The following is a 72089-nucleotide window of genomic DNA, read 5'->3' on the forward strand; positions in this document are numbered from 1 at the left end:
TCCTTGCCTTCGCTTCTCCTTCATTCAATAAATAAGAATAATAAAGACGAAATAACAATTCAGCATTCCCAAACCATACCCAATTACGCAACATTCACGCGATACCCCCACCACTCTGCGACGCATTTACTCGAGTTCCCCCCGTGGGAAGATGCGGGCGGGTTTTTTTTCGTTCCGGTTTCTGTTTCGTTCTATAAATAAAAGTTCCGTTCCATTTCAGTTCCGGAACGAAACAAATAATGGTTTGTAACGGTTCATAACGCTTCGGGTTGGCGTGAAAAACATTTAGATTTATGAAACTGTTGAAACGATTGAGAATTATGAACTATCGTTAAAAAAGGTGAAGTCATGCCTAATATATCATTGAAAAATATAGTTTCTGAGGAACTCATACAGTTCTGAAGTTATTGCTAAAAATATAAAATGGTCTGTCTCATAGAACACGGTAAAACTCCTGTTTTTAATCTTAAAAGAGTTGTCGAGAATAGGTAGCAATGGATTAACATCAGTACCTTCAGCACCCCTCAACCCGATATATATCTAGACTAAGGAATAACAGCACGAAAATTGGTAAATAATAATGGCGCACATCCGCATTAGAAGCGCATTTTTTGAAAAAACCTTGGAGATAATACTGCCCTGCCCGAAACTGTTGCTTCCGCTGCTTATGAAATGTTTTCCGCTGCAATCTCGCAGCACGTGCGTACAAGTGCAACATGAGTTGTAGCTGTTTGCGTTGAGTGCGGCTGTAATCTGCTGTTCGCGCTGGTAGTGGTGTATGTCGACGCCAAAGGTTGTATTTTTATGTCTTGTTCTAGAATATTAGTGTTTATTATACATGCATCACACCCCCTAAACAATAGGGCTAATGTAGGTATTTGATTAAACTAACCAAATAAATAAATAAATAAGGCCCTGACGTCTGCAGTGCAGCCAGATGAACGCAGCAATCACGCGTGGAGCTCAGCACTGCGCCTATCGGAACGAACGTAAAGAGTGTGGGAGCAGGCAGCAAGCCTTCCGACGGAGAGTGGGTGCTAGAAAGACGAGAGACGATGTTATGCCAGAGAATCAACGCAATTTTCCACCTCGCTGAATGGAAATTGAAATGATTCTTGAAATACCTGAACTTGCCACTGAAACCGAAAACCGGAACGTAATTTTTTTCGGTTTCGCTCCGGAACAAAATAATTAATATTGTTACGTTTTCGTTTTCGTTCCAGCCAAAAATATCGTTTTTTTTTTCGTTTTTCGTTTCCGGTTTTTGTTTTCGTTCCGACACCCTGCTTCAAAGAACCGAAAAAAATAGTTCCGTTTAACAGGAGTTCCGCTTACTAAGATAGATGTGTGAAAGTGTAAATTTATGTGCGCACACACTGTATTACCATTTCATGGAACTCTAAGCACAAGACGGTGAATGTAGCTGTTAGTTTTTCAGAAAGCAAGAAAACTACAATAGGTTACGCACGGCATTGGCAAATTTGATTTGGCAACAATGAGTCACTGTGCACTACCAAATGCATGAATTATTTTTGTTTGAGTCCTTGCAACTGCATCTTCACGGAGGCTATAGGCCTCAACTTCACGAGTTCTTATGAGCCACCGAATTTAGTAAACGGCAATGCGGTAATGAATCGCGAATAGCACCCCGATGGCGCGAACGACGCGGCAGGAGCTGAGCCCTGTAACCACGGCGTCTTGAATTGAGACCGAACGACTGGAACAGGAACTGGCATGTTTTATTCGTTGCGCTAACACGGCTGCCCACACACGAGGCGCGGCTTACGAGGACAACAAGGCTAAAAAAACGTGGAAGAAAAAAAAACAGCCGGAACCTTAAAAAGCATATTCTCATGCGAAGGGGTTTCACAAGAAATTCTATTTCTGGTTCCGTTTACACGGTGACGCGGAAATTTTAGTTCCGATTACCGTGTGTTTTTTTAATTATCTGAATACAAAAACCAACCAACTTACAGGCTACTGTTCCGTATAAGCGGCAATTCCGTTTAGGCGATTTTCGTTTATTGAGATTCTACTGTACTTTCATATACACGGTGGAAGAGTTTCGCATACAATATCACCTGCGCGAGATTAATTTCCGTTGCATTGAATAGCTAGATTACTTCCCGCAGTGTCTGCCTATATACTGTTTATACCGGGACACCCGTTTTCCAACGCCTCGCGTTCGAACGTTTAATTCCCGTGGGCAAAAACGCGTACTAAAAGAACACACCGGGACACTCGTTTTCCCACGCCTCGCGCCAGAACGCTTCGTGCTTCAAAGACACGACAATTTCCAGCACAGCTGTGTACCTCTACCCGCAACGGTTTCACCTCCGTAGGCAAAAAAGCCAAGGCGCCAAGAATACAGTAATACACTGCATGCTTCACCCCTTCCCAGGTTTCACGTTAGTGAAGATGGTCCGCGATTTTTTTTCTCCTTTCGCAAACACCGTTCGCTATGATATTCAAACCTAGTGTGTTGGTTGCTGTGACTTCAGTATTCTTGTATCTAACGAATTTGAATTTTTTCATTTTTTGGAAGGTACACATTCTGGGAAACATCGTATTGTTTATATTATGAATATTTCGACACTGTTTATGCAGTGTAAGGAATGCCATGTATTGGATAGTGGGCCTCAGTCAAGCTATCTTCAGATCTTTTTGCGAAGGAACACAGCTAGGTCTTCTATAAACTAGGAAGGTAGCTAGGTTAACTGGTGTGTTCAGAGGAGGGGTTGTAGGCCAGTAAACTCCGGCTACTCCATTTCACTTAATCAAGGTCCATAGACCCCGTTAAAGAGATCACAAGTACACGGCAAAGTCGAAAGAGGTTCCTGAGATCTAGTTGGTCCTTGTGGGCTGATATTCAGGGATTCACGGTGAAAGGCTTACACTATCCATTATTATTTTGAATGGATACCTGATGAGTTCAACAATGTATTTAAGGCACTGACAACTTTAATATGATGGCCAGCGTCAGGCCATATGCCTAATATTTTCTGGACCCACCATAATATGGTTAGTTACAGATATAGTTAATGGCACTGTTCACGTTTTAGCGGGGAGTATAATGGGCCATCTGATAACACGCTGAAATTATCTTCCTTGTGCTTTCGGCATGCGCAGGATGGTGAATTTTCCCAGTCCTTTTAACCGCAGAGCTGGTTAGGCCGAGATTTGTCCGTCAGCTGCACCAAACAACCTCGAAGCCTGAGTAATAACTGGGGTTAGGGAGGTCCCGGGAATCGAACCGCGGTCCTCAATGCCATGAAACCGGCAATCTAACACTGTGCCACCCAAAAGGCCTGAGGAGTATGTTGGTAGCGGCGGCAGCGAACAACACAATAGCAATAACTAAAAAGAAAAAAACGCTGCCCGCGGGCGGAATCCAACCTGGGTCCCTCGAGCTATGGATACCGAGTGAACTCTCATCACATTCTGGGCGCACAACATTTCCTTTGGGTTTGTAGCGCGGCCGTTGGCTTTATACTTGGCCGCCCGTTCTGGCGCGTCGGCCCACTTTGTGAGAGATGTGAAAGCCTGCGGACGAAACGATCCGCGTCTGCGAGTCTTGAAAAGCGTTTAGCGGCATGATTGAAAATAAATTTGAGATGCAACAGCCTTGTCTCTGACGCAGGGAGGGGGCCGCCAGCTCTGCTTTTTCTCCTGCCTTGCACCACTAGTGCAAGCTGCGCCATATTTTTTACAAAAAGAAATTGTGTTGGCAACGCTGAGTCGCATGAGATGGAAGTGTGCTTCCACATTTCGTGGCAGCTCTACATTGAGTCGGAACTGTAATGCTGGAAATTATCTGAATAGGATGTGATGAGCACAGACTTCAAAAGCGTTTTGTAGGGGGGTCTCAAGGCACCCTCATGAAAATGGACGTTGAGTTTTAATAGACCCCCTATTGTGTTTTTATTGAGTCAATAAAAAGTCAATTAAAACTCATCGTTTATAGACTGTGCTTGTTAAAAAGTCAACAAACTTTGTATTGCAAAACCTCAACCAACATTTTATTGCCTTCAAGACATGGAGTTTTAATACACTTCGTATTGCGTTTTTATAGAGTGAACCAAATCTCCCATCTTAAAAATGCGGCCAATATAAAATCAATGAACTTTTTATTGCAAAAATGCAACATGAATTTTATTGCCTTCACTATATTGAGTTTTAACAAACTTTGTATTGCCTTTCTATAAAGTCGTTTGAACTCCGAATGTGTGGACTGTGGTCATTAGACAGGCAATAAACTTTTTATAACGAACACGCAGCAAGAATCTTATTACCTTCATTATGTTGAGTTTCAATAGACTCTGTATTGCGTTTCTATAGCCTACCCACGGAGGTCTGGTAGCTTATCGGTGCATATATGTGGGGTGCTATAGCGCCGCTTGCCCCGCCTCATCAATCGAGATCGCGCGATGGACGTCCCGTCACTTCGTCTTGGGAGCACTTGGGAGCGGTGGCGCCTTGGATGGCGGACATCACCGACGGAGAATTCGAGCCCCTGCAAAGCTCCTCTGCTAAAACTTACCAGAAAACCTGACTCACAGGCAACAGGATATTACGACTACACTCAATAAGAATTTTATAGAAAGGTAATAGAGATAAATTTAATAAAAACTCATCAGACATTCTGTTCAGACCTAGCTCATATGCAACAGGTTGTGATGACTGGGCACAATAAGAATTTTATAGAAATCTAATTGAGATAAATTTAATAGAAACCCGACAGAACCTGTATTCAAAGCTGACTCAAACGCAACAGGTTGATACGACCATGTTCAATAATAATTTTAAGAAAGCTAATCCTGGCAAATTGAATAAAAACTCATCAAAAAGGCTATTCGAACTTTATTTACACGCAACACGATGTTACGACTATACTCAATAGGAATTTCATAAAAAATTAATTGCCACAAATTTAATAAAAATCCGTCAGAAACTGTATTCAAACCTGATTTCCACGCAACAGGCTGTTGATACTGTACTCAGTAAGAATTGCATAGAAAACCTATTGAATATATTTTATAAAAACCCCATAAGAAACTCATAAGAAACTACATTCAGAACCGATAAGGCCTACTGACTTGGCTCTATAGACTTTTAATTGAAACGCGGTGGCCAATTTGTAATGGAAACTCAATAGAAATATTCTATAGAATGTTGACAAAATGTTTATAGGATTCTTTTGAGCAATGTCTATAAGAAGTTTACTAAATCTCGGTAAACATTTTCATGAGGGCAATTAGCTTATTATTATTATCTTGGCCCAAGATGGCGCCAAGCAAGGACGCTTGCCTACTCTGTTCCTGTGTTTTCTTCGGAAAACAGAAATTTCTGCGTTGCGGCGAGTGCAACAAACGCGCTCACGCGAAATGTATCACGTTGCCGGACGACGACCTCCAGTTACTCAAGTCAGGTGCAAGGCGCTTCGTCTGCAATCCGTGCAAGACTGCTTCGCCGCCGGTTAGTCCTAACATCGACCCCGGCATTTCTTCGCAATCGGCAGCGTTGCCGGCTCTTTCGTCCAGCCCTTCCCTCGCAGCCGCCACCACGCACCCCGTTGACCTCGCCGCCGAGCTGGTTTCCCTCCGTGCCCTTCTCGTGGACGCCCTGGAGGGAATCTCTTTTCTCTCCGACCAGGTTGTTAAGCTGGGGGAGGACAACGAGAAGCTCCGCCGTGAGGGCGCAACAAAGGCAGAGGCTCACGCCGATGCCGTGAGATCGCTGCGCCAAGAGGTACATACCCTGCGCAGCGATTTGGCCCGGCTGAGGGGTGCGCCCCGGCTGGCCGATTTCCCGCCGCTGCCAACCAGGACGGTCGCGGAAACAAAACCCCCTACCCCGCGGACGCCCGGCTCTTCGCAGAATCCCGTGCTGCCTGCCTCTGCCCCTCCAAGCCCGACGCCGGTGAATTCGGCTTCTCCGCCTCTCCAGAACGTATCGCCACCGTCGCAGCAGCAGCAACGCCGTGCAAGGCACAACCCGCGTCCGCTGGCAGTTGGCGTTTCTGACGGGACTGTACTTGCAGCGGTCGGCCGTCCCCGGCCCCCTAAAGCTATGTTTCTCACCAAGCTGCGTCCTTCTACAACATCGGCGCAAGTAGCCAAGCACTTGTGCTCTGTGGGTGCTGTGCCGATCATGTGCAAGCGACTGAAAACGAGGCATGACTCGTACGCTTCCTTCTACGTCGCCGTGGACGACGTGTGTTTCGAGAAACTGAGAGACCCTGCGCTTTGGCCGCGGCACTGCCTGTTTAAACCCTTCCGCGGTGAGTTGTGTGAACAAATGATCTATGTCGAGGAACACCGTTTCGATGGCGAGTAACTGCAGTTTTGATTTTTTCTACCAAAATGTCCGTGGGCTACGTACTAAATCTGCCGAATTTTTTTCTAATGTGGTTTCTTCTTGCTTTCCAGTAATAATTCTTACAGAAACCTGGCTGTGCCCGGAAATTAGCTCTAATTCCTTCTTTCCCCCAAACTACCAAGTCTTTCGGCATGACCGCGACCCTTCGTGCGGCAAACAACGGGGAGGTGGCGTTTTGGTTGCCCTACACGATTCGATTAAATGTAAACGGCGCCTGGACCTTGAATTGGAAACTGAGTCTATCTGGTTAGAGGTGCTTTGCTCTCGGGGCAAACGCCTCTTACTATGTACTTACTACATACCACCCGAGACAAATGCCACTGACTTCAAACATGCCCTAAATTCAATAGAGAATGTTGTAACCTCTCACCCTCTCACAGTGATCACGATTTTCTAATAACTGGTGACTTTAACGCACCCGGCATTACATGGGAAACTCAGTTGGTTGATCGGGCGTCCCATCCGATATCACAGAAGTGTGAAATTTTGCTAGATTTTATTTCTTTCACTTCGTTACAGCAATGCAACTTCATTAGGAATCGGTGTGGAAACGTTTTGGACTTGTCTTTTACTAACATGGAACACGTTGAGGTGTCGCGTAGTTATATTGACCTCGTAAAACCAGACAGGTTTCACCCCCCATTACTCATTTCAATTTCTAACGTATCCCTTGCCCACCACAGTCCTCCCGTCAACCCACCAGGCGTCCGTGGTTACAACTTCGCTCGTGGGGACTATATTGGCTTGTTTCACTTCCTTGCTGAGACGGATTGGTCACCATTGGACACTCTCAATGACGTAGACGAAATGACTGATTTTTTCACCGAAGTACTTCACGATGGCTTAAGCAGATTTGTACCCAAAAAAACTAAAAAAAGTAGCAATTATCCGTACTGGTTTTCATCTGAACTAAGAAAGGCCCTTGGTAGAAAGAATCGAGCTCACAAACAAGCAAAAAAAACTGGCCAAGAGAGGTGGCAGAGCGAGTTTCGTCAACTCAGGTCGCATTGTAAAAATCTGCTTAAGCGCGATAGGTCCAGTTATATAGCCGCGGTTGAAGCCGATGCGCCGCGCAATGCTAAAGCTTTCTGGGGTCATGTCCGTGCACAAACTTCCAAAAACAGCCCTGGAGATATTAACCTCATTGACAAGAGGGGTGACAGCATTCCTGACGTTCCTAATGCTTTTGCTCAACAATTCAGTTCAGTATTCGGCAAGAAAAGTGCAGCCTGCCCCCCTCAAGTGTTTCCGGGGTATGATAAAAGCTCAGAATGTTTTATTTCGGAAAGTCTTGTATCAAGAGCTCTAAAGCGAGTTAAGCCCTCATTTTCGTGCGGCCCTGATGGCATTCCTTCGGCGGTACTGAAGGCGTTTGGGGATCTTCTTGTTCCGGTCTTGGCGCGATTATTTCGAACGTCACTCAATACCGGCAAGTTCCCTACTCGTTGGAAGACTGCGCGGGTTGTTCCTATATTTAAGTCAGGGTCAAAGTTAGACCCCACAAACTACCGCCCGATTTCTATTCTCTGCGCTGCTTCAAAACTCTTTGAGACTGTACTACATACAGTACTCTCTTTCAGCGTAAAAACTATATTACTACCTCAGCAACACGGCTTTCTCGCTGGGAGATCGACCACCACTAATCTCGTCAACTTCATGCTGCATGCTTCGGAAGCTGTGCAAGGGAGAGGTCAACTTGATGTAGTCTACTTTGATTTAAGCAAGGCTTTTGATGTCGTCTGCCACGAGCTCTTAGCCAAAAAACTATCTGAGCTTGATATACAACCATCCCTGATATCTCTTATATGCAATTATCTATGTGATAGGTCATGTTTCGTGCATGTAAATGGACAGTCTTCTCTTTCCTATGAGGTCACCAGTGGTGTCCCTCAGGGCTCAGTTCTCGGGCCACTTCTCTTCTCAATCTTTATAAATGATGTCGCGACAATATTTAATGATTGTAATTTTCTTTTATATGCCGATGATGTAAAAATATTTAAATCTGTTTCCAACTCTGCCAGCTGTTCCGCTCTCCAGAGAGCAATCTCGTCCTTCTCGCATTGGTGCTCATGCAACAAACTCCTCATTAATACATCTAAAACTAAGGTAATGACATACACAAGAAAGACTGACAACATCTTGTTTCCCTATAACATCAACGGTGAATTACTCCCACGTGTGGTAGAGGTTAATGACCTAGGCGTCACTTTCGACAGTAAACTGAGCTTCTCTCCACATATTCAGGTAATTACTCGTAGAGCTCTTCGATCGCTTGGCGTTGTCTGTCGCGTGTCCAAGGAGTTCAAGGAGCCGATTTCTCTTCTCAAGCTCTACACAACTATATGTCGTCCTCAGCTTGAATATGCATCTGTTGTCTGGAACAGCACGAGTAAAACAAACCGTAAGCTTGTAGAAAGAGTCCAAAATAAGTTCATATCTATCTTCAATCATCGCTTTGGCGATAGTAGTAATTATAACCCTGGATCGCCCTCTTCATTGACGCTATCATGCTTAACTTCCAGGCGGAACAAGGCTGATATTCTCTTCCTCTTTAAAATTATGCACGGCATAGTGTCTTGTGGTGAGCTGCTACAACATGTTCGTCTTTATGTGCCGCAAAAGTGGACCAGGAAACATGATACCTTTTGCAACTCCAATTGTCTGCGTGTCTTGTGCCCTGTGTGCCGACTGCAATGCACGTACAATCGGTACTCGGATTACCTTGATATATTTAATGATTGTCCTACTCTGTTTCGCAAACATGTCTGTGAGTTTGTATTGGCGTAACTGCCAACTTTTCTTATTCTGCATTTGTCTTTTATCCTTGAGTTCATGCACTTAAATGACTTTCATTCCGTAACTTCAACATAAGCTATCCTTTCGTTTTTTTTTTATTTTGTATTTTATTTTGTATTTGAAAGATGTGTACATTATGTTTCGTGTGTTTCTGTTTCCGTGCGCCAGCACAAAGGCCCCCCCGGCTGTTCCTGGGCACGCAAATAAATGATTGATTGATTGATTGATTGATTGATTGATTGATTGATTGATTGATTATTATTAGTTCTGATACCAAATCAGCACGGCTTTTTCTCGGGTCGATCGACGGTTACAAATCTTGCAAGCTTCATGACTCAGGCTTCGGCTGCAGTTTGTGAAAACGGCCAGTTGGATGTTATCTATTTTGACCTCAGTAAGGCGTTTGATGTAGTGAACCATAAATTATTAATTAACAAGCTTACTATGTCCGGTGTTGATGCAAGCCTTGTTGCCTTGTTGTCCAACTATCTTCTTGACCGGTCCTTTTACGTAGATGTAAACTTCAAACGGTCTAGTGTTTACACTGCAACGAGTGGTGTACCTCAGGGTTCTGTGCTGGGTCCACTATTGTTTTCTATCTTTATCAATGATGTGTCAACAGTGTTAACAAAATCTTCATTTCTTCTCTATGCTGATGATGTAAAACTATTTAGGCACATTAGCAGTTTTCAGGACTGCTGTGCCTTGCAGAGGGATGTGTCGGAATTATCGGTCTGGTGCAGCAAAAACTGTCTAATTTTAAATCCAGCTAAAACAAAGGTTTTCACGTACAGCCGGAAAACCCATCGTCTACTGTTTTCCTACAGTATAGAGGGAGCTCCTTTGCAAAGGGTTGAGGAGATTAGGGACCTCGGAGTTCTTTTCGACAGTACCCTCTCTTTTTCTTCTCATATTAGGCACATCACCCGGCGAGCGCTCCGAAGTCTTGGAAATGTGTGTAGGATTACAAAGGAATTCTCTTCTCCAGATCCATTTCTAATGCTATACAATGCAATATGTATCCCCCAGTTAGAATATGCTTCTGTTGCCTGGAACGGCATCTCCAAATCTAGTAGTGAATTAATAGAACGTGTGCAGAAGAAGTTTTTATCCATATTTAAGCACCGTCATCACAATCACAGTTTTCATCCTGATTCTGACTCACCCATAGTTACTTCCATCCCTTCGTTGACCTGCAGACGTATGCGTGCAGACCTTACATTTCTTCACAAAATTGTTCATGGTGACCTTTCTTGCGCGGACCTGCTTAACTATTTAGAGTTTAGTGTTCCACAGAGGCCCACCAGGTCGCATCGCCCTTTCTTGACCGCTGCGCGCAACTCCAATCATTCTCCAGTGCGCAGAATACAGAATTGCTACAACCGCTTCTCTGAACGTCTTGACATCTTTCAAAGCTCCTTTACAATTTACCGTACTGCGCTGTTGAACACAGTATGTTAAACATCTATGATATCTCTGTCGTTCGTTTTCTTTTTTTTTTTATTGCTGAAATTTGGTTTCTCTGCGGTTCTGTTTAACCAATCTAGTTGCCTGTTTTTGAAACTGTTTACTTATCATGCTTGCCTTATCATTTGTCTCTATACTCTTGTCATTGTTTTTGTCGTCTTACTGTCAAACTTTGTTCTCTGCTTGTTGTGTATTCATTACAATAAGCTGAGCCACAAAGGCATCTTCTTTTTTCTTTTTTACCTGTACCCAGGCTCCGCCTGTGCTTTATTTTTGTAATTTTCGCTACTTCAATATGTGTGTGTATTGTCGCTTGTTTGTTTCTTGCAATATGTTTGTTGTATTTTGTTTTCATGTAACTATCCGTGCGCCAGCACTCAGGCCTCTGGCTGTTCCTGGGCACGTAAATAAACATGATTGATTGATTGATTGATTGATTGATTGATTGATTGATTGATTGATTATTATTATTATGAAAAAAATGGTTATGCATGCCCTGGCGTACAGTGTCTTAGATATGGTATCACAGTTTATGCGCATTGTTCTTCCAACTGGAAGGATCGAATTGATAGCCTACTGAAGAACATGTTAAAAAGTATCGTTTACAATTCTTCCGTATCTGTTTCTGATAATTTGTTCACAGCTCTTAAACTGCCGTCGTTTCATTCTTTGTTTCTTGAGACTGTCATTCTCAAGCATTTCTGGAGCTGTGATTTCAAGGTTCAACCCAATGTTTCAAGAGTGTTAAGAAACGAGTTTCGTTTTTCAGTACCCCGGTGCTCTACCAGATACGGTAAAGCAACAAGAAATGTATATGTGCCTGTTTGTTTTAATCAATTATCTGAAGATTTTTTTACTGCGACCTCAAGACGACAACTGAAGAAACTTTTACAATCCCTTCGTTAAAGTTTTTTTTTTTTTTAAAGAGTGCTAAAAAGCAGCATTCACAGTGTTCGTTGATGTTCCTTAGTCTGTGTCTCTGTTTTTTTTTTTTTTTTTTTCTTCGGCCATTGTTTGACTCGCCGATTGCCGGGCCCAGTCCCTCAAGCCTCCCTTTGGCTTTGACGGGCCCGAACACTATGTATTTTCTCATGTGAATGGCAATAAACAGATTATTATTATTATTATTATTATTATTTTGAAACTTCCTGACATTTTGTTACAAAACCTTTGTTTTATGTGTATAATCTATCTCCGTCATGTGCATTGAGCATTTGCTTGTGTATTTTCAATTTTTCACGTGCCTTCAACGTTTTGCTGGCCGGGTGTCATGGCTTCTAACACTAGGCTTCCTTTTTTTTTTGCTGTTTTGCTGTTTTGCTTTCTGGGATCTCTGTAACTATTTTTATCTTATTGTTTCTTTCATATATACGGTTTTCGGTGTTGTGTTGTCTTGATTTTAGTTTGTTTTTATGAATGCTTGTATATGGTGTACCAGTACCAAGACCCTAGGGTTGTTCCTGGGCACCAAAAATAAAGGTTGATTGATTGATTGATTGATTGATTATTATTATTATTATTATTATTATTATTATTAATATTATTAATATTAATAATATTAATAAGCTCTTCAACTCCTGAGATCTGGCGCTCGGCCGTTCAAGTGTAACATCTGTCAAACGGTTGAGGTGGCGGCTAGGCCTAGTGGAGCCAGCGACGACTTCGGCGCGCCCGCAAGCAGGGCTTCTTCCCCCTGCTCCCTTCGTCAAGGCTCACCGACAGTCGTCAAGAAGGCCCCGGCGCCCCCGCTCCAACCGGGTGACCTTGGTGCCGAACCTGCCGGTCTTCGCGCGCTCCTCGTTGACGTGCTGGAGGGAATTTCCTTTCTCAGCGACCAAGTGGCCAGGCTGCGCGAGGACAATGACCTTCTGCGCCGGGAAAACGCGCGGGCTTTTGCCTGCCTCCGTCAGGAGAGGGAGGGAGACCGCGCCCATTATGCGAAGTTGGTCACTTCCCTGCGTGCAGAGGTTTGCTCCCTGCGAGCTGAATTGCTTCGCCGTCCCGCTGCTTTGCAGAATGGAATGCGCGGCAGCTCGGGGAGGCCTTCTTTCACCCAAGCTGTTAACAATGAAGTGCCATCCTCGTCGGCTACGTCGGCTCCGCTGCAGGCGGTGTCTCCGGCGTCTCCAACACTGCACCCAACTCCGTCCACCCCCTTCCCAGTGCTTTCCGTGTCTGTGCCTGACTGTCACCCTCCCAGTTTTGAGAAAAAGCGCCGAAGCCGGGCATGTGTGGGTGCGTCAGACACATCTGGACTGGTCGTCGTTTCGCAGCCGAAGCGCCCCAAAGCTATGTTTGTTTCCAAGCTTTCTCCGACCACCACCCCTGCCAGTCTCAATGCTCATCTGTTAACTTTAGGTGTCTCGCCCTTGAGCTGCCGACGACTGAAGACTAAATTCGACACCTATGCATCCTTTTATATTTCCTTGAATGAAGAGTGTTTCGAGCGCCTAAATGACCCCGCTGTTTGGCCGAAAGACTGCCTCTTTAAGGAGTTCCGAGGCATGTTTCGCGAAGGCATGCTTCACAGCTCTGAGCGCATCACGTAAGAAAAACAACCATGACTAGTTTAGATGTTTTTTATCAGAATGTGCGAGGTCTTCGAACTAAGGCGACTGAATTTTTTGGTAACGTTCTGGCTTCTTGCTTTCCGTTAATAGCTATATCTGAAACTTGGTTGTGCCCTGATATCCTATCCAGTGATTATTTTCCTCAAAATTACCATGTATATCGTAATGATCGTGCTTTAACGGGATGCAAACAAAAAGGGGGCGGGGTCCTTCTCGCCGTTGACAAATCTCTCCCGTGTGTGCTACGTAGCGATATTGATAACGCAGATGAGTCTTTATGGGTCGAAATTCATTTCTCTAAATCTGAAAAACTTCTAGTTGGTGTTTTTTACATTCCTCCTGATGTAGCTCCTGAGGCGTTCAATAAGTTAATCTCCTCCATTGAACAGGTGCTTATCACTCATGGCAACCGCAAAGTCCTCCTGCTTGGAGATTTTAATGCTCCTGGCGTGGAGTGGAGCCAGCTAACTTGTTCCCACTACAACCACCACATTGAACAGAAGGGTAATAGGTTGCTAGATTTTGTGGCTTTCACTTCTATGGCACAGTGTAATCGCATAAAAAATTGCAGTGGAAATATTCTGGACCTGTGCTTTTCGAACTTTGATGGCGTTAGTGTGTTGCACTCTGATTGTTCTTTAGTAATACCGGACAGATTTCATCCTCCTCTTTCTATTTCCTGTTGCCTCCCTTCATTGCTCCACCGTTCCGTAAATTCCAACAACACCCAACCTCATTACGCTTTCGCCAGGGGAGATTATGCTGGGCTGTATGGCTATTTTTCCGCTGCCCCTTTGTCGACCCTCATTGACCACACTGATGTCAATGAACAAGTCGACCGTTTCACAGAGATTGTGCTTTCGGGTATGAAGGAATACATCCCGCAATATTTACCGAGGAGGTTCAAGTTTCCACACTGGTTTTCTTCTGAATTGCGGGATGCCCTGAAACTCAAGGAACGTGCGCACAGAAAGATGAAGCGCTCTGGTGCCAACCAGTTTGCTCAGGAATTCCGGCGCCTACGTGCCCTATGTAAAATATTGCACAAACGTGATCATACTTCGTACCTGGCGTCGGTAGAAACTAAAGCAACTCACCAACCGGGAGCCTTCTGGAAATACATTCATTCTAGATCTAGTACAACTAACGATTCTATTCGTCTTCTAGACTCCAACGGCGATGAGGTTGTCAAGGTGGCCGACTGCTTTGCTCGTCAATTTTCTTCTTTTTTTGGGATTAGCGGTGGTAGTGACAACAGCAGCGCCCCTTGTCACCAGGGCGAGAACTCCGGTTGTTTACAACTGGACGAGAACATCATTCGGACCAGCATCAAGCGGCTCAAGCCCTCGCTTTCTTGTGGGCCAGATGGTATTCCTGCTGCAATCCTAAAAACATATGCAAATATATTCGTTCCTGTGTTCACTTCAATATTTAATAACTGTCTCCGGTCGGGAACGTTTCCTCGCTCATGGAAAATCTCTCGCGTATTCCCTGTTTTCAAGTCAGGCCTAAAAACTGATGCTATAAACTATAGGCCTGTCTCGCTGCTTTGTTCTGCCTCTAAAATTTTCGAGTTATCTCTTCATACGGTCTTGTCTTTCTCATTTAAACATGTCCTCATTCCTAATCAACATGGATTTATGCGTGGTCGTTCAACTTCCACGAACCTTGTATGCTTCATGGAGAAGGCTGTCCCAGCAATCGTTGGTAGAAGCCAACTGGATGTGGTCTACTGTGACATGAGCAAAGCCTTTGATGTTGTCAACCACTCGTTATTGCTTGCAAAGCTCACTCTGTTAGATGTACACGCTTCTTTGGTGGGTCTTATACGTTGTTATCTCAAGGAGCGATATTGCTATGTAAGTGTTAACGGTCAAACATCATTTAGGTACAAAGCAACCAGTGGTGTACCCCAAGGCTCCGTCCTGGGTCCCCTTCTTTTTTCCATTTTCATTAACGATGTTGCTTCTGCCATTCAAAATTCTTCTTTTTTGTTGTACGCTGATGATATAAAAATCTTTAGAGAAGTGCGTAGTGTTCAGGACTGTAATTCTCTTCAGGTTGATATTGTGTCATTCCATCGTTGGTGCACCAAAAACGACCTTATTTTGAACCCTTCAAAAACTAAAGTTGTCTCCTATAGTAGAAAAACTCAACAACTGCAATACCCTTATGAAATTGCAGGCACCACACTGCCGAGGGTGACCGAAATTCGGGACTTGGGAGTACTGTTTGATTCTTCTCTGACTTTCTCTTCCCACATTGCACAAATTACCCGTCGGTCTCTTCGTTGTCTGGGTGCTGTTTGCAGGTATTCTAGAGAGTTTAAAGGTCCGCTTCCTTTCTTAAAGTTGTATTCGGCTCTCTGCTTACCTCTTCTTGAATACGGGTCTGTTGTCTGGAATGGAACTTGCAAGACCAATAGTGACCGTATCGAAAGGGTTCAAAGTAAGTTCCTTTCTATCTTTAAGCACCGCTTCCGTCATGTGCAAGACGACGCAAACGGCATCATGTCTCTTCTGAAAAGCATTCCTTCCCTTCGGTGTCGACGAATGCGAGCTGATATTATCTTTCTCTATAAACTTCTTCATGGTAATATTTTGTGTGACGATTTGGTTACACTTATCAATGTCAATTTGCCAAATAAACTTTTCAGAAAATTTCCAGCTTTCAGACCAGTTGCTTTAAATAGCCGACGCTCGTCCATCTGCCGAATACAATGTGCATATAATGAATATTCCGTTCGGCTTGATATATTCCAGAGCTCCTTTACTTTGTTCTCTAATGAGTTGAAAACTGTTGTAGCTTAAGTCCTTTATGTCATTCCAAATTTATGTACCCTATGTATTATGTGCAAACTGTTCTTGCTTGCTTTTCACTTTTTCTTGTTTTGTGTTGCTTGAATATTTGTACGTTTTTAGTCTCAGTGTTGGTAATGCTGAAGCTTTTCCCCCTTTTTTTTTGGAACTTCCTAATATGTTGTTAGAAAACCTTGGCTATATACGTATACTCTATGTCATGTTGATTCAATATTTGCTTGTATAGTTCCTATTTTTCACATCTACTGAACGTTTTGCTGGCCGAGTGGCATGGCTTGCAACACTAAGCCTGCCTTTTCTTTTTTGACTGTCTGTTCTTTTTTTTTTCCTTTTTTGCTTTCTAAGATTTCTGTAACTATTTTTACTTTATTGTTTATGTCATACATATAGTTTGTGTATGTTGTCTTGTCTTAATTGTAGTGTTTTTTTTTTGTATGGTGTACCAGTACCAAGACCCTAGGGTTGTTCCTGGGCACCGAAAATAAAGGTTGATTGATTGATTGATTGATTGATTATTATTATTATTAATATTATTATTATTATTATTACTCCGATCGTGCGGACCAGTATCAAGCGGCTAAAGCCCTCGCTTTCTTGTGGACCAGATGGTATTCCTGCCGCCATTCTAAAAACATATGCAAACATATTCGTTCCTGTGTTGACTTCAATGTTTAATAACTGTCTCCGGTCTGGCACGTTCCCTCGCTCATGGAAAATCTCTCGCGTATTCCCTGTATTCAAGTCAGGCCCAAAAACTGACGCCATAAACTTTAGGCCAGTCTCGCTCCTTTGTTCTGCCTCTAAAATATTCGAGTTATCTCTTCATATGGTCTTGTCTTTCTCACTTAAACACGTCCTCATTCCTAATCAACATGGCTTTATGCGTGGTCGTTCAACTTCCACAAACCTCGCGTGCTTCATGGAGCAGGCCGCCCCAGCAATCGTTTGTAGAAGCCAGCTTGATGTGGTCTACTGTGACATGAGCAAGGCCTTTGATGTAGTCAACCACTCGTTATTGCTTGCCAAGCTCATTCTGTTAGATGTCCACGCTTCTTTGGTGGGTCTTATACGTTGCTATCTCCAGCAGCGATATTGCTATGTAAGTGTTAACGGTCAAACTTCATTTAGGTACAAAGCAACCAGTGGTGTACCCCAGAGATCTGTTCTGGGTCCCCTTCTTTTCTCCATTTTCATTAACGATGTTGCTTCTGTAATTCACAATTCTTCTTTTTTGTTGTATGCTTATGATATGAAAATTTTTAGAGAAGTGCGTAATATTCATGACTGTAATTATCTTCAGGATGATATTGCGTCATTCCATCGTTGGTGCACCAAAAACGACCTAATTTTGAACCCCTCAAAAACGAAAGTTGTCTCCTATAGTAGAAAAACTCAACAGCTGCAATACTCTTATAAAATTGCAAGCACTGCATTGCCGAGGGTGACTGAAATTCGAGACTTGGGAGTAGTATTTGATTCTTCTCTGACTTTCTCTTCCCACGTTACACAAATTACCCGTCGCTCTCTTCGATGTCTGGGTGCTGTTTGCAGATATTCTAGAGAGTTTAAAGGTCCTCTTCCTTTCTTCAAGTTGTATTCGGCTCTCTGCTTACCTCTTCTCGAATACGGCTCTGTTGTTTGGAATGGAACTTGCAGGTCCAATAGTGACCGTATCGAAAGAGTTCAAAATAAGTTCCTTTCTATCTTTAGGCACCGTTTCCGTCATGTACAAGACGACGCTAACGGCAGCGTGCCTTTTCTGAAAAGTCTTCCTTCCCTTCGGTGTCGACGAATGCGAGCTGATATTATCTTTCTTTATATAGACTTCTTCATGGGGATATTTTGTGTGACGACTTGGTTACACTTATCAATGTCAACTTGCCGAACAAACTTTTCCGAACATTTTGAACTTTTAGAACAGATGCTTTAAGTAGAAGACGCTCGTCCATCTGCAGAATACAATGTGCATATAATGAATATTCTGATCGTCTTGATATTTTCCAGAGCTCTTTTTCTTTGTTCTCAAACGACTTGAAAACTGTTGTAGCTTAAGTGCCTTTATGTCATTGCAAATTTATGTGCCGTATTTATTTAGGCAAATCATGTTCTTGTTTGTTTGTTTTTCACATTTCCTGGTTTTGCATTGCTTGAATTTCTGTAGGTTTGAGTGCCAGTGCTTGTAATGCTGAGCTTCTTTCAAAGTTGAAACTTCCGAACATTTTGTTATGAAACCTTCGTTTTATGCGTATAAATTATATCTGTCATGTTCAGTGAGTATTTCCTGTTTTTCACGTGCCTTGAACATTTCGCTGCCCGAGTGTCATGGCTTGCAACACTAGGTCTCCTGTTTCTTTTCTTTTCTTTTTTTTTTGCTGTTTTGCTTTCTGAGATTACTGTAACTATCTTTACTTTATTGTTTCTTTCATGCATACGGTTTTGGGTGTTGTGTTGTCTTGATTTTAGTTTGTTTTTATGTATGTTTTGTATATGGTGTACCAGTACCAAGACCCTAAGGTTGTTCCTGGGCACCGAAAATAAAGGTTGATTGATTGATTGATTGACTGATTATTATTTTAATACTCTGCTATTATATCAAACATTGTAAGGCTACTTCAAGAACGATTTCTGTAAGTGATCGTTTCTATAAGCTAGCGCCACTAAATAAGCCTTTTTTTAGTAACGCTACTATAAACCTTGATGTTTTACAAAAACTAAAGTCATTGTGAGTTTCATGCCAGCCAACCTTTCACCATTTCTTTTTGAATTTTGTGATTCTACACAAGTGCGTTTTCTCTTGGTGCCTGAATAGTTTTACCGCATCTGGCACTTCATTTAAAACATTCTACATAATGTAATAATTAACGCCGGAACATTTTTTTCCGAAAACGAGTGACGGAACGTGAAGAAAAGCTCATTGAGAGCATTTTTCTTCCTCTATAGTGTTTCTATACATGTTAAAATCTTTACAAATGCCCATTCAGGCGTTACATAAAATCGTGCTCTTCTGTCGCTGTGCTGTGTTGAAGCTGTGCTGCTTTATCGTTGTGCTCTTTTGTCGCGTGCCCTTTTGACGCCCTGCCGTTATGTTCATGCTCTTCTGTCGCGTGCCGTTTCGTCGTGTGCTGTTTTGACGGCGCCCCGAGTTCTACTACCAACTTCAAGGCACGATAGGCACTCGCCGCACCTGGCACTTACTCCGATCCTTACTAGGCAGCAAGAAATCAAAATCAACCGCACAACACCATCTGAAGCACCTCGTACATAATTATCAGGGTACAGAATCAGGTTTATTGCGACAGCTTCAGCAACCGCTTCAAGCACCCATTTCCGCTACTACTCTGACACTTCCATCATACACGGGAAAACCCAAACCTGACATGAACGCGCCTTTTACTATGGCGGAAATTGAAGCAGCCGCTCACCACCTAACCTGCAACACAGCCCCAGGAAATGACCAGATACCTAACAAGCTCCTCCGCTACCTTGATTACGTTGCCCTTGAAAAACTTTTGGAATTTTTCAACTACCATTGGCAGGCTGGAACCTCCCCCCACAATGGAAGCACGCCGAAATCACCCTCATACCCAAGCCCAACAAACCGCTCATTACAAAGTACCTCCACCCCATCGCTCTCACTCTATGTGTCGGAAAACTGTTTGAGCACATGGTGCACAACACAGGCTATCACCCCACATCGAAGACAATGGGTACTTCCCACATACAATGTACGGCTTTTGCCCCTACTTATCGCCGCAGGACATCCTACTTCAGATTAAAGACGATCTTCTGTATACCTTGAACAATCAGAGCAATACTAGCCCTAGACATCGAAGGGGCATTTGATAACGTAACATACCATGCTATCTTCCAAGGTCTTGCATCTACCAACTGCGGCGAACGTACATTTTCTTACATCTTTTGCTTTCTGACCAACCGCACCGCAACGATAGGCATTGGGCATCTCCGTTCCGACCCATTCCCAATGGCGCCCAGGGGAACCCTACAAGGATCCACCGTTTCACCATTACTATTCAACTTAGCTCTGAAAGATCTGCCGCCGCTGCTCGCAGCAATCCAAAATTTACGCCTTGCACTTCATGCTGCCGACCTCACCTTGTGGGTCCCCACCGGCGGCTGCACCGGCGCCCAACAAGACGCACTTCAGGAAGCTATACACGTGACTCAAACATACCTCCGAGCTCGTGGACTGGAATGCGCCCCAAAAAATCTGCCCTCCTCACGCTCTGTGCCCGCACTTACAAAAAACGAACAGACCCAATCCCCCATCCGGAGTTAACGATCAACAACCCAGCAGTATCTCCAGTTCCCCTCCTCCACATACTCGGTTTCAGCATACCCAAAAATGGAAGTGGCTCTCAAACCTTATCTGCCATAAAACGGACCCTCACACAACTCTCGCACCTCGTGCGACGCATCGCCCACCGCCGCTACGGCCTTCTCCGTAACTCAGAATAACGCAAGAAATACTGATCAGTCGTCGAAATTATGGCACAACGAACATGGCCGGAGCGAGCCCCGCTCCTCAGACTAGATCTCAACGCAACGCCAGCGCCACCTCTCGGAGTGGCGACAAAATGGTGTCGCCTCTCAAGGCGCAGTTTGCCAACTGAGTTAATCTAAAAACGTTGCCACAAGCTATGTGCAGCACTCTGGAGGCTACATTGTTGTAGCCTCCACATTGTAGCCTCCACATTGTTGTAGCCCACTGAGGGCGCCTAACTCACCGCGAAGGAAGCAACAAAAGGCGCCGGGGCCTTGCGGTTCCACCTGCCAAGAGAGGAGAAGGAAATGACCTTTGTGCTCAGTGGGTGGTCTGTTGACAACAATGTAGCCTCCACAGTGCTGCACCTAGCTTGTGGTGTGAACTATAGTGATCCGCTACCTGTTAGCGAAAAGGATGTCTTCCAAAGAGGCATGTGAGGCGGCTCTCCTGCGAAGTTGTTTAAACGAGGCTGACCGCATCACCCCGTGTTCCCGACACTCCATCAGGAGATGTCTAATGTCGCTTGGTACACCACACTTTGGACACAGGGGCGTTGAGTTTAGCTTCAGCTTGTGAATCCACGCCGGAGTCCGCGTGGCGCTGACTACGTGCGGATACGGTACACTAATGACGCATTCGCCATTCTCATTCCTTTGGTAACGCACAGCAATGGAAACGTGAGATCTCAAGGGGTTTGAAATAGTCTGGTCTGCTTTACAATGCGCCGCTCCTCTGGTAGCGCTTGTGAAAGCGAGAATATGAGTCCTTCTCCGGCGAGCTTGTAAGCGGCTCCGTTCACTACAAACTACAAACAGGTCATGCAAGTCCGTAGTAACGGTATGGGAGGAGTTTGATATGTCACCGAAGCCGCCGCGGGTGGCGCAGGGAGCACAGAGGGGGCGGACGAGTTCTGCGCCGACGAACGTGGTATTCAGTGAAAAGTTTAGCTGTCAATTTCTTCGCTAGTCAACACTGGAAACGGCCACGGACATGGCGCGGCTTGTGCCACCGCGCCCGCACGCCAAAAAAAAAAAAAACACCGGCGTGCGTCGTCTGCTCCTTTTCAAGCCGATTCTCAACGGTGGTGTCAACATAGATGTTTTTGATTGCGCTCACGTTGGACTCGAGGCATTAGCTTGCGTTCGGGGGTGGGGAGGGTGGGGGGGGGGGTAGAGTTTGGAACGTCCAACACAAATCATGTAGCCCGGACAAGTACCCCCATCCTGGGGAGCACGACGTAACCAGTAACGGCGCACTCACATGGTTGCCTGTATGCGCGCTTCGCCAGTGAATACAGGCTATATAGGATCCCACTGAATCCGGTGGTGTCACCAGGTTGTTTTCGCACTTTCAAGTAATTAGTCGAAATGAAGCCTTTGGACATATTGCAGGGACTGTTTTCGGCCTCCCGATACAATAGCATGCTAATACAGCCAGAGCACTTCAATGCTTTTTTAAAAAAATATTGAAGGACACTGAAGGGCTCTAATACAGCGATGAAGTGCGAAATGGCTTTGAGGTTCTCCCTTTTTTATTCACTGAAGACGACATCTGGTTACAGTTCAAGGGCACACCAATGAACTAATGTACACCATTTACGTGATAACAGAAAGATACTTCAAACATATATTTATGTCTAGAGGGTCTTCCGGCATTTGCCCCCCTTTCCCCCGTTCAGTCGACTGACCCACGTTTCTAGCTTCTCCAGAGCCACCCAAAACACCTAATACTTCAGTTTCATTATATTAGAACATGCTATGGGCCGCTTATTAGCCTCGTCAACCAAAGGTTCATGCAGAAACAAACACTTGATCCACACTAACTCTCCCTCCAACTCCACGGTACTCATCAAAGCACTAGCACATCACTAATAAAAACCGACCTAATGATAGCAACTCTAAGCACTGGCGATTGATTCTCGGGTGGCCTCTCCAAGGTATTGTTTCTACGACGCGCCCCGAAATTATGCTCAGCGACCACGAAACTCCCGCCTTTGTCAACACGGCGTGTCCATTACAAGAGCAGCTGTCAGTGCCTCGTCACATCCATCCGCCGTCGTGGCGACACTGTAGACCCGTAACGAATTTGAACGTGGCTGCGTACCTTGGATGGTACAACTTCTCCAGGCGCCGCGGCTCGCCTTTCCCTATTCATCTCTGGCCCCACGAATGACGCCGCATCGAGCGCAACCCCACCGACAAGCCCGCACCCACGCTTTGCACGCTGTAATGCTGTAATTACCCCCGGCCACGTATACCCTCGGCGCCGCTTAGACCGAAGACAAAACAAAGGTGCGGTTCGCTGCAAAAGGGCATTGACAGCCTTTCCCTGGCCGGGATTTCTTTCATCGGCTAGACGCGCATCCAGGCTTTCCCAGACCAACGTTGAAAGGCGGGAAGCGCTCCCACGCCTTTAGCGCGGCCGGCACAAATAAGCCACACAGGCTATTATTAAACAACAATAATAACGCAGCTGCCGGCGGTCTTCATTTATTAACTGAAGTACTTGAATGAGACAGTCCGTCTAAGCCATTTTCAATAGGCGAATACAACGTTCCTCCTCACTAAGTGGGAACAGAGCAGACTGAACTGCTTCGCGACACAACATCGAAGATTTGCCCCAGAGGGTGGGGAATTTCTGGGAGCGCAACGCCTTCGGAAATTCGAGCTTCCCGAATGACCTTGAGCGGCTGCACAATATTGCGTGAGGCGCGCTTTTGCTCGTGCAGTGCCTATGTAGCATTATCCTGTCGACGTTCCACGAAAATTACCACAAGGTAGCTGCGAACTCGAAGTTAAGCTGTGTTCCAATCCTAAAGATCAGCCTGTTTCTCCCGCAAGGAAACCTTTTTCGCTCGCGCTTTCAAATTTTGCCGAAGCTCTATGCGATAAGCGCACAGGACTGAAGTTAACGTCAGTAAACTGTTAACGCGGGCAATCTATAGCTTTATTTTTGGTACCGCAGAAGCGGCGAACACTGGCCGCGTAACGGGCGGATCGCATATAACTCGCGCGATCGGCGTCGCCGCAGGACTCGCTCCGCGGCTCATATTTGCGAGTTTCGAAATCTGAGGCTTCACCATGGCCACAAACCCAAGTAAATAACCTTCGCTTCAACAAAGCATAATTTTACGCTGCCTTGCACGAGATAAAAAAAACTGCTGCAACAACTCGTATACATGCATACTTGCTGCGTAGGAACGACTGGCTCTATAGAAGTGTTATCCTGCAAAAGTAAGCTAAGAAAACCTTTTCACACGTGAATGAAGGAATCCCATTGTATGTCAAACTAAACACGAGTGGTAGCAGCATATTCTCTGCCCTGTCAATTGCCTCGAACGGGCAGCAGCTCAGGCGTGCGCTGTGCGCGCGGGTGGCGCGGGCGCGCAATGCCCCCTACCTGACAACGGCGACCGTAGCCGCAGCTTTTTGCCCCTGTATGAAACTGCGGGAGTAGTTTAGTGACCATAAAAATGCTGAAGGACTCTGCTACAACCCATACATGAATAGCAAGCCTCTGAAAGCAAAGCGTACGGCCGTTTTTCTTGAGCTGCCAGACAAGACGCAAGGAGCGTTGGTATATTCTGTTCGCGGGAACTCTCACGACGTAAAAGTTGGAGGGCCGCCTTGGAGTGCGGCAGAATGACCAAGTGCCGCACTCAGAAAGACTTAATCTTTTTTAGGGCACCTCAATCACAACACTCTCCACCGTTGTGGATGATTGTCATTTGATCGAGAGGAGAAGCCCAGGAAATTACCATTCATATGCGAAAATCACAAACCCAGCTGCCCTCCTTTTCAGTCTTTTGTCAACGTTACTTCTTCATTTGTTAACCTTGCTTCTAGCCAACCGACGTAGTTAGCATGATTCTGGTACTCGACCAAGTTTGGGTAGCCCAATAAAGAATATACTTCTAAATATTGCCTTTAAGCCACGTTGTGAGCGTGGTTGGACAACGGGAATTCCGAGGGCACGACACAAAACATAATTGAACTATATACGTGTGCAAGAAACATGACACGACAGTTTGTAATTTTCGATTTTGCTTTCTTTTGAAAAAACTAGCTACCTCTGTTTTCTCTCCCTTTTATTCATCATGCCATTCTCCTCCCCCCTCAGAACTCGCACAATCAAAGAGGGGAGATTTGTTCAGTTCAATTCAATTTTTCTGCGTTCCGTATGATGGCGCGCAATATTTCGGGACAGCGCGCAACTTTTATGGTAGCCACACGTGTACGCCTCCCGTAGGAGCCCATATTATGTTATAAAGCTATAAGTGAGTTAACCATGACGCCGACTGAGCTAAAATTTCTCACGGGTACGTATGTATATAGTGCATGGTTTGACCCTATACCAACGTCCTAGTTTGTTTCGGGATAGTTATAATAATACGCGAGCTTAAGCCGTTTCCTGTAACGACACGTCTGCAATAGGAGCCCTCTGATAGCAGGCGGTAAGTTCGTAATGACGTGCAGCTCCTTGCAAACTAACTGATAAGTAACGAATATCTCAATATGCGTTACACCCCCCGATATACTGACCCATCTGGGAACCCCGCGAGTACTACAATACAATGTTCTGCGCGCAGTTCTTTATACATATACATGGAAATGAAACCTTCGGTTCTAACTCAGCGCTGAGTGTGGCTGTTCCCCCTTCTGATGTCCTTTTGTTGCCGTTTCTTGCGTACGTATCAATGCCGAACCAACCAGCGAAACATTCAACGTTACCAGCAACACCACAGTGTCGGCGTTAGCTATGAGAGGGTACGCACCCCTACGTGAGAAGGTTGAAAACGCTTCAGAAATCACATTCTGCCAACGTATCGTAAGTGACTACGGGATGGCTTGAGTGCCTCCGCATTTTCTAAATAGGAGTTTATCTATGGTACTACTAGCATTGCTTAGGAGATTGCATCGTCATTGACATGGCAGCTGATCGTGGTGGACGACGAAACAGCATGGCAGTAGGTGGTAGCATAGTGGTTAACTGGGTCGGGTGGGGAAAGTAGACAGTATTACAGTGCAAAGAGGGTAGCAACGGCGAAAGGCGATAAAACGAACGCGAGTGCTCCCGCGCACGAAAGTGAGTTTATTAACAAATGGTGAATATACGCATCTAATTAAAACAAACACAGAAAAGTCTGCAGCTACCCCAGTGGACAACATTACATATATTAAACGTGCGTTCACGGCCACTTAGCGAACCTAGACACCTCCATATGTCGAGTGGTGATGACCTTGGTCCCTACATGGCGCTAATCAGGTGTCTAGGCGACTGGTTCTTGTCCAGCGTGTAGTAGCAGACCTTGACGTTCTGCAAGCCACGACTGAGGCGACGACAACGCAGAAGAGGCACTCCACGTACTCGACGCAGCAGTGTCCGGTGCGGAACCAGTGCGTTGTCACTGCCTGCGGCTTGGACGCCACAGCCCTCGGCCTGCGCTGAGCTCCCGCAGTTGCATCTTGATCAACCAGAGTAGCAGCCAGGCTGCCGCGTACCCGCGCTTGTTCAGGCGGACGCTTCCAAGGTTCTGCCCATCTTCCTACGTAGAGTGCGCGGGTTGTGGCGGTGGGCCACAAGGCACTCAGCGTCCTCCAGGAGGCTCCGTCGCTGGTCAGCATGCCGTAGACCTGGAGACACAAACACAGCATCGCTATTTTCCGGAGCCACTTTGACAAAACAGGAGTGTGTGAAAGCCACGTTGAATTGATAGCTATCATAAGCTGATGCAAGACGAACCACTTCGAGCTGATAAAGGGTAGTCACCTGTTCATATTATCCTGCCTAGAAAATAAGTTTCTCGTGGGATCGCTGGAGTATGTCAATAAACACCCGACAGCTTGGAAGTCTTCACTGCATACACATTTTAATCGTGGCTACAGAAAAGGCTCAATTTGAACCAGCAGTATTTATCGTGCACTACATTATTGCAGCGTATTGAAATCGAAAGAACTGCAAGTTTTGGGTTGTTGTTTCCGGCAGTTAGTATGTGAAGCTAGCAAAGTAGCCATGAACAAATTGTTTCAAGCCCCCATTTAACTAAACCTAACTTGTGACGCTTTGGCTGGCTTGTAGATGCGTTGTTTCAGGTTAACTGTTAAGGGCGTAGTACGGCGATGGATCCATGTATCAGAAGAAAACGCGTTTACCTAGATGGCTTTCCAGGCACGTGTCGTTTGTAAGCATTGATTTCTATGGCTGAGGATTACACCATCATGTACTCCTTGACAAAAGACCGAACATTGCTGAAACCTGGAACCAATGTTCTGAGCATAATTAGGAATAATCCACCTATAGCAGCCACTCAAAACGACAGCTTTTTTTTTGCAGAAATTGGTGCGATGCCGTGATGTCGGAAACAGTGAAGATACCTAGTTAATTCTAGACAATTTCCAAAAATGCTGCTTCGAAATGTTAAGCTTAGCTGAAAAGGTTACAGTAGGTTGCAAATTCGAGGAGAAAACATTGAGCACGCTTAGGCACTTCTTATGAGTTAAGAATCCGGATGTAATATGTAAACTCGAAGGATTTTGGAATGACGTGGCGGTGAACGGATTTTCCGCTACTGTGGCCGCCGCCTGATTCATCGTGTCTTTAAAGGGGCACTAAACAGAGTTCATAAGGTTGCGATTTTATCTGCGCAGTCACTTGAGTACTATCCAAGGAACGTCTTGCCGGAAAAATGATTTTAAAACGTTGAGTATTAGCCGAGTTACGTTCATTTTCATTTCATTTCATTCATTTCATTTCATATTTATTAGATAATTTTGCGCATTACAAATATGCAACAAGATGTTGGGCCAATAGCCGAAGCTAGTTGAGGCCCAGATAAAGATAGACAGCAGGGAAAACAAACTTAATTAACAATTCAGCGAAACAAGTGCAATACTTAGTGTACGCAGAGTGTGTAAATACAGGACGCAAAGACACTCATAAGGCGCGAGAGAAGAAAATAAACACCAATATCAATTAATACAGTGAAATCAAAATATACACTGTTACACATTTGAATCTTACACTCGAGGTTGATTGTTTAAAAACAGTATCTTTACAGTACTCCTTTTTTTTTTCAATCAAATACATTCAGCGTCTATCCAGACACGAATACACAGCTACATGTACATACCTAAGAGCCACAAAACAGAGTACACAGCAACAGAAACCTCGATGCATTTCGGCAGTAATAGCCGCTTAAGAGATCGGAACCATACAATTGAAAGTTAACATAAAACTTTTCCAGAAATATATTTTCATGCACCAACCTGGTGCCTGTCCACGATGCCTTCTTGCTATTTATATTGATGTTTCCTTCAGCCTAGCTTCGAACGATAGAACCTTTTTATAGAAAAAATAAAATTGTTAGCCATCTTTATTTCAAGGGGAATACTGTTCCAGATTTTGGCACCAAAGTTTTGGATTAATCGTTCGCCGTAGGTATTACGAGTTATCGGCAGGTTATCCAGACACCGCTTTACGAGGTTGCGCCGACGACGGTCACCAGCGCAATCTTTCACTGCACTTTCATCCCCTTTCACGCATTTATAAGCTGATTTTCAGCATTAGTCCCGTTCTGGCGGTCGCTGACACGTGTTAGCTGCTGCTTTGTATGCCGTATCGTGCATACACCTCGGAGTGGGCCCCTTGTCGACCGTGCGGGCAGATGACCCGCGCGTGTAGCGGCGTTTCCGCTGCAGAGACGCTCCGTGTTTTTCAGCGTTACTCATACCTCGTAAACGACACGCTATATCTGCAACCTCAGCTAACTCGTTTTACGGATGGCGACGATCGACATTCGTCCCTACCGAGATACGCCGTGCCGCCGGTGCCGGAGGGCCGCTCGCCGGCACCGCACCAGCGTTTCTCCCAGAGTCGGGAAAGCTGATTGGCTACAGCATTTAAAGGGGCCCACCAATAGCGGCGCCGTACACCTCAGTGCTTCGTGCGTCATAGAGGCTACGTCATAGCATTCTGTTGCACGTCAGATCGTGGCAGTCTGGTTGCGAGGGAGAGGTAGGTAAACAAGAAATAAAGGATCTTTTTTGCGTATTTGTGCGGCCCCTGCTTTACGCAGAAGTGTAATATTTTGTATACGTTGTCATTACAGGTGCTCTAGCGATTGCGCAATTGAAATGGCCACCTTCGGAAGCCTATTTAGGGCCCCTTTAGGCACTATGTACAACCTGCGGGCTAATGCGAAAGCCACTCTGAAAATGAGCCAACGAAATTCCGCATCTATACATACTGCTGCTGCGCCCCTTGTGACCTCCCCTAAGTGCTGCTGCAAACTGTGTTAAAAACACCAAATTCTGAACTTCCCATCTCGAAGCACACAGAAGAAGAAAAAATACTTGCGGGCGACGAAGCCGCCCCTGAAAACCGATAAAATTGGAGGCCGCTTTTGAGAGATTCTTACTAAAGCACTAACAGATTTCAGCTGTGGACCGTGTGGGTCAATGAGAGTCCCTATGTAAGGGACTGGGCTGGCGAAAAACGGCTGACTCACGGCGGACATTGCGCTGAAGGCCACTGTGGCAAGCTGGTAGAAGGGGAGCGGTGGCTGTTGGGGCGGAGGCAGAAGCAACGACGAGGGATGTGGGAAGACACTGTGTGGTGGCCGTTGATGTCCCAGAAAGCTGCCGGGGGGGCGTGGCCCTTACTGGCCGGGAGGCGGCATCTTTGGAGGCCAAGGCATTGGATGTCTTGGAGGTGGCATGTTCATGGGCTGCATGGAGGTGGGGAGAGACCATAGTAATATTAAGGTGGTGTACTGAAACTTGAGCCTGATATATCGTCGTGGAAGCAAGCATAACGAAATGGTACTAATGAGTCTATTTCTGGTGCTTTTATGGCGTTTCAGAGTTTCTAAGAAATGCTCAATAGAAATGTGCGTCCACGCCAACTGAGGATATCATGCGTCACAAGGTAACAAGCGGCAGATACCGGACAAACATGCAGATGAGAGGACAAGTGTAGATTTCCCTCCCGGCTAGTGTGAAGCGCAAACAACTTCATCCGATGGGCTGGAATATGATAGCAGATGGGAAGATCTCTTTCACAGCCAGCATGGACACACAGAAAGGAGCGTGTATTTCCTTTCCCAGGGGTGGAGGAGAAAAGAAGCATCCCGTGGATTGATTAGGTTTGACCTTCTTGTCTGGCTGAAGTAGCTCAATTTACTTCCATAAACTTGGTCCCATGGCCTGGCTGTCCCAGTAGACAAATTCCCGAAAGTCTGAACTCACCCACTGTCCACAGCAGTCGGCCAAGACTTGTGGCGGCGCCCAATGTTTGAGCCTGCATGTAGTGCTGCATCCGAAACAGCTGGTTCTGGAAGCAGGGGTAGAGGGGTGCGTGGCCGCTGTTACTCGGGAACGGGGGCGGCAGTATGGGCGGGGCCAGGAAGCTCGGGGGCGCTGCCATGTGTGGGGCAGACGTGTGGGCAGGCTTGGATCCCTCCACAACGTTGGTAGAGCCCCACACCCGTCTTTTACTGCGGCACCCCGCGGAGCTGAGCTTGGGTGAATCGTTGCGTGGCAGTGTCGTCGAGAACCTGTGAAGGCAAGAAGCTGGAAGCGGTATCGGAGTGCTGGCCTGCCAATGCATAATTCAAGGAAAAGAAAAAGCATAACGCTGATGTGATGCTTTTCCTGGTGTTAGCAGGACGCTGAGGCACCGAGACGGCAAAAAAACCGCTTTGCTTTATCTAAAAGCAGCTGACACCTTCCTGCAATGATGCTCACATCCTCAGCTTTCTCGCTCAAACTTCCGACCTCTCAGGAACCTCGCAAACCCGCTTCAGCATAGTGATATTTGGCATGAAGCAAGAAGTGAACGAGGAGATGAAAAATATAAAAGAAGTGTCCAGGATTCTGAATATTTTTTGTGTAATTTGCTGTCAAATCTTACTCCCCATGCATTTGTATGAGAAAGTTTCCATGGCTCTGGAGCTTAGTCGTGCAACGTGTTAGACTTGAAACTGTGCACAAGGCAAGTTTTCACCACCAATAGTAGCTGCGCGAAAATATTTTACATTTCGCTAAATGACTACAAAATAATCACTGTTGAATGGACTTCCATGAGCGGGAAAGCTGCCCATGAACAACAATCGCTACTGCTGCAACCGAACAATTATTGTTCACTTGGGTGGGATTCATGTTTTCCGAGTCATTATAGGACTTCAAATAGGTACTTGTCGAAACAGCAAAACAGCAGCCATACATTCGATCAGCACACTGCAATACACAGCTACCAATGTTTGTAAGAATGGCTATTTGTATACAATTTTTGAGACGGGTGAGACCCTTAAAGGGGCCCTAAGTGTTCCAAAGGTTGTGATTTTAGGTGCGCAATCGCTGGAGTAGTATCAAAGGAACGTACTGCCGCAAAAATGGTTTAAAAGCGTTGAGTATTAGCCGAACTATCGTTAATTGAAAATGGCCGGCATTAAGGCCTGGAGCATTTTTCCTCTCACCGGAAGCGGTGACGTCACCGACCAGGCGTCAGACCACCTGGAGAAACAGGGCAAAGTTCGAGATGCGTGCAGCTATTGGCACCACTCGGTGGTACGTCAGGTTTTTTTTGTTTGTTTTTTGTTTTGACAGCCGACGCGCAGGCTCCTGCTACAACTGCCGAGTGGGACCGGTCGGCTTGCTCGAACTGCCCGGCGGCCGGACTCCTCGCGTCGGCAGTAATCGCGCCGGCAGGTCACAATTAGAAAAGGGAGACGAGCGGTTGAAGGCCAGATAGGGGAGTCCTGAACACAACACGCTCGCTCACGACAGTAATTGAAGATTTACACCAATGACTAGCGACACGCTAGCTAGAGCCACAAAATAAACTACGCTCTAGTGGCTCTAATGCCAGCGTTTCGGCATGAGGCGCTGTCGCGGCCAACAGTTCTCTTCGAGGTCGGCAGAAAAGGTTTAGCATCACCGCAGTTATTCAGTCACCGCTTTACGAAGCCGCGCTGACGAGGACCACCAGCGCACTCTTTCACTGCACTATTACCCGCTCTCATGCATTTATAAACTGATTTTCAGTAATAGTCCCGCTCCGGCGGGCGGTGACAAGTTTTAGCTGCTGCGGTGTATGCCGTATCGTGCATACACCGCAGAGTTGCGCTCCTTGTCGACCGTGCAGGCAGGTGCTTGTCGCGGTTAAGGTAGCCAGAATCTTACCGCGGTCGCGCGTGTAGCGGCGTTTCCGCCTGCAGATACTCTCCTTCTTTTCAGCGTTATTACGGAGTTTTAGCAGAGTTCACCCACTTATGAATTCCTACAAATGGATCCAATAATTAACAAACCCAAAGGAATAGAAAAAGTAATTCAAGAGCTAAAGGTTTCCCCAAGCCCTGGTATTGATTTATTAACCCCAAATTTTTAAAAGGTACTAAATTGTATTTTTCTCTTTTTTTGTCAAAGATTTTCCAGCAACCTATTGACACCTTCACTCTTCCTGAGGACTGAAAGGTCGGGAAGGTGGTGGCTATTCATAAGTCAGGTAGTAAAAATTCACCTTTCAACTTCCGTCCAGTCTCTTTAACTAGCAGTCCTTGCAAAATACAGGAGCACATTCTTTAGTCAAGCATTGTAAAATTTCGCGAATCTCACTCTTTTTTTAGCAGCACCCAACATGGCTTCCGCAAAACCTTCTCTTGTGAAACCCAACTTATTTCCTTTACTCATAACCTTAACATCATACTTGAACGTTGTTCACTGGCAGGCTGTATTTTTCTAGATTTTTTCGAAGTGTTTGAGAAGGTATCACACAAGCTATTACTTCTTACATTAGGCAAATTAAATCTTGGTCGCGATCTTTTGACACGGCTAGAGCACTTTCTTTGCAACCGAATGCAGTTTGTTACTGTTAACAATTTCAACTCTCCCTTTTCATTCCGGCGCCCCTCAGGGTTCAGTTTTAGGTCCGCTTTTGTTCTTAATATATATTAGCGAACTTTCCTCTTGTGTTTCTTCTAACATTCACTAATTCGCGGATGACTGTGTAATATTTCGAGAGATGAATTATATAAATGGCGTTCACATTCTGAAGACTGACATGAGCGCCATTTCAAAGTGGTGGGACACGTGGCTAATGGACCTTAACACAACCAAGTGTAAATAAATGCGAATTTCTTGCTCGTTATCTAGTCCTGTTACGTACTATCTTAACACTTCCCCTCTAGAGTCAGTGACTTCTTACCGCTATCTTCGTGTTCATATTACTTCCTGCCTCACCTGGTCACTTCATATTAACACGATTATCAACAGTGCTAACAGAACTTTGGGGTATCTTCGCCGTAATTTCCCTTCCGCACCTATGTCATTAAAACTAACGTTATATAAAACATTAGTCCGTAGTAAATTAGAATACGCCTCTTCCATATGGGATCTCAGTACTGATAACTTTATTAGCTCCTTATAATTAGTACAGAATAACTCCGCTCGTTTTATACTGTATAATTGCAACCGTGCCGCTAGCATAACTTCCATGAAAAACACATTGCCCCTTCTTCCCCTTGCATACCGTCGTCAATTTTCTTGCCAATGCCAACTTCATACAATATTCAATCACAGTTCTCATTTGCGCACCGAACTGATACTTCCACCAGTGTACATTTCCCCACGAGTTGGTCACGTTCATAAAGTTAGAATCCAGCCCTGCCGAACAAGAGCTTGCGTTCAGTCCTTCATACCACGCACTTCAAAAAAACTGGAACCACCTTCCGGATCAATAGCCACCATTGTCTACCAGCACCTTTTTCGTACCGCACTAATTAATATTGTATACCCAGAAACCTAACAAGCCTGTACTCATCCCATCAATTTTGTATTTGACCTGTATCTCTGTATCCACTCCCCTCTTTAATACCTCGGGCCTTGAGGGTAAATTGAAATAAATAAATAAATAGCGGGTACCATCCGCTAACGCTACAGCGACGGGTCGCTGGGCCCGACTGGGCAGGTCCGCATTCATTCCGGTAGGGTAGATTAGCTCCGCGGGCCGGCCTTGAGGTTCAGCATAGCGGCTACTGGAAGCTCACGCTTCAGGAAGACGAGCGCTACAAACCAGGACAGAAAAAACAAAGAACGGCGAGACAGATGCCCACGCTATACGGCGGCGGGTTACCGGCACCCGACTGCGGAGGTGCGCGGTGGGAGGGCGGGCAGGTTGCCCCTCAGCGGAGTGAATGCGCGGGCATGGAGAAGGCCGGCCCACCCCGAACCCGCGTTTCCCCAAGAGCCGGGAACGCGGCTTGGCTACAGCATATGAAGGGACCCACCAAAAGCGGCGCCGTACTGTTCAGTGCTTCGTGCTTCACAGAGGCTGCGTCAGACATTCTGCCGCTCGTCAGAGTGCGCCAGTACGGCGGCGAGGACGCGAGGCAAGCAAGGAAAGAAAGAAAGGGTCTTTTTGAGCATTTGTGCGGGCCTATACTTTACGCAGAGGCGTAACTCTAGCGATTGAGCGATTTAAATGGCGACCTGTGGAAGCCTATTTAGGACCCCTTTGAAGCAAACATCGTGACCATTATTAGAGATCGCTAATTGTAAACGCCCGCAAAATAGAAATGGAATTCCTCGTGCGCTTCCAACCAGAAACTCGTCACCGATTGTGATTAGATTGCGCAAATGCAACAAAAAAGCCGTCATATTCCTTAAACAGTCAAAGCTGCAATAAGTTAGAGATGATGTATGCAAAGTTAAAGACGAATATATTTCAGCGAAGGACGCATCTACAAATTAAAATCGCCAGGTGCCCATGCTAAAACAATGCCACTGATAAACAACAAGGTTGTCGCCACGGAGGATACCACAAGATCTGCTCCTTTCGCACGGAGGCCGCGCAACCAGCGGGGAAAGGGTAGGGGCAACGCCTATTTTTGCGGCGCTATTACTCCCGAGGCCCACGCGAACCCCTACAGCACGCGAAGAACGGCGAGAAGCTTTATAAACAACACGGGACAGGAGTGAGTGGACAGTCCTATTCTTTCGTGAAGCGACGCTCCTTCAGCGGAAGGGCCTGGACGAGCGACAGAGGCTCGACAGGTACCACGTCCAACCACTGCCAACTGCCACGACTCTCTGCCAACCTTTCGAATAACCGCGACATTGAAACGTCCCAAATACTTCGGATTATAAAAAGAAACTGCGCTCGTGCGCGCAATATTCATTGAAACGAGCAGCGTACAACAGATCCTTGCAAGATCCTGGGGAGTCATGCAAAAAAAGTCCCCCGCATTTCCCCGAGGGGGAGAATGTGAAAGTGCGAATGCACGGTTGTCAGCCCGCTTGCGGCGTTTGCGCTCGGCACCCGCAGCCCACCGCCTCGCCGCCTTCTCTTCCATCTCTTCCATAGGGTTTGTAGTATGACGTGTACACCACGCAGTTATCAAGCCGCTATAACGCCGCTGAGTCACCAACGCAAAGCCGCTGACGACGTAGTTTGAATGCGTTAAAGATATAAGGAGCCTTCCTAACTATGAAATCAGCGTGGCTTCCGTGGCTTCGCTCGGTAGAGCGTCGCGCTGCGGCCGCAACGTCCTCGGATCGAAACCGGACGCCGGATGCTGTTATTTTTTTATATAGTGTAGTGGCCTGGCTGGCGCGCCGAGAGAGGGTGTTGCGAGCTGGAGATTAGGCGAGGGGGGAGAGGAGGCGCTACGCGAGCGCCCTCACACGTCGGAAATCCGGCGCCGTTGCTAGGCACGCTAGCTAGCTCCGTTGCTAGGCTGCGGGCGGACGGACGGCGGTGGACGCGTGTGATGACTCGCATCTCCCGGCCGCAACAACGCGCAAGCAGACGACGGAAATAAGCCGACGGTGGAAGAGAAGAGGACGACGAGCGGGTCCACGCGGGGCGCGGAGCACGAGAGGGGTGTGTGCCGGCAGTGACCGCGGACGGGACAGCGCAAGGATTCCTCTCGGGAGGCGGTTCGAGGGCAGGCCAGGAGCGCAAGCATCGGCGTTCCGACCGACGACCACTGCGATTCAACAGGCGACGGTCCCCCGACGTTCCACACATGCCATCGACATAATCCCGCCCAGCGTCGAGCAGACGGGAACGTGAGCGTGTCCCCTCGTTTTCCGTTTCGCACGAACTTTGGTTTGGACTGGTGTTAGCCATTCCGCCGCGTCGCCCGCGTGTTGTTCTCTGTTGTTGCCGTTAGATCCCTAGTGTTGTTTCTTCGGGTGTTTGTGTGTCCTTCCCGGAATATATGTTTCTTACTTGTGCTGAGCCCACGGCATCACTTGTCGTTGATCCTCCTCCGCGAGCCTCACACCCGCCTGCTTAACACGCGGCCTCACAATTTCTGGCGTCCGCGACAGGACCGCGTGCTCTAGACTGTAGGCTAGGTGGCCAGAGGGAACGGCTGTGTATGCTTTCGGCTGTCTGCTTTACCTCTGCGAACGTCGACACCACGCCAAGAACTGCGACACAACCTACACCGTCGGGATCGCCAACGGAAGCGCTCTCTCTGGTGAAGTGAGACACGGTCAGTACTTCGTGCCCTACAGAGTGAACCTCGTTCGAACTGTGCCGTTTGCATAAGCCTAACGCCGGGAGCTCTTCGGAGCGCCGGCATGGCGGAGCACGGTGCACGTGCATCACCGCCAGCTCAACCTGCGGCTGCCGGCGTCATCGACCCCGGCGCTCGTGCTTCCCCGCCAGCTCAGTCGGTGACGGTCGGCGCTCCAGCGTCTGATGCAACGACCAGCGCTCCGGAATCGCTTATCGCGCCCGTTTCTTGCTACGCGATAGAACCAGGCGAGAAGACCCGCAGGACACTGGATGACTACTCAGGCCGAGATGCTTTGCGCGGCCCTCGCGCGCGCTCTCGAGAGCGCCGCAGAAAAGGAAGCCCCAACGACCGAGACACCCTGCTTGATCACCAACGGGAAGAACGCCGCAAAAGCCGAGCAACGCACCATCGCGCACGCAGAAGTGCAGGACACTTCATGGAAATAGAAGACACCGACACCGACTCCTCTTTCGCTTCGAGATCACCGCATCACTCCAGGAGCCCCATTGACCGCACCCGGGTCTCGGACTACCAGGCTGAATGGTCGGCAAGAGACCCGTCAGCGCAGGATAATGACGAACGGTTCGGCCTGTGGACTATCCAGGGACCAAAGCGTCGCCCACGATTCGCGAGGAAGGCGGAGCCTGGAGCGCCGACGGAAGAAATTCCTCGCTCTAAGCTTCCAAGCTACCTAATCACCCTTCGACCAACAACGCGTGTTGCGCTGGCGAGCGTTTCACAGCGTCTGCTTCACACTACGGTTATGGCAGCTGCTCCACCGTCAGAGCTTCAGCATCACGTAGCCATCCGCACGAACAGCGCATCGAATACAGTGACAATCGAGACTTACGACGCCCAGCACGCCAAAGGCCTCTTGCGACTCACGTCCATCCGAATATCGCCGAACCAAACGATTCCGATTACTGCACACCAAACCCCTGGAAAGGGCATGTGTCGTGGTGTCATCTACCGAGTTGACCCGTCGGAGACGGCGGAGTCCCTAAGAAGAGCCCTGTACTCGGAGAGCCACCACATCATTGCCGCACGGCTGATGGGGAAGCGAGGAGCCTGCCTCGTGACGTTCGAGGGAACCAGACCGCCACGGACGATCAGGTACTGGAGTGTACTCACGAAGGTTTCCACGTACGAGGCGCGCAGTCTGGTTTGCCACAATTGTCAAGGCCTTGGACACAAGAAAGACATTTGCCCGCACCCTAGCACCTGTGCCAAATGCGGAAGGCAGCACTCTGCTGATGTCCAGTGCATGGATCAGACACCATACTGCCGAAACTGCAAGCAGTCTGGACACCTAGGTACTGACGCCGAGTGCCCCTCGCGTCGCCGATTTGAAGAACGAAGCAAGGAGCGGGCAAAAGATCGCCGCTCGCGTAGTCGCAATCGACGTAGAAGCAGGCGTCGCTCATCCAGTTGGAACCACGGCAATCGCTTCATGCCACTCTCCGAAACCAGTCCCAGCCGCAGCAGGAGCCGTAGTGTTGGTGCCCCCGCTGCTTCACAATTGGACAGGGCCGCCGCTTCTACCGGATCGCAAATCGCTAAAGAGTCAACCAATAAAAAGGTCACGTATGCTACTGCCACCGCGTCAATCATGCCTCCTATCCAACGATCGGCACAACCGTCCTCCACTCAAGATTCACCCGCTTTGACTCCTGCAACAGACGACGATCTAGGAGCTATGATCGCGGCTCTCCGAGAAGAGGAGCGAGACTTGCATAACCAGGTACAAGAAATTCGGCGTGAGATGGAACGGGCACTGGCAGAAGTCAACGCCCGCATTGCTGAGAAAGCTGCGCGGCGCAAGGAGCTCCAGGCACGCCTACGGAGCAGTCGCGCGGAGCGCGCCGCGACACCCATGCTGATCTCGCCACCCAGCGTGGTGCAAGCTTCGCTGCAAGGCCAGGTCACAACAGACCATATCGTCGAGACGTGTGTGCGAACAATCCTGGACAAACTGGTAATTGCGGGAATCCTCCCTTTGCAAGCCTGCTCCCTCGCTACACCTTCGGCAGCCGCAGTGCGTCCTAAAGCCACCCATCATGACACACAATAATGGCTTCAACTTCACGGGTTACCATCCGTGGACGACCGTATTACAGTGGAACTGCCGGTCTTTTAGGAGGAGGAAAGCGGACTTCATCGACAGATTTCAGTTAATTCAGGGAAGAAACACTCCAGCTATTATTGCACTTCAGGAGGTTAACGGACCACTCGTGAGGATCCCGTCATACGAAGGATATGCACCCCGCGACGATGCCACACAACCTGTCAAAGCGGCACTGTTCATCCACAGGGGGTTTACGCACGTAGAACTGGACACTCAACCGTGGTGCAACGCTTTCACCGAAGTAGCGGGGTGTCGAGTCGAAATATCACCACACCGAACAATTTTGGTGTTTTCTGTGTATACATGTCCAGAAGGCGCGCGTAAGAAATCGCAATTATCGCACATAGACCTCAGCTTCGTCCAGCACTTCCAGAAGCTGTACCCGAAGGACGTTACAGTTATGTGCGGCGATTTTAACGCTCAGCATGTTGCTTGGGGTTACGAGAAGACCAGCGCCCGGGGCAAGCACATCATGGCAGACGCGACGGCATACGGCCTGACGTTGCTAAACGCACCACTGACGCACACTAGATTAGGCCAAACACAAAAGCAAGCTGACACAACGCCGGATCTCTCGTGGGTGTCGCATCCGAAGCTGGCCCGGTGGGAAACCTACGAGGATACGTTAGGGAGTGACCACCTGCCCATTCTAATCTATCTCCGCACTGGCGGACAACGCCCACAACGAACTAGCGCTGGGTCTTACGCGAAGACGGCGTACATTACGCACTGGGACAAGTATCGGTGCATTTTAATGGAAGAGCCACCAGCCGCCGGCATTCAAAATCTCACAGACCAGCTGTGCATAGCGAAAGAACAATCTACCAAGAAATTGCGCGTCCCTCCAGATCACCCGGAGCCAGACAGACACTTGGTGACGCTGTGGAACCGCCGGTTGCGAATTTTCCGTCAATACAAAAAGTCTGGTCGTGCGCCACATCTCAAGCGACGCCTTCTCGAGGTTCAGAAGAAAATCGAGAGTCACACTAACGCATTAGCCACCGAGCGTTGGATGGATGTGTGCGAGACCATAAATGGGCACACGCACACTTCGAAAGTCTGGGCTTTTCTCCGATCTCTTCTTGGACAGCGCAAAACGAACAACAGTGCAGCACGAGTCGCACTTCGCGGAGGTGTGAGCGTAAACGAGCTGGCCGAAGAAGCTGCCGCCGCCTTTTTCCCTCAGACGTCTCACCCTTCTGCAACTACCTACAATCGGGACGATACATCTGCCGACGAGGAAGCTTACAACGTCCCCTTCACAATGACAGAATTACACCATGCCCTCGAACGAGCGAACACTCGCAGCATGCCAGGGGCCGACAAAGTATGCGTTGCTCACCTGCGAAACCTGCCGGATAGCCACAAGCAAGCCCTTCTTGATGAACTAAACCACATCTGGGACAGTGGCGAGATACCTGAGACCTGGAAGTTCTCAATCGTAAAACCCATCCCGAAGCCAGGCAAGCCACCTCTTTCTCTGTCCAACCTTCGACCAATCTCCTTAACATCGTGCGTGTGCAAAATTATGGAGAGCATGGTAAATACACGATTAATCTGGTATCTGGAGGAGCGCCAGCTGTTGCCACCAACGCAGTATGGATTTCGATCTGGACTGTCTACTCAAGACGTGCTACTTCGCCTTCGAGAAGACGTGCTTGACAAGTACTCTAACCAGCCTCGTGCTGTGGTCGCCGTTGACATCAGGAAGGCTTTCGATTCGGTTCCGCATCACACCGTGCTGACCAAGACCCGAGAGCTCCGCATACGCGGGAGGCTTTATAACTTCATCGCAGCCTTCTTGCAAGACCGCACCTATCAGGTCCACATAGGCCAGGCGACTAGTGCTATTTATCACAACAACGTCGGAGTGCCTCAAGGCTCAGTTATTGCGCCTACCCTGTTCAACATTGCCATGCACGGCCTCCCGTGCAAGCTGGAAGCGGTAGCTGGGCTTAAATACGCCATTTATGCCGACGACGTCACCGTGTGGACGCACCAGGGTTCAGTCGGTGAACAAGAGGCCACGCTCCAACAGGCTCTGGACATCATACATGATCACATGTGCGATGTCGGCCTCACTATTGCACCAGATAAGACCGAATTCGTGGTCATTCACGGGGGCAGGCGTACAGCGGTGAAACAGGCGGAGAAGGAGGCATACAGATTGCGCATTGGAAGCCAAGAGATTTCAAGAAAACAGTCGATCAGAATTCTGGGCATGCACCTGGACGATAACTGTACCGCCTCTACCTGGTTCCAAAGGACATTAAAGACGTGCAAGCAAATTCTTCACGTTCTCAGACGTATTTCAAACCGTACGAGAGGTGTCAAGGAAAGGGAGATGCGGCAGATTGTGCAAGCATTGCTAGTCTCGCGTATTGTCTACGGACTTCCTTACCACCCGGTCAATCGCACCCAGAAGCTTGCACTTGAAAGGCTGCTCAACGAAGCACGACGAATTGTCACGGGGCTTCCCCGCTACACCCGCCTCGAAGCGCTGAAGAGCTGCAGCCTTATTAATGACTTGTCCGAGATAACAGACACGCACCGGCACACGCAAGAAGTCCGGCTTCGTTCGACAGAGGCTGGCCGTGACACCCTTCGCCGTTTGGGCTATAACACTAGTGGTCTACCATTACTCCCGCGACGCACACCTCCGTGGGAGTACATTACCATTACAGATGGCAAGCCACTACCCGTCCACATGGGACCTCATCACGGCGGTCGAAGAGCAGCCCATGCGAAACGTCACGCCCGCTCCACACAGGCGGCATTTAGGCACGAGCGTGTCATCTACACGGACGTGGCCATGCCCACTACGGTAGACTCGCACATTGTGTACGCCACAGCCTGGTTCAACGAAACTACTGGACTTCAAGGTCGCCGTCACCACGTCGGTGTCACTCCGGCCCACAGCACACAAGCTGAACTGCAAGCTATCTGTGACTATCTCGACGCAGCTCTCCAGGAAGACCTAACAAGCTCACCTGTACATCACCATGTGTACACAGACTCACAGGCAGCGTATCGAGCCTGTGCCAATGTGCAGTTCACCAGCCCCGTCACCGAAGTCATTCGCCGCAACGTTATGAAACTCCGCGCATCGGGTAACGGCTTCACACTTCACTGGGTTCCAGCACACTGCGGCATCCCTGGAAATGAGAAAGTGCACCGACTAGCACGCGCACATTTACTCTCCGTGCTAGCTCGGAGCCCCTCCCCACTCGTGGCTACGAGGTCCTTGCCCATCCCTCAAGAAGAAGCCGATCCCACGGCTGAACGGCAGCTTAGTCAAACGCGCCGGACAGCTTACCTTGTAGCCATGGCCAACCCCCTCCAGATCCCTGCAGTTCCTTCCCGTGAGTTCTCCCGGCGGGAAACTGTGATCATCCGACGGATTCAGACGAGAACACTGCTCACACCGTTTTTGCTCCACCGTTTTCATCGCCGTGGGGCCGCTCCCAGTGTCCCGAGCACCTGCAGCACTTGCCATACCAGGGCAGACCTACAACATCTAGTGTGGGACTGCCCCCGCTACAGTATTCCTCGGTACCGTGCCCTCACCAACGTGCGACTTGGACCCTGGCCCACGTCTCTCCAGTCCTGGTCCTGTCCGCCACCAAAAGCTCCTGCTGGGTACGCTACTAGCTTGTGGCGCGCCCTGCTGCTTTTTCTGTTGGACCCCGCAGCACCAGTCGTTGGCGACCGGCTTTGTGGCGACGCGCAGGACAGTACGGTGGCTATGACTCCAGGCGACCATAGTGTTGCGTCCAGGCCGCTGACGCAGTGAATGGCGGCATTATCCTTTCCCACTTCCCCTTCCCTACCAATCCCCTACCGTCCCATCTATCCATAGCAGCGCGCAAGCGCAAGAAAATGGAATAAACGTGTCTTCAATCAATCAATCCGCGTGCTCTAATTCCATCTTGAGACTAAGCAGGCAAGCGGGTGCGGCAAGCGAGAATGGAACTCGAAAAGCTGATGTCCATTGGGAAGGAGCTAGGACTGTCCGGACCAGCTCTAAAAGAATGGATTGACGAGGAACGCATAAAAGAAAGGGACCGGCGCGCAACTGAACGCGAGGCGGCTAAAGAAGCGGCAATACTAGCCCAGAAGACAGAGTCCGAGACCAGAGCGCGCATTGAGGCTGAACGTGCCATGCTAGAACTGAGGCTGCGGCTTCAGGAAGGGTCGCAGAGTTCTAATGATGTGGGAGGCCACACTGCGACTAATGCAGCACAAGGCGTCCACAGCCCTCACAAGTTCATGCCTGCCTTCAACGAGGATCGAGATGAGCTTGACGCCTACATCCAGCGTTTTGAGAGGGTGGCAACCAGTCAAGGGTGGCCCTCAGACAAGTGGGCGCTGTCCCTACACTTGTGCTTGACTGGTGAAGCTCTTAGTGCCGTTGGTCGCATGTCTTCTGAGGATGCCATGAATTACCCTAAACTAAAGCAGACCCTACTACAGAGGTTCAGATACACCGAGGAGGGCTACAGGTGCAAGTTTAGGGAATCCCAGCCACAGGACTCGGAGACAGGCCGTCAATTTGCGGGCCGCCTACTCGGCTACTTTGACAATTGGCAGGAGCTGGCCAAAACGGAGCAGACGTATGCCGCGCTCCGAGACAAAATGGTGGCCGAGCAATTTCTCGACAGGTGTCACGAGAAGCTAGCCATTTTCCTCAAAGAGAGGGGCTACAAAGACCTGGACCAGCTAGTCGAAGCAGCTGACCAGTACCTCGAAGCTCAAGGTCTCAACAACTTGGCAAGAAGTCGAGAAGACGAGAGGGGCAGGCCACCTGAAGTTGACAAGCCTCCTGACCAGCAGGACCGTAAGGCGAGGCCTTACTGCTTGCTATGTAATAAGCAGGGCCATTGGCCAGCTGACTGTTGGACGAAGTCGACGTCTCCGGGTTCCAGCCATGCCATCAAGAAGAATGCCTTCTGCTTGAGGGGCCGTAATCTCGGACACCAGGCTGAAGCTGGCGCCAACCTGCCCGAGAACCAGGGCCAAGCAGCAGGTTCATTGCCTGGACCCAATTCCTTTGCGATGGAAGCGCCGACCAAGACTCAACGACGCCACGCTCCGCCAGAGTATCACTGCGGAAACAGACGCAAGGTGTCTCAGGAAGAGAACCCGGTATTAGCAAGCACGGTTCTTGTAGAAGGCAGCACCCGGGTCCCAGCAGAACTGCGTGGTCGGAACCTGCCATTTTCTTCGCCAGCTGTAGGAGGATCGAAGTCCCACAGTGGCGTCTACGCATCAAAAAGCGAGGCTCCAAGAACAATGCCGCAGGTACCTGCAGTTGCTGACAGCCCCTGCACTATCACCTCTGCTGACTTATGTGCGCTACAGCAGCAAGACCCTTCTCTCCGAGAGTTTTTCGGCAAGGTCGGCAGAAAGGGGACATTCAACGCAGCGGTGATCGAGTTCGGGATGACTGCTGGTGTTCTTTACCGACGGCATCAGTTGCCCTCCGGAAAAGAAAGAAAGCAAATCGTCGTCCCCCAGGATCTACGCGGCATCGTCTTGGATAAGGCCCATCAAGGAACCCTCGGAAGTCACAGGGGTATCAAGCGAACTATGGAGCGCGTCTGCAAGCACTTCTACTGGCCTGGGATGAAAGCTGATGCTGCAGGCTTCGTAAAGTCGTGTCACACTTGTCAGAGCGCTGCGCCTAAATACCGAGTAGCCACGAGAGATCGTGCCAGGGACCGAAGCATTTCGGCGTGTTGCCATCGACGTGGTCGTCCACCTCTTGCCCAGCGCCTAGAAGAGAAACCCCTCCACAGGGTTCAAGATGCCACACGCACCCAACAACGAAGTTGCGGGTGTGTCATTTCCTCTAACTCCTGTACTACCACCGACTGCTCGTGCCGATTAACCTGTACATTTCCCACCCACTGACAGAGTAGGCACGGAAGGGGGCACCTTTGTCCAACTTTTTAAGTAGGCAGTTTAGTCTACAGTGTTTTTAAGAGTGGCAAACGCTGTTTCTTTTGTTGGTTTCCCTTTCATTGGGCTAGAGACTGTTTTGGACTGTTTCGGACAGTACTCTTGTCGTGGTGCTAGAAAGTCTGGCACGAAAGAACGTGCTTCAGTGCCATATGTCTCGTCGCGGCCGTGCTAACATTATGTGCCGAGTTTTGTTTGTCCCAAACAAACCTCTCGGGAAGGGGGGTGAATGTGATGACTCGCATCTCCCGGCCGCAACAACGCGCAAGCAGACGACGGAAATAAGCCGACGGTGGAAGAGAAGAGGACGACGAGCGGGTCCACGCGGGGCGCGGAGCACGAGAGGGGTGTGTGCCGGCAGTGACCGCGGACGGGACAGCGCAAGGATTCCTCTCGGGAGGCGGTTCGAGGGCAGGCCAGGAGCGCAAGCATCGGCGTTCCGACCGACGACCACTGCGATTCAACAGGCGACGGTCCCCCGACGTTCCACACATGCCATCGACATAATCCCGCCCAGCGTCGAGCAGACGGGAACGTGAGCGTGTCCCCTCGTTTTCCGTTTCGCACGAACTTTGGTTTGGACTGGTGTTAGCCATTCCGCCGCGTCGCCCGCGTGTTGTTCTCTGTTGTTGCCGTTAGATCCCTAGTGTTGTTTCTTCGGGTGTTTGTGTGTCCTTCCCGGAATATATGTTTCTTACTTGTGCTGAGCCCACGGCATCACTTGTCGTTGATCCTCCTCCGCGAGCCTCACACCCGCCTGCTTAACACGCGGCCTCACAACGCGTAATTCAGGGTCGCTTAAGAAGTGCATTCGCACTTAATAAACTTAACAAAACAGCAACACTCAGAACGAATTAACAGCGTCGCTGCTCGTAAATTAGCCGCAGCAGTAACGAAAGAGAGCGTGGAGTTATCGCGGGCGGCCCGGCAAGCGCTACCGGGCGTTAACCCATTGAAGTTGAAGTTGAAGTTGGGTACAGAGGCAAAAGGCAGATGTACTCTGCCTGACGACGGACTACTGCCCCTGCGGTCGGCATTGCACAGTGTTGACGAGAGCAGCAAAAAAAGAGAAAGAGAGAGAGAGAGAGAAAGGAAAAAAAAAAAGATTTCCAAAAAAGAACAGCGTTATACAATGACTACAAAAGGCTATCATCAGCAATGGTGATGGAAAAATAAGAAAAATAAGCGAGGGAAAAATAAGAACAAAAAGCAAAAAAAAGAGAAAAGAAAAAAGAACGAAAGAAGCCAGCAAAAGCAACGTTATACAATTTTTACAAGAAAACCAACAGAGAACATCAAATGTAACCCAGAAGCAGAAAACTGAACACGTAGCACATAAATTGACCTCATTTAAAAAAAGAAACCAGTGCAGACTACAATTGAAGTACAAAAATGTCGTTTCATATTTCGTTTAAGTCTGAGCAGCGAGGTAAATTGAAGAACTATGTCGAATATTACCGGGTTTGTATTAAGAAAATGGGGTATTATATAATCTCGTTTTTGTGCACCATAGTTAGTTCGAATAAATGGGGTCTTAAGAGCCCCTGGTCGAAGATTGTAACGCGGGTTAACTGGAGTGTATGGATCAAGAAACAGTGCGTCTCTATTCATTTCACTGCGAATATGAACAGCAAGCTTAAGGTCGAACAATTGAGTTACTTTAAGCAAGTTGTGTTTTAAAAACAACGGCTTCGAGTGGTGTGAGCTCGGTACATTCTCTATGCATCGAACTGTTTTTTTTTTTTGTAAAATTAACAGCCTGTCTAAATTTGTTACGGTTGTGGTACCCCAAACTAAAAGGCAATAATGAAGGTGCGACTGCACAAGAGCTAGCACGATACACGAAGCTCAGAAATTTTAAATAGCCAAACAAGCTGCAGCCCTTACCGTCCGGTTGGGTGCGGTGCATGAAGCATGGGGCGTCGCCGATCGCCGAACTGCCGCCGAGAACTGCGCTGACCACGTAAGAAGCTCGACGTAAGCGTACAGCGTGGCATAGCAGCAGCGAAAACGCGAGGTGGAACAACATTTGCACGTGAATGGGGCACGTCTTGCATGCTTCTTTGTCTTCTTTTCCTTCCCAATAGTCCATGGAAGCCACAAAGGGGAGGATTTACCAAGGTTTGAGAAAAAAAAAAGAACAAGTTATACCCGTTTGGGTATGGGTGGCCGAAATAAAACCATGAATAAGGAGTAATTCTTTTTCGTGTATCTGAGGCGGGTGGCGCCCCGTAAAAGAGGAACGGTAGTTTTTAGCTTGAGGCCAGACGTGTTGAAATGGTCCCGCCACACAAACTGAAAATCGACTCTGACTTGTTCTTGTGGTAAGTTTAGTTTGAGCTTACCATGCTACATAAAGGCGGGAAATATCGCCGCCTGATCTATGCAGGGGAGGGTGGGGATATTTTCCATTTCTGAATTTCAGTTCCGATTTTCCTTCTACTCGACGTTAGGTCGAGTGGAGATTATTCATCCCCAATGCAGCGACGTTTATCATGTAAAATTCTTTCCCTCCTCTAGGCTAAAAGCCCGCTTATATCGAACAGTGCGAGGATTGTAAAATAGTACCATTTAGCAAAAATTCGGTATAGAAATAGAAGCAAAAAATAAAAACATATATGACAGCAATCTTGCCGATGGAGTCACGAGCTTGCGCTGAGCTCTTAACACCCTGCAGTTCACTATTGATACGACACTTTCTCGGAAAGAAAACATTAATTCATTGGGGCGGAAGAACTGCGTGAGTGTAGCCTGCTTCTTGGAGCACAACGCATTGCTGGTGACTCCTTACTCCACGGTATCTAAACAGTCGACAAGCCCAAGACCGCTGCCCTCAATGGCACTGCAGTATCGCCGCAGCCCGGCCACGGCAGCGACGGCTTCGCTCGTGCTCGGAGGCGGTACGGAGTCCTCGGCGTCTTCGACAGAGCGGAGACATAATGGAGGAAAGAAAAGGTTGGAGACGTGCATCGATACAAGCGAATAACGGCGAACCCAGCGAAACGAGCAAGTGCGCGCAGCGAGTGGCGCGGACTTGAATTTCAGTGACACCGCAGCAGTGTTGTACACGTTCCTCTAAAATAGGAACGAAAGCTCGTTCCTCGTTCCTTCCCAATTTTGAAACGAGTTCCCGTTACAAGTTCCCTTATTGCGAAAGGAACGCGTTCCAGTTCCACTTCGAAAATTGGAACGTGTCGTTACATTAACGTTACAATTAGGTTTTTAAATTAAAATATAGTGTCGGACAATCCTGGGACGAAATTAAGTGAGAAATTTAAAACTCACATCAAACTACGTATATTATATGAATATTAACACCACCGGCAGCAGATTATCTGGAGATAAAAATAATCAAAAGAAAATCTCCTAGGCGAATTTTTTCAGGGAGCACCGGACAAACTCCAGACGGCTCTAGGACATTTCGGTGCAGGATGTTTCGGTGCGGAAATTCAGTGTACGGACATAACGGTGTACGGGCGTTTCGGTGCATGAACATTTCGGTGCGCAAACTTTTCGGCGACCAAATCTTCCGGTGCTTGCCTGTTTGCGACAGCCGTCATATTTTTATTTCCGCTTAACTTGGGTAATGGACAACAATCTGAGGCAGTGAATTTATTTTTTTTTATTTTTTTTAAGTTCTACATTTATATATTTTTGTTAAATACCTATTCCAGGAGACACCTGTTATGCAGCCGATTGAATTTTTTAGCACACGTTTTTTTTTTCGTTTACGACAGGTTGTTAATTTATATTCGCTCTTTTTTACCTGAGACAATTAACCCGTTTTTGCAATGGTACGACGCCTTTTTGTATTTTTTTTAATACACAACCTCAAATTACATAAATTAAATGCACACACTCAATATCCAAAACGTAACAAACATTCGCTAGCCTCCCAGAATGCAGAAAACCTTGTGAAGGCTATTACGTAGGCTGGGCTGCCTTGCTAAAATGAATTTACGAACACTGGTCTAGGATATTGTCGTGGAGGAAGAACGGGCCTTTTTGAAAGCAGCCGCAGCTTCTAATGTCCTAAATGTTGATTAAGCGCGTACGGGTTGTGCATACAAATTGCCCCCATTCTTTTCGGGCGAACCAACCTAGGTTTTATGTTTACATGCCTACATTCACCACATTTTAATTCTTTGTCCAAGTGCCCCCTCTTCCCCCAACCCCTCCAGGCCTGCACGTTTGAATCTTGACCAGAGTTCTTTTTCAGTCATATTTTCGGTTTCGACTGAAAATCTTACAGGAGTTCACGGTCCCCGAAACCTCACAACAGTGATTCAGGAAAAAGCTTTACATTCACCAGGAGCCCACCAAACCTCTATAATGTGCAACAAAAAGCCACCCAAAAAGCCGCTGAGAACACAATGGCCACTATCGGTTGCTGGATACGCCCTTCCGCGCGTCGCGGTCATACCGATGGCGCCTCCTCTCCAGGAATCGTTTTTTCTTCGCCTTCAGTCTCCCCATTGAAAATTAACTCTTCAAGTCGCGCATATCAAGGACACCCCAGGCATACATTGCTTTCTCCCATTAGAAGGAGCAAAAAAAAATTGAATAGGCTAGTGTGACGAGAGCGGCAACAGTCGTCTTGAAGTTTTCGAAATCCAGTTGACGCAATGGTGAACCACAAGTGGCACCCCTCTCTCTCTCTCTATCAAGGGGCCTGGTAGCCGGCGAAGCTCAGCCTTCCCCTCCCCTAAGTAACACCACCGTAATTGCGATCGTTGGTTGGTTAGTTTTAGGTATAACCGACACCGAATGCAACGAATACGGGATTGATTGAGAACATAATTAAAACGGAATGCACACGCGCTTAATCTTCCTCGTTTTTCTGTTGATATTTTTTCGCGGATGTTTTGCTTAGAGGGGAGGGGGGAGGATGGAATAAAAGCAGCAGCGTCTTGCACCGTTGGGTGAAGTGAAAGCAAAGCGCTTTGGTAACACTTAAAGTATCAGGGTTGTTCGCATCAATGTTAAAATTAAAAAAAGGTTGAACGGATGCAAATTACCAAGGTTAGTTTTTACCATCTGCTACACTAATTGGGTTTTACGTGGCAATGCTCCGCCAGGGTTTAGCGTTCGTTTCCACACACGGTGGCGCAAGCACAAGTCTCGAACGTGAAATCATATCAAGTCACAAAATTACAATATTAAAGCAAAAATGTTCAAAGAATGCCTGGGACATCCCATGACTCAAAATGTCTGGGCCAAGACATCGTGCACCAAAATGTCCGTACACAGAAATGTCCGCACCGAAACGTCCTGCACCTAAATGTCCGCCACAGAACTCTCCGGATCCCGTATTACACAATCTTTCCCCATCAGGGACTAATTCTATCGGCCAGACCCGCGTCCCGGCCTCCCCAAGCAAACGATGAAAGGGTGAAAAGCACTCTCGCGGCTACGCTGTTCACCCATCGAATGCCGTGTAAGTTCAACCAGCATGAAAGCAAGCAGAAGCTGCAGCCTGCTGCGTGGTTATTCTTCTGCCTTTGGCCTTCGAGGAAGCTCTTACGGCTGAAGGGCGGGAAAATTGACCAGCTTATAGTAAGAGAAACACAGTAGCGACTTGTAGATTTTTGTACTCGAGCCTAGCGATGTAACGGCAGGAACGCCGTTCCTGTCGTTCCTTCAAAAACGTAACGAGTTACCGTTACAGTTCCACCGCCCCATAATGGAACGGTGGCGTTCCTCCGTTCCTCCAAAAAGGAACTAGTTCCAGGAACGCCGTTCCTTGTAACGCCGTTCCGTACAACAATGCACCGCAGCCCGCAACACCCAGTGTGGCGCTTTCGGCTCCAACGTCATGCATGTGTGGAGCTTGTCCACTCTGCCACGGCCGGTTTGGACGCTCCCGAGCTCGCGCGGGGGTCGCAAGCGGGGGTCGCGGGGGTCGCAAGCGACACCCGCGCCACCGCTGCGCGCCGATATATTGCGGGAAAGCCTGCCGCATGCCGAAGGAGAGCGAAAAATCCGGCGCGGAGGAGTTCGATATATCCATTGTGAGCAAAATCGCGTTCGATATAAAAAGTTTTAAATGCACGTCATTTTTACCAGAATTATACAAGGGTTCGATATACGCAATAATTCGATATATCCGTGTTCGATATAAGCTGGCTTTACTGTACTGTCCTCAGTACGTTTTCTCCGGACTGGCAGGATCGACGCACTTCCCTCGAAGGAAAAAAAAAAGAAAAAGAACACTCCAGCTGGCTATCTCAGTTACGCACCGCTCCTTTTTATCTCCGGTGAAATGTTGATTAACAAGCTCCAAACCAATATATCGTATACGCCGGAAATCTATCGTGTATGATAGATCCCACAGCGGTTGTCTTCCTCGGAACCACTGAGAGAGCACCGAAACGACGCCCGAAACATGCAGCGCAGCGCTTTGGCTGAACACTGAAAAAAACAGAACTACCGCACCGTCTTTGGAAGGGTGCACTTGACTTAAACCGCGAAGAATTACTGGACGTCCGCGCGTCAAGATTTAGGTGCATGTTAAAAATTCCCAGGTATTCTAAATAAATTCGTAGTGAAGGACCACGGTGCGCTTCATAGCCCAGGTGTAGCGTTCCCATGTTTAAACACCCAAAAGATAAGAAAAAAAAACGAAATTGCCTGAAAATTTTTCTGCTGGAGTCATGGCACATACAAGAAAATTAGACAGATCGCTGAACAGGTTGCTAAGTGTCCCTCTCAAATGCAAGGGCCTCAAGATATGTACTCCTTCGCGCTGTGGCGTTTATCTATTTCTTTTTTTTTTCGGGTTAGTGTTCCCCCCCCCCCCATTTTTTTGCGCTGTTTACTTTGTATTTTGGTTCAGAGTTTACATTACCGATGTCCTTTTCAAATGTATTTTTATGTCCCAACTTTGCTAGCAGCATTTCGTTGTATTTCGGTTTTAACGTTTCTTGATTGCCTTCTCGCTGTTCTACACGTAATGTTCAACATTCACACTCATAACTGAAGTCATCTCCCATCTGGCGTAGCTGGGCTGATCTCACCAGTCCACCTCAAAGAGTCCTATCTCTCTCTGCGGCGTGTTGTGGCAAGAAGGAAATAAAAGAAATCTAGTCTCAATATAATTGTTTTTCTTGACCCATACTTGTCCCCGCGATGAAGAAGCGGTGCAGGCTTCGAAACGGGGTGAACACTTTCAATAAAGCCTTTCGTTGGAATGTTTTACTTGTTTTGATCCATGTTTTTTCACCGAAGCGGACGGAGTTCTGTCGTAGATGTTCACATTGAAGTGTGGGCGTGTGTATATGTGCCTGCGTGCGCAGTATTTTTGAGGAGTGCCTCTCGGGACTCTTCACCAAACTGGAACCCAGCTAGTAGCTACGCGAATTCCAATTATAAGACTGCTCGTGCTGTAGTTAAGAAGAAATATCTGCCTTCCGCCTGAAAGATAATCTTTGATTGGTTGGTTAGACTCTTGAACCATACCCACGCGGGGGATTGGCCAAGAAGCTGCCTGGAATGATTAGGCCGTGACCCGGTTCATTTTACAGTGAGGTAAAAAGAATAAAGTAAGAGGAAAAAATTGCGACAAAAAAAGAAATCTTGGGATATAACAGAATAGTAGGCAAAAAAAAAATCCGAATAAAAAATAGCTGTCTAGCAGATGAGAATTTCATAACGGACGAACGGGCAATTCTGTGTTCAGAACCAGGCGTGCAGGTAGTTTCGTTTCTTTCACTTGCATTTTTTCACTTCCTTGTCGATCTGCCGTTTAAAGCGTTATTCTAATGTCCCCTGAAGCCCCTCAGATCGAAAAAGACAGAAAATTCAATGGAATGGCCGATCCCTTGATTGCGTCTTTTCCATCGTCATAATCGTGAGTGTAGCCATATCTTCATAGGCACCGTGGTCATCAAGGAGCGCAGCCTCCTATGGACAGCGTAACCGCGGATGGTATCAACAGAATCACTATCAGGTTCCAACATCTATGCGTCAAGGTAAGTGAGTAGTATCTCGCCTTCTAGTGGAGTGCAACTCAACCCTGTAAAATAGAGCTATAATAAATGTTGGTCCAGTCCACACCAGCTCGCGTTCTCGCTCGCGTTTGTAAGCTCGAATTCCGCCATACCTTCTGAGAACTCCGTAATAAAGGCATGCACCCTTTCGTGAACCGGGTTGACTGGGATAAAACAACGTTACACAGGTGACTAGAAATTTCGTGGCGGGAGAGTAAATGCCATAGTTAGGTCGTTTCTAACACTGACAGGGAAGTTTGTCAAGAACTCCAACTCCTTTCCTCGCCCCCCTTTTTTATCGCGCTGATCTTCCCAACCTCGCAACCATGTGACACCCGTACATATCCTCCATGCCCCTCTATATATATGAACACGATGGTTAAAACATGTGCGACTGCATAACACTGGAAAAGCTCAAATTCAGTATGCCGGTTTCTATTCACGTTAACGCCGCTAGAGTCTGGAAGGTGTAGTAAATATGCAGGGATCTCGTTCCGCAGACAACAAATATCGCCAGAAAACTGTTCACAAACGCTTTTAACGGCACCCGTGCATAATGTGCACTGCCGCATCAGGACGGTCGCCCCTCCGAGCCAGCCTAGAGCGTTAAAAACTGCACGTAGGAGACGTTGTAATAGGGAAACGCATGCTTTTGATAGGTCATAACCCCACTAATACTAATCACAATAAAAATAGCCTTTGTTGCAGATACTACTCTAGCCGTGCTGCTGAACGGGATCCAATGCGTACCGGCGGAAGGGGCTTCAGGACCCTTTCAAGTGGTTCAATTCTAATCCAGATAGCAGGGCTACTTCAGTCGGCAAAATGCTTGGGAGTGCACTAGGTTCGCGTTGACGTATAGGCGGGAAGAGGAGGAGAAACTTTATTTATCCTGTAGCGGCCACTTCGCCATCGACTGCAAGCGCTCACCATCACCATCATTGGCCGCTGCCTCCTCCGTCGTCAGCAGCGCGTGGTCTTGAGAGGCATGACGAGCCACGCGAGACAGAACATCATGGCTTCCGCGCTGCTCGGCCGCACTCCACGGGCGCTCTCCGATTCTCGGGCCCATGTTGTCGTCCCCACGCAACTGTGAATAAATGTGGGCTAGGCCTCACCACTTCATTCGGCCGCCTACAATCCCATCCGCGTTGACTGCGGTCCCTCCGGATCAGTGCGGGGTGTCCTCAGTCCCGGACTACCTGGCTGTAGCAGCCGAGGCAGGGAGCACGGTTCGGAGCTGGTCAGCGTCGCCCCACTGTGAAGGGGTGTATACAGGGGGATCAAAGTTAAGTGGCAGGTTCTTTTAAACTTAAGTACGTGAAGACCACCCCTACAGCAAGGTTATGCGCCCGGGGGACACAATATGGTGGTCATAGCTCGGCAAAACTGGATGCCACTCACTCACACTCACTCAAAAAAATATAGTTATCCTAACGCACTCACTCGCACTTGCACTCGCCACTCCGCCCTCATCACGCGCACTCATTCGCACTCACGCTCGCCACTCCGCCCCCACCACTCGCACTCACTCGCGCTCACGCTCGCCACTCCGCCCCCAACACTCGCACTCACTCACGTTCACGCTCACCATTCCGCCCCCCCCCCTCTCGCACTCACTCGGACTCACGCTCGCCACTTGGGCCTCACTGCTCGCACTCACTCCCGCTAACGCTTGCCACTCGTCCTCACCACTCGCACTCACTCGCGCTCACGCGCACCACTCGTCGTCACAACTCGCACTCACTTACGCTCATGCTCACCACTCATCCCCACCACTCACACTCACTCGCGCTCATGCTCACCACTCATCGTCACCACTCGCACTCATGCGCGCTCGCGCTCACCACTCGCATTCGCCGCCTACACTCCCTCGCACTCGCACTCACCACTTGCAATGGCCACTCACACTCACTCGCAATCACCACTCGCCTCCTCCACTCACACGTCCTCTCCACTCCCATCACCCACTCATGCTCACTTACAACCACCGCTAATTCACATTCCACGTGACTTTGTTTTTTTTTACAGCACGGTATTTTAACCTTCTCTATTGTAAACCACATGCATCGTTCCATTTTGTGGAGACCTTCAATGCGGTCCTATTGACACAGACACCACTATGTTACGTGAAGCGTCACGGCCTATCTGTCACGTCCTATGTCGCGTGGTCATCAATAGGCCGTGATTTCATTTTCCTGTACTTTGATTGTGTCGACGTTAAAGTAGATTGTGATTTTTACATGTACTGATGCGTCAATTTTGTTATGAGCGGCATTCGTAGTTTTCCCTGTCGGCAGTACAAATATTTTCGGCCATGAAATACTTACTGATTTGAGCTGAAATTTACCTTTCTCAGGAATGGGGTCTCACTTTTTCCTAAGTATGTATTCGGTTATTATAAGCACATGTCTTGATATGTCACTTTCAAAGCGGTAATCATCGCTGGACTCTTTTACAAAATGAACAAATTCTCGCAAATTTTCCTGAAACCATTCATCATAACTTTTTATTATTGTCGATGCTATTTCGCTCAGATTTTACAAAACAGAAGAAACACTGAAAATTCTGACAGTGGTGGCAAACATAAAAGAAATAGTCCAGTTCGGAAGAAAAGCTTAGAAAAGCTGTTGCATCTGTCAAAATACTGGCTAGTGCGCGCAAATATTCTTATCTCGAAGCGCGCTATCCGAGCCACTAAAATTGCGCAGTCAATTCGCTCTGGACAACCCTCCAAACGGTTTATTTCAAGAGTAATCCCAGGTGAAAAGGGCGCAGAGCGGTGCACCGCCACGAAAAGATTGAAGACGGCAAGCAAGGTGGACGAAGGCTACTGGAGCGCTTGGCCTTGAGCGCTTGGCGGAGACAAGGCGAGGAAGAGAGGCGGCGCCGCGTTTTGGCGCCAAATCGGCGCCGCCTGCCTTCTGCGCGGACATCCTCATGGAGACGAGTTCCCTGGCGCCCGCCTCCCTCCTCGTCCCGCTTTCTAAACAGCGCCAACCTGCCACAGAGCAAAACCACAGCTCTATCCTAAACTACACCGTCATGCGCCGGCCCCGCGCACCGTGACAAGTTCACGTCGAATGTTTATACGAAATAACGGGGAGAATAAGCCATCGGACACACACACGCACACGCACGCACACAAGCACAAACGCGCACGCAACACAATCACATACACGTGCGCACGCAAACAAACGCACATGCACGCACGAACGCGCGCGCGCGCGCGCACACACACACACACACACACACACACACACACACACACACACACACACACACACACACACACACACACACACACACACACACACACACACACACACACACACACACACACACACACACACACACACACACACACACACACACACCAACGCCCTTGAACACGCGCACGCACGCACACACATACGAACTCGCACGCACACCCGCACGCACGCACGCAGACGCACTAACGCACGCACGCACTCATTCACTCACTCACCCACTCACAAATTACGTTATGCGACTGCCGAGAACGTGTACTATTCGTCACACCCCATAGGGGTCACAGTACCCCTCCGCTAGTCTGCACGCCATCGGCACGCGGACGACGACCTATATACGGGGTAAAAAATATGAGGAACACTAGACTGCGAAGCCCTTTCCAGCGAATCAGCGCAGCAAGCATGACGGGGACTGCAGTGTTTGGGCTGACCATAGCGCTAAATACGAAAATAAAGCAACAGAAGCAATTTCGCCTTCATAACTAGTTGGCGACCGTGAACGGACAGATTGAAAAAAGCAAACGCGTGAGCCCAGGTCTCAAATTCAACTTGGGCAGGCAAATTCACAAGCGTAATGGTAAATGACGATCGATGACAACAGAGCCACGCGAACAGCGAGTATCTTACTTTTCGCGATCTGAAGATATGAAATATATATTTCACAAAATGCACGCAACAGTAACGAATCGAACTCCGCGATTCGATAAAGCGAATGAGGAGTCAGACATAACGTACGATTCTTGTGAATCTGCACGAAAGGATACACAAACTTCAAAGGGAGACAGAGAACTAAACGAAGGGGTGCAGTTGGCGAGTCATGATGAAAACTACATGTGAGGTGATGGTAAGGCGAGCTTACTTCGTTTGCTTCCGAAAGGTACGCACATCGGCGTATTTGAGTCAATGCAATATTCACGCAACACAACGAAACGTGAACGTTTTGGTGAAGTTTGCAATAGAACAGCAGCGGTGAAGTTTTCAGGTGTGTCAAACACCCGGACCGCAGCAAATCACAGCCTCAAAGCACGCACCATAACTACCGTAGAAAGATGTGTGAAACCAAGTCCACGTGGAAGCGAGCATCATAACAGAGCGCTGCCGTAACAAGTAATGGAAAACACTGGCGAGCGGTTCCCGCGACGAATGCCAACAGCGAGTGATGCTCACCGCGGTAAGCGCCGCACATCGCGCAAGAAGCGCGCGTCCACTCCCCACTCATGAGTGGTGAGCGGGGCTCGCCGCAAGTGGGGCTCACCGCGAGTGGAACTCGCACTCGCGAGTGGTGAGTGGGGTTGACCGCGAGTGGCTTTCGCACTAGCGAGTTCTGAGCGGGGCCCGCCGTGAGTGGAACTCGCACTAACGAGTGGCGAGTTCCACTTGCCGCGAGTGGCGCTCGCACTCGCGAGTGCTGAGCGTGGCTCGCCGCGAGTGGAACTCGCACTCGCGAGTGGTGAACGGGGCTCACTGTGAGTGGCGCTCGCACTCACTCGCACTCGCACTCACCCGGCCAGAACGACGGTGACGCTCACTCACCACTCACTCGTGAGTCGTGAGTGGGGGGTGTGTGAGTGCACTCATGAGGGAGTTTGCCGAACTATGACATCGGTGGTGCCTTAATTAACGAAAATTGAATAATGAACTTCCTAGTGGCTCCAGTAAGCAGGCATATTTCTATTTAAAAAGGCGCAATCGTGCTTCTACGCAGTTTCATTTGATAGAATTGTTCTAGCGCATTCGTAATCCAAGATATCGAATGCAAGACAATGATGACCGGCGCAAAGCTCTCCAGTTTGGGACGTGCTTGCTGTGCACGTTGTTTAGTTGGACAACGGGGTGGAGGCATAGGCAAAATAGATAACAGGCTCCCTTTCAGTCTTGAAATCACTTAAAAACAAGTAACACGGAACCATCGAAACACGGTACCGAGCGGCCTTTAATGATGGCAGCAACGCCACAAAAGGGAGGAACTTTGCAGCAATCGTCACCGTCTTGCATGCGTAGTCATGCGAACGGCAATTAAACCTCGCAGTTAGATATCTGGAATACGGATGCGCTAAAAGAATTCTGCCGAACGAAAGTGTGTAGAAACACGATTGCATCTAACGTTTTAATAGAAACATGTCCGCGTACTGCAGCCACTGAAATGTTAATTATTCAATGTTATTTAATTAAGCCACCGACATCAATAATTAGAACCTCATTCTGTGTCCCCCTGGGCGCATAACCTTGCGGTAGAGGTGGTCGTCACGGTTATCTAAGAGCCTAATGTTTCAAATAGCATGCACCCCTCCCTCTAACGACGTCGATGGCTGAACGCGAAGCTTTTCCGTGACAGATTCTTGGGTTGTTGTCTGAGCACCATGCACCCCACTCCAAATACAAACCGCTTAGACCATGTCGAAATGGAGCAATCGAATAGACAGCGACTTCATAACGCGAAGGACCCAGCTTCGATTCCGGCCACGCGAAGCGTTTTTCTTCTTCTTTCCCTTTACCTGTGATCATTGATCATCATCGTCGGAGAAAGTTGGCTTTTCTGCAGGGCGTCTTCCCGTTACAGACGCCATCAGTGAGAACACTAACGCTTCGCTTTAGTGTTCTCATTATTGACTTAAAGGAACCCTGCAACACTTTCGATAAACGCTTTCACTCTTTCCTTCGCGTTTGGAACAACTGCAAAGCTATAGATATCGCCAGCACGGAGCGGCACTGCGGGATTTTCTCGCCGCACCAGGTACGCCTTCCATTTCTGCTTTTTTTTTAAGTTGCTATCGAAAAGCCTTCATTGCTGCAACTGAAGAAAAACCGGCCTACAGCCGCTACATGGCCTTAGTGACGTAATTCGAGCCGTCGAAGAACGTCGAGACCGGGAAATAAAGAAGTCTCTTGACTGACCGCCTGATCAACCGGGCCACCCGGGGTACGGAAGCGCGCGGCTTCCTGAACTGAGGACGCCACCCACCTTCTTCTTTCTTTTTTTTTTGCTCAATAAAACGTTTTGCCTCCTCCTCCTCCTCTTGACTGACCCGCCGCGGTGGCTCAGTGGCTAAGGCGTTGCGCTGCTGAGCACAAGGTCGCGGTTTCGATTCTCGACCGTGGCGCCCGCTTTTCTGATGGAGGCGAAAAGCAAAAACGCCCGTGTGTACAAGATTTTGCCGCTCGTTAAAGATCCCCAGGTGGTCAAAATTAATCCGCAGCCCTGCGCTATACGGCGCGCCTCATCACCTGCGTTGCGTGGACGCGTTAAACCCTAAAATCAATCAATCAATCTTTTGAGCGAGTTTGCAAGAAGTCTGATGGGCACAGAGCAGTAATTTTTGTCTGGGGTACTTTGCCTGATGTACCTGATCCAGTACTGGGTGTAAGGGGTGATTACGTTCTGCAAGCATGTAAGATTTCAAAAAACGGTGAAGAAAGTGTTGCATGCTGGGTCGCTTTTAAACTTGTCGACTTAACTTTGATCACCCTGTATGGTTGGTATTGGGAGGGAAATCTTGAGTGTTCGGTCATGCCCACACTCTGTTGCAGTGTTCCTGATGTGGGGTAGAATATGCATTGAGGTGAGTATTGGGTGGAGAATATTTTGTGCCTGAGCGTGTTGTGGGGGAAGGTGCTAGTTTGTGGCGGATAAAGTATAAATCTTTCCTCTTTGGTGAGTTGCCTATGTGGGGGAGGAAACTGTTGGCAGGCTAGTTGGTAGTGAGCAAAGGTCGGCGAACTCACTCATGAGTCCACTCACTCAGACTCATTTGGACTCAAACTCACGTCTGAGTTTGAGTTTGAGTGAGCGCGAGGCTAGTGTGGCATGGTGAGTTTGAGCTTGAGTGAGTTTGAGCGGAGTGATCCCGACTGAGTTTGAGTCTAATTGAGTTTGAGTACGCCTGAGACCTAGTAAATTCTGAGTCCATTTTGAGTTCTGAGTACATTTTGAGTTTGAGTCCATTTTGAGTTCCGAGTACATTTTGAGTTTGAGTCCATTTTGAGTTCTGAGTACATTTTGAGTTTGAGTCCATTTTGAGTTCTGAGTACACTTTGAGTTTGAGTCCATTTTGAGTTCTGAGTACATTTTGAGTTTGAGCCCATTTTGAGTTTGAGTCCATTTTGAGTTCTGAGTACAATTTGAGTTTGAGTCCATTTTGAGTTCTGAGTACATTTTGAGTTTGAGTCCATTTTGAGTTCTGAGTACATTTTGAGTTTGAGTCCATTTTGAGTTGTGAGTACATTTTGAGTTTGAGTACATATTGAGTTTTGAGTACATTTTGAGTTCTGAGTGCATATGAGTTTTGAGTCCATTTTGAGTTTGAGTACGTATGAGTAGCCTAGCAGGCAGCTATGGTTGGCTGTTAAGTTTCATGAGTCACTGTGGGCTCGGAATTCAGGTTACCTGCGGGTACGGCACCAATCGCGATCTGCATGATCGGGTGGGAGGGAGGGGGTGTTTGATTTTTTTTAGTTTCTTGTTGAATTTTCATGGCCATAAGCACTTGCTGTATACCTAATTTGCGCGGCTGGGCGCGTGAGTAATAATTGACTGGCGAGGTCATAAAAAAGGGTTGTCTTAACTTTTCCTCCTGACGGATCCACTAAGAGCGTGGGAAAGGGTGGTGGGAAAGCACTCGGCGGCGCTGGCGTGCTGGTTGTTCGCCTGCTACTGTTAACGGCTTGATATACTAGGGGTGACAAAGGAAGAGGTGAGAGCCGGGGAGAAATGGGGGCGGGGGCTGTCTTTTCTGCTGTTTCAAATGAATTAGCTAAATTGACTGGGCAGCGCCCCTTAAAGAATAATGACCCCATTAGATTGGGTGAAAAGTGAAACTGATGAGGCTAAGGCGTGTAAGGTATCAAATGAAAGGTCCGGATTAACGGAATCACGCAGGGTAAATAAAAAAATGCTTTCTGATTGTAGTCATCAGGCAGTCATAATGAGTCATAGATTGGGTTAAAATTCAAAATGACGCTGCGAGGGCATGTGGGGAATCAAATTCAAGGTCTCGATGTGGGGAATCATTCGGGACGAAAATGCGTTATGGATATATTATGACGTAGTCATGGTAAGTCATAGATTCGGTTAAAATTCAAGTTCATAACACTAGGGCGTGTGGCATATCAAATTAAAGGTCTCGATGAGGGTAATTACGTGCTTTCTGATTATTATCATGACATAGTCAAAATGGGTCATAAATTAGGTTAAAACTCACAATGATGCCACTGGGTGTCCGGGGCATCAAATTGAAGGTTCCGATAAGGGAAATAACGTGGGACGAAATTGTGGTAGGGCTATATCATGAGATAGCCATGGTTAGTCATTTATTGGTTCAACATTCAAATTGATTCCGCTAGGATGTGATGGGTTCAAATTAATGGTCTGGATGAGCGGAATCACGTGGGAGAAATACAAAAATGCTTCCTGGTTATAACCATGAGATTGTCATGGAGAGTCTTATATGGGGTAAAATTCGAAGTGACCCCGCTAGGGCGTGTAGGGTGTCAAATTTACGGTCTTGACGAGGGGAATCACGTGGTACAAATAAAAAAAGGCTTCGTAGTTCGAATCATGAGATAGTCATTATGAGTCATAGATTGGGTTAAATTTAAGGGGAGGCCGCTGAAGCATGTGGGGCGTCAAATTGAAGGTTCCAGTTAGGGGAATCACGTCGGACACTTAAATAATGCGTCCTGGTTACAGTCATGAGTCATGGTTAGTGTGAATGGTATGAATTCCATATGACCCTGCTAGGGTGTGTGGGGTATCAAATTAAAGGTCTCGTCGAGGGGGATCACGTGGGACAAATATAAAAATGCTTTCTGGTTATAATTATGAGGATATAGCAAAAGGTATATAGCGAAATGCACACACTCTCACTCTCACACTCACACTCACTCTCACTCTCACACTCACACTCACACTCACACTCACACTCTCACTCTCACTCTCACTCCCACTCTCACTCACACTCACACTCACACTCACACTCTCACTCTCACTCACACTCACACTCACACTCACACTCACACTCAACTCACACTCACACTCTCAGTCACACTCACACTCACACTCTCACTCTCACTCACACTCTCACTCACATCTCACTCTCACTCACACTCTCACTCACATCTCACTCTCACTCTCACTCTTAGTCTCCAACTCACTCTTTTACTCACTCTCTCACTCTCACTCTCTCTCTCACACTCTCTCTCACTCTCTCTCTCACTCACACTCTCTCACTCTCCCACTCTCACACTCACTTTCTCTCACTCTCACACTCACTCTCTCTCACTCTCACACACTCTCACACTCTCTTACTCTCACTCTCTCTCACTCACTCTCACTCTGTCTCGCTCACCCTCTCTCCCTCTCACACTCTCTCACTCACACTCACACTCACCTCACACTCACTCTCAGTCACACTCACACTCACACTCTCACTCACATCTCACTCTCACTCACACTCTCACTCACATCTCACTCTCACTCTCACTCTCACTCTTAGTCTCCAACTCACTCTTTTACTCACTCTCTCACTCTCACTTTCTCTCTCTCACTCTCTCTCACTCTCTCTCTCACTCACACTCTCTCACTCTCTCACTCTCACACTCACTCTCTCTCACTCTCACACTCACTATCTCTCACTCTCACACACTCTCACACTCTCTTACTCTCACTCTCTCTCACTCACTCTCTCTCACTCACTCTCACTCTGTCTCGCTCACTCTCTCTCCCTCTCACACACTCTCTCACTCACACACTCTCTCAAACACACAGACACACTCACACTCACGCGCATGCTGGAAGTTAACAGCTGGGTATTGTGGCAGTTATTGCTTACAACGACATCGTGGTGGTTTTCCGAGCTTCGAGAGCTAATTCCACCTAGCAAATGCTAATAAACACTAATGCAAGTGACTCAGCAAACGACGAGGCACTTTTTTGTTTGTCCCACGTGATTTCCCTCATCGAGACCCTCAATTTGATACCCCGCATTCTTTAGCGCCACACCTCTCTGCATTTTTACCCAATCTGAGACGATCTATGACTCCTGTGTTACACGGTTCGCCATTTTCGATATTTTTCTTATTTCTTTTTTACATTTTCTAACATTTAGTTTTATCAATTCTCTACATTTACGCTTTTATAATGATTACAGGTGGAACTTCCGTGATACCTGCATTTTTGTGTATATGCAGGGCGTTACAAGATCATGGCGGGAAGTGGGAGGGGTGTACTCGGCAAAGAATGCTACGCAATAAAACAGCAAAGGTATATCCGTGAACGCCTCGCGCTTCGGAGATTCGCGGGGACAGTTCGCTTTGACACAAGGCATTTTTTCAGGGTGCAGAGCAAGAATGCACGGAACCGTCACCCTAAACAGCTTCGACATAAATGAACAGAGCAGTGAGCGCACGTCCCTTCGCCCAATCTTGCTTGTTTCGACCTGGGGACCCAGCACACCATCGCGCCTGGACCGCCTCTGTCATGAACACGAACACGGAGCCTACATCAAGAGTTTGGTATCCAATATATACGTACAATTGCTTCCAACCAGCGCTACTCTTCATGAGCAGCAGGTATAGCTGTATTAAATCTGCAACGAAAATTGTTTCCGACCTCACAGGAGCTACGGTGTCATGTCGTGGCGAATGCAAGAGTTTGAGCTCACGAGTTTGCACCGTAATATTTTTACCACGCGTGAATTCAAAACACTGACTGCTAATGAAATCAGAGTCCATCTGACCCCGAGTAAATTCCTAGCATGAGAGAGTTGTGAGGCCATTTGAGTTCTGAATTCATTTTGAGTTCTCAGCCCATTTTGAGTTCTGAGTTCATTTTGAGTTCTGAGTACATTTTGAGTTTGAGTCCATTTTGAGTTCTGAGTACACTTTGAGTTTGAGTCCATTTTGAGTTCTGAGTACATTTTGAGTTTGAGTCCATTTTGAGTTTGAGTCCATTTCGAGTTCTGAGTACGATTTGAGTTTGAGTCCATTTTGAGTTCTGAGTACATTTTGAGTTTGAGTCCATTTTGAGTTCTGAGTACGATTTGAGTTTGAGTCCATTTTGAGTTCTGAGTACATTTGGAGTTTGAGTTCATTTTGAGTTTTGAGTCCATAGTGAGTTTGAGTACATTTTGAGTTTGAGTACATTTTGAGTTTTGATTACATTTTGAGTTTGAGTACATTTTGAGTTCTGAGTACATTTTGAGTTTTGAGTCCGCGTGAGTTCTGAGTTTTGCGCTCAATGTGAGTTTGAGTTTGAGTGAGCGCAGATGTGCTGCTCAGCATTGAGTCTGTGTTTGAGTGAGTGGTGATTCGAAAAACAAAATTGTGAGTGAGTTTGAGTGAGCCGCGCCAACTTTGCCGAGGTATGGTAGTGAGAGAGTATGTCATAGTATGTTAGTAGAGGTTGGGGCATATAGGGGGTACGGTTGATGAATGTGAACAAGGCTTCCGTTCTGGGTGCCGAAACGTCATTGTTTTATTTTCTCTGGTGGTCGGCGTATTCTTTATTATGTACTTCAGGGGGTAGGGTTGTTGGCATAGGGTTGCGGCTGTACGCAATGGCCCGGTGTACTGCCTCTCGAGCCGCAATATATGCCGCTTCATTAGCGACTATGCCTGATTGACTTGGTGCCCAGATGCCTAGCCCAGCAAAAAAACAAAAAACAAAACACGAGGGTATTGGTGGGTTGCATGAGCAGATACCGCCACAGTGTTTCCATCTTTCCTCATCTGCGGTGCACCCCACCCCCACCTTCCCATGTGATTGACAAACGAATGTGATGATATCGTCTGACTCTTGTTGCCATTGCCGTTCTGCTGTGACATGGCGTTCTCGCAGTCCGGCGTTGAATCTTCGGGGGGGTGCACACGGTCGGTAGCCGTCGGGGTGGCTGGCATGAGCCTCGTGTGCGTGGCGGTGTTTGTGCCGGTGTCCCTGGTCCGGAGCCTGTGACTGTGGCGCTGGCCGGCGTGCAGCAGCGCCCCGTGCCAGGCGTTCGCAGCTCAGCTGGACGCCAGCATGAACGTCAGCGCTTAGCCGTGCGACAGCTTCTACGAGTTCGTCTGCGGCAGCTGGAACGGCAGGGCCACTGGAGAGGTAACTTTCTCGTCCCCTTCGCCGCGCCAGGGCACACAATAGCGAAGACAGCGTGCACATATAGTACACCAAAAGTACCCTTGTGGTGCTTTGTAGACGAAGGTCTTGTCAACAAACTGACAAGCCGACTGTGCGTACAAAAAGTGTCGGTGTCTCTCGAAGTATGGAACACTCCGTCTAGCTCAATTTGCCAAACGTGAGAAAACACTCGAGAGGTTATCCTCAACGTCGAAGGGATCCCAAGACTGTATTTTACTATAACCGGTGGTGAGCATGCAGCCAGTGACGGTTCCATTGGGTTGGAGCTTAGAAAATCCACCCCGACCTCGTCCGTGAGATTTAAATTGAGTACATTAAACCGAGATGAGGATCGTTTACCTTCGCCTTCGCGCGAGCAGCATTTCCGCCCCGTCTTTTTTTCGCACTAATATACGAAACTCCGGCTCAAATCGCCCAGAACCACATGGTCGAAAAGAGGGGGCAGCACCATATAGTTTCATACTAATAAGTATGAAACTCTATGGGATGTACAACTCAAGAAATGGCATGGACCAAAAAGAACTTTATTAAGGGGCCGTGGACCGCAGCTTGAGTAATGCTGACGCTGTATAAAAAAATGGGATAAAAATTCAAATACGAGAAATGATGAACCTTCATAAAAATAGATGAAAAGCTAGGGGTATGTTGCGCTCTCACTGTTGCGGAAAATAATAATCCGGGCAAACCATCTAAGCGCGATGCAGAGCATTACGATTGTCAGCGCTACACACAACACAAATTAGCCTGAATAGGAGTTTTTCGGCTGAAATACGTCTTTTAATCTCCTCACGGCAGTCGGTCTGGTCCCACGTGTGGTACTATGATGGTGGGGACACTGCCAGTTTACACCAAGGGCCGAGAGCCGTTGTAAATAGGTGCATTTGCCACGATTGTTCCTCCCCACAAAACGCAGTATCTAGCTGTGAATGCTACGTTTGTCCTAATGGGAGTATGAAAAACTCCCATGCCTCCTCCTTCACCCCTTCCTCCTCTACGCCTCCTTACAAAATGGCTGCCAGTTGGTGTTATGTGTCATGTGAGCTCTAGCGTCCCCGAAAAGTTATTGTCGGTGTGAACTTGTGGCTGCACGAATGGATGTGAAGTGCTTCCCGACAACCGAAGCTCGTTGTGAACATTGTGGAACCAGCCTACACTGATGTGCCAAGCACTGCAACGTCGCTCCGAGTTACCAACCTTGAGCTGACGGAGTACGCCTGCGAGCCGACGCGAGGCCGAAATGCAGTGATCGCTAACGGAGAGTGGCTCGTTCAAAACAACGCCGGTGAGTGAGTGAGTGAGTGAAACGTCTTTATTTGATCATCCGGCGGACGACTATCCTCGCCCCACGAGGGGAGGTCATCGCGATGCGGCCACACATCATCTCGGCGTGGCGTCCTTTACTCGGCGCGAAGCCCTCCCGCCTTCTTCTGGCACCCCCGCCTGCCTCTGTGATGGGGTGGTAGCGAGCACCTGGCGCTTTCGCTCGGGCACTGCTTTTCGAGGACAGCCGAGATCCACTGGATGGCCCGTTTCTGCCTTTCCCGTTGGTCGCTTCCCGCAGCGGCCGCAAGCCACGGCCGGATCGGCGTCACTGTCCGTGCCTCCCTCGGATTCTGTTCACAATCCCACAAAATGTGGGCCGCAGTAGCCCTTTCCGATGCCCCCCCGCGGCACAAGTCACTTACATGTACGTTAGAACACGCGTTTCATGAGCACCGGCGTGGGTAGCGACCCAGTCTGCAGTTGGCGGAACGTCACCGCCTCGCTTCAGGTCAGGCCGGGTAAGGCGGCGCATAGTCCTGCGCCCTAGTCTATACCATTTCAACACTTCACGGTACTCTGTCATCCTGTCTTTGGACTCGCAACACCACTCCTTCGTCGAGTCGGCCGGTTGGGCGGCGCGGTGTGTGAAAGCTCGCGCCGCCTCGTTGGCCATCTCGTTGTGGTTTGCGTCGCCTCGGGCCGACACGTCTCTTCCCATGTGAGCCGGGAACCACTTGATTGTCACCGCTCTGTACGTTAGGTTCACCGCGCCCAGCACCCGCACTTCTGCCACATACACACTGCCTCTGGCGTAGTTCCGCACGGCGGTCCTGTAATCACTCAGCACGGTCGTGCATCCGGGGTGGGCGAGGGCCACGGCGATAGCTACCTCCTCGGCCCAGTGCGCCGACCGTGTCCACACGCTCGCCGTCGCCTTCGTCTCTCCGGTGACCGCACTGACCACCGCCGCGGCGAAAGCTCCCCTCCTGTCCTGATACTCCGGCGCGTCCACATATACAGCACCGCTGTCTCTGGCGTGGAGGTCGATCAAGGCCCTGGCCCTTGCCGCCCTCCGCTCCCTGTTGTACTGCGGATTCACGCTCTTGGGTATCGGGCACACTTGCAGGTGTCTCCGCACACACTCTGGTACCTCTGCTCGTTCCGCAACCTCCTCGTCCGCTCTCCTCTGCTCCAGTCCTAGGTTACGGAGCACCTGCCAGCCGGTTCTCGTGCCAGCAAGCCACTCCAGCTGGGCGGTTCTCTGCGCTTCTGCAATCTCCTTGAGAATGTTGTGCACCCCCAGCGACAGGAGCTTCTCCGTGCTTGCACAGTCGAAAATCCCGAGTCCGGCCTTGTAGGCCCTTCGTATGAGCACGTTGATTCGGTTGCGCTCGTGTACCTTCCAATTGTGGAAGGCCGCCACATAGGCAATATGGCTCACGGCAGAGGACTGGACCAGCCGCGTGAGGCAGGCCTCCTTCATGCCTCGGGCCCTTCTGCTCGATACCCTCTTTTTGATGCGTATGGCCGTGTTGACTTTGGCCATTAGGCGGTTGAGGGTTTCGCCATTGGCTCTGCTTTGCTTTAGGAGCACGTCCAGCACCCGGGTCTTTTCGAAGTGCGGGATCATCTGGCCGCCCCTCGTTCGTATCATGATTTTCCCGCCGTCCCTTCTCGGGTCTCGCTTCTTCTTTCTCACTCGCTTCGGTGGCACCACTAGCAACTCCGACTTGCTCGGTGAACACACCAGCTCCGAGCCGTCCCGTTGCGCCTCGATGGCGTCCACCGCCGCCTGTAGCGTGTCTTCTATGTGGGCGTAGCGGCCTCCCTTGACCCAGAGCGTGATATCGTCGGCGTAGATGGTGTGCCTGACCCCGCTGACGTGCAAGAGCCGTTCGGCCACTCCGATCATAACTAGGTTAAACAGCAACGGCGAAATGACAGACCCTTGCTGGGTCCCCACGCTGCCAAGCTTCTTCTCCGGTAGCTGAAGGTCGCTAGCGTGTATTTCAACCGTGCGACCCGACAGAAAATTCCTGATGTATCTGTACGATCGCTCGCCCATGTTCAGCCTCGACACCTGCACCAGGATCGCAGAGTGCGTCACATTGTAAAAGGCGCTCTGCAGGTCCATGCAGGCCGAGCACGGCACGGTTGTCCCTCGTCCTGGTGTTGCCGTCCAAAATTTCGCTCTTCAGATAGATCATAGCGTCCTGGGTATTTAGCTTCCTCCTGAAACCGATGACCGTGTCCGGGTAGAGCCCCAACTCCTCCAAGTACCGCTGCCACCTGTTCATCAGGACGTGCTCCAGCACCTTGCCCGCGCAGGACGTCAGTAAGGTGGGCCAGAGGTTTCCTACGTCCGGAGGCTTGCCCGGCTTGGGGATCAGGATGGTTTTGGCCGCTTTACACTGCCGGGGGAGACTCCCAGCCCGCCAGCACCGGTTGTAGTAGCTCGCGATCGCCGACTCGCCGAGACTCTTCAGCGCCTTGTTCGTCACTGTCGTCACTCGATCTGGGCCTACCGACGATCTGGTATTGAGGTCGTGCAGTGCCGCTCGGACCTCCCATACCTCAATGTCTCTGTCCAGGCTCGAGTTGGCCGCACCCGGGTAGTCCGGGTGATGCACCGCCGGGGTGGCCGGCAGGTTCTTGGCGTCCAGGCGTCTTTGCACCTCGTCCTCCCCGCATTCCGTGACCACTGCGTGCATGATCCTAGTTAGCCGGTCTCGCTGGTGCGACTCGGTCTTGGTTTCGTCCAGGTGCCGCAGCAGGGTCCACGTCCTGCCGCAGTGCATCTGCCCGTCCGCCGCGCTGCAGATCTCGTACGATCGCTGGACGCACAGTGTTCTGCAGCGGGCCTCGATCTCTCGGTATAGCTGCGCGATCATCTTGCGGAGCTTTCTGTTGATGCGTTGCGCTTTCCACCTCGCCAGGAAAGCTTTCTTGGACTCGACACTGCTAAGCGACACTGCTCCCAACGTGCCCTCTGAAAAATTCTAGTTGGAGGAAATACTATACTCCCATTTGTCCCCCAGAAAACTCCCATTCTAGTGGCAGTAAAATAAAACTCCCATATACAACTGAATAAACTGCGGAAATAATGGGAGTAAGGCGATACACCCATTGCAAGGAGTTTTGAAAACTCCCATTAGGTAATGAGTTATGCGACACCCATTCCGGCTTATTTGTGTTATGTGTGATAGCTGTGCCAAATGTGGAACCCTATGCCGCAAGTTGACGATGTTGTAAGCAATTTGTTCGAAGATTATGAGTCTAGCTTTGCGGTTCGAAAAGAGGGTGCTCAAATGGATGATATTTACAATGTTGTCATGCTGATTTTGGAAATTAAATAGCAAATAAAGACCAGTATTACTCGTTGTAGCGGGCTTAGTTGCATCAGTCATGAGAAGATCTAGGCTCTCGCAGAGTTGACCTTGGAATGCAGAAGCCTATGTTGACGTTTAATCCTCTAGTTAAAGGGACCCTGGAACACTCTTTAAGCAGTGCAAGTAGACCTGCGCGACGCATAGCTTACAATACCAGCAATACCTGAGCCAAATATTAGACGTGCACGTGAAGCGGTGAGCGCGCAAATCGCTGTGAAAGACGCGGAAAAACCAACCACACTCTCTTCAGTTCTCCTCATTATGCACCCCTGGCATGGCCTAAACAACGTCATTGAGGCCATGGGTGTCCGATCAGCTGTCACTGATCAACGTCGCGGCTAATTTCTCACATTTCCTGTGACGATACGCCGTCGTCAGCGCTGTATGAGAACCTCTTCTATGCCTGAACGTGTAGGCACAGTTTTGCCGTCTCTTTTGTGCTTTGAGTGCGCGTAGAGTTTGAGTGATGAGCTCAGTACTTCCGGTTCAACCAGACATCTCGACACCAAACGCTTTTTGCTTCAAAAACGCCCTACCAGCCGGAGCGCTTGCTTGCGAACAGGCACCCATGCCCAGTTTTTTGTGGCACCAGAGCGGAAATAGACCCCTCCACGTTGCGGAGAAAAGGAGAAAACTCCCCGGCCTGTGATATATCGAAGGCCGCGGAAGAGACTGCCGCGATTCGCCCCCTCTCCGGGAGGGAGCGTGCAGCTTTCGTCGCGTTGTACACAGTCGAGTTGAGGGGAAACTATTAAGTGTGATTTCTCATCGCGTGTAGTTTCGGTGATAGTGAACGGATTTTTATACATCTTGCGGGAGGAAATTGCTGGGACAATAGACTTTGCCCCAAAAGACATTCCTAGTAGTAGATGGTACGTGTTGCAGGGTCCCTTTAAACCGTGTTAAAGTCTAGAATTTGTACGCATCTTTGGCGTTTTACCTGCTCGATGCACACATTTTTAACGAGAAAAGTGCGTTTGAAAGTGTCATTCCCCTCGCACCATCCTCCCTGCCAATTGGCCATGGTCGGCTATGACGACACGCCGGCATTTCCGCTGGGCCAAATTTAGCGGACTGCTTAAGTGCAACATTTACAACCTGCGTGTGAACAAACGAAAAGTCGATAACCACCGCGAATTCACGCGCACTGGTTGCCGGGTCGATGTAATTATATGTACCGCGAACTTGAACTTGCTTGTCAATTATTTCCTTTGCCAATGCTCGCTGAAATATCCATGATGAGCGAGTTTTGTTGTACCCGGTGTTCTGTGAAATCCATGTCGAGGATGACGTGTCCGTGTGCGCAGGAAACCCTTCACCAGTGATTGCGGTGGAGCTTCACAAAGGTGGTCATTGACACCAACAGAAAGGCTCACATCCCGGCCGTACGACAGAGTGCTCAGCAGAAGGCGGCCATGCTCTTCCAGTAGTACGAGAATGTCATAGTTCTCAACTTGAGCGAAGCGCGCGGTCTCAAGAGGGTGCTTGTCCGAGCGGGCCTCTTCCTTCCAATCTGGGCGTCGGACTTGGAGCTGCTGAACGCCACGCTCTTTCCGAATGCACGGGCGCAGCTGGCAACACTCGCCCGAGTTTCCCTAACAAATGTGCGTCGGAGAGTGCCAGGGATCCTCTGGTCTCATTTGAGCTTTCCGCGCGGCCCAGTCGGGCGTTCCTCGAGTGCGGTTCCCCCACGCGCACCCAGACACGCGAACACTTAGCGAGCTGTACCGCTCTGTGCGCGAACACCTCGTGGCAAACGAGGCTGACATTTAGATCGAGGATAAATTGTACACGCTGCATTGAAGGGTGCGTGACCTGTTCCTCAAACATTCGAGGCGGGAAGGCCGTGGCGTGGTCAGCAACCAGTCGGAGGTAATGCCGCCCGTTTTGGAGGCCGTGTGGGCCTCTTTGATCGGGTCTCACTACAGATTAAAAGACGTGAGGTACGAATTTCACTCCCCAGAGAATATTTCAGTCTTTGTTCTCGGCTCGGCGCGAGAGTCTCGCAGCAGTACCTGAGGTAGTTCGTTGTGGCCACGTACATTGACACTTTCGACGGGCCTTCTTTTGACCGCCGCTACGGAGACCGCTATACCATGCGATAACGCAACAATTGTTGTTCTGTTTCCAAGTTGTCCGCTCTCGCATGGGTGCGGCCTTCACCTCCCAGTATGTCATGCAGTCATTCACTAAGGACGCCGTAGCAAGCATAGAGAACTTAATACCGCGAGTGTAAAGGCTTCCTCTCAATGTTCGCCGAAAATGCGTGGTTTAAGCTCGAGACACATGGACGACTGCAGGTGCACGCGATTCGCATGCGACTGATCGTTACGATTGATCGTTAGGACCGGTTTTGGCGTCGTTCGCTGGCCGGAGGAGGCTCACGACGTGCGACTGGCAAGCCAAATGCAGTCGTGCCATCGTTGCGATCGTCGTGAGGCCACAGCCAATGAGAGCCCGCTGAGCCCGCAACCAGCTTGCGTTGCTCGGGTCGGCTCGGGTGACGGAACTTTAGGCTCAGAATCCTGGCGGATATTTGATCGCCGCTAGCTGTGCAACTGCGAATGACAATCCGTAACACAACTTTCACCACACTGTCACCCCCTTTCTCGCATGTGGAACATTATTTCAACTATAATTTCCGTTTGAGCAATCGGTGACCAAGACGGCTGCGTAGCCTGTTTCGATGCTTCCGCGCAGGTATCGCCATCACTCGGCCGCTCGGCGCACCGCGCGCCGCGGTGACCGGTCGGGCCGCCGAATCTGCATGGCCGGTGAGCGTAGGCTTAGCATCGCGGCAGATATCTGATCACCGCTTTTAAAATAAGCCAGAGAACAATCCCTAGCACACTTTTTCACAACACTAACACCTACTATCTCGCACGTGGAACTTCTCTTTAGCGATCA

General features: G+C 48.6%; 1 protein-coding gene across 1 annotated transcript; it reads right to left on the minus strand.

Annotated features, from left to right (window-relative positions):
* Positions 1–25935: 25935 nt before the first annotated feature.
* Positions 25936–46092, minus strand: LOC144164741 (uncharacterized). The gene is made up of 4 exons (XM_077695030.1): positions 46031–46092; positions 29780–30087; positions 29041–29259; positions 25936–26167 (listed from the first exon to the last, which is right to left on the minus strand). The coding sequence occupies exons 1-4, from the start codon at positions 46057–46059 to the stop codon at positions 26046–26048; spliced, it is 678 nt and encodes a 225-aa protein (XP_077551156.1). The 5' UTR covers positions 46060–46092; the 3' UTR covers positions 25936–26045.
* Between the last annotated feature and the right edge of the window lie 25997 nt (positions 46093–72089).

The sequence above is a fragment of the Haemaphysalis longicornis genome, unplaced genomic scaffold, assembly GCF_048455015.1.
Source record: "Haemaphysalis longicornis isolate Haplotype H1 unplaced genomic scaffold, Haemaphysalis longicornis Haplotype H1 scaffold_1, whole genome shotgun sequence".
In the NCBI taxonomy this organism is placed as follows: Eukaryota; Metazoa; Arthropoda; class Arachnida; order Ixodida; family Ixodidae; genus Haemaphysalis; species Haemaphysalis longicornis.

Excerpts from the sequence above, each read along its gene's own strand:
- LOC144164741 (XM_077695030.1), bottom strand. The coding sequence starts at position 46,059 with ATGCTTCATGCACCGCACCCAACCGGACG. Across the intron at positions 30,088-46,030 it reads GCACCGCACCCAACCGGACG|GTTCTCGACGACACTGCCAC; the intron begins GTAAGGGCTGCA and ends TTGCCTTCACAG. Across the intron at positions 29,260-29,779 it reads CCGACTGCTGTGGACAGTGG|CCCATGAACATGCCACCTCC; the intron begins GTGAGTTCAGAC and ends ACCTCCATGCAG.